This window comes from Pleurodeles waltl, chromosome 4_1 (genome assembly GCF_031143425.1).
Source record: "Pleurodeles waltl isolate 20211129_DDA chromosome 4_1, aPleWal1.hap1.20221129, whole genome shotgun sequence".
Lineage (NCBI taxonomy): Eukaryota > Metazoa > Chordata > Amphibia > Caudata > Salamandridae > Pleurodeles > Pleurodeles waltl.
Window position 1 is genome coordinate 38,840,384 of NC_090442.1, and position 72,089 is coordinate 38,912,472.

General features: G+C 40.1%; 5 non-coding genes across 5 annotated transcripts; all 5 read right to left on the bottom strand.

The window, feature by feature from the left end:
• Nucleotides 1-19,218: 19,218 nt before the first annotated feature.
• TRNAR-UCG (transfer RNA arginine (anticodon UCG)) lies at nucleotides 19,219-19,291 on the bottom strand. The gene has a single exon. It is a non-coding gene; the product is annotated as a tRNA-Arg (tRNA).
• Nucleotides 19,292-31,834: 12,543 nt separating this feature from the next.
• Nucleotides 31,835-31,907, bottom strand: TRNAR-UCG (transfer RNA arginine (anticodon UCG)). Its single transcript has one exon. It is a non-coding gene; the product is annotated as a tRNA-Arg (tRNA).
• Nucleotides 31,908-33,653: 1,746 nt separating this feature from the next.
• On the bottom strand, nucleotides 33,654-33,731 carry TRNAR-UCU (transfer RNA arginine (anticodon UCU)). Its single transcript has one exon. It is a non-coding gene; the product is annotated as a tRNA-Arg (tRNA).
• A 1,752-nt stretch (nucleotides 33,732-35,483) lies between these two features.
• TRNAR-UCG (transfer RNA arginine (anticodon UCG)) lies at nucleotides 35,484-35,556 on the bottom strand. Its single transcript has one exon. It is a non-coding gene; the product is annotated as a tRNA-Arg (tRNA).
• A 26,777-nt stretch (nucleotides 35,557-62,333) lies between these two features.
• Nucleotides 62,334-62,411, bottom strand: TRNAR-UCU (transfer RNA arginine (anticodon UCU)). The gene has a single exon. It is a non-coding gene; the product is annotated as a tRNA-Arg (tRNA).
• Nucleotides 62,412-72,089: the final 9,678 nt, after the last annotated feature.

Genomic DNA, 72,089 nt, shown 5'->3' on the forward strand with positions numbered 1-72,089 from the left:
AAAAATAGGAGGCAGGAGGCAAAAAAGTCTGGGGATGACCCTGCATAAGCAAAAGTCCAACACGACCCCCTACCAGCCTAAAGCCAGGGGAGAACAATCAATACCTTGATGTACTTCCCTGATTGGGGCGATAGAACAAGGACCCAGGCCCACAACAGCAGGGGCATGTTCCAGTTCTACGCCTTCCTGACTCCAGTTGGATCCCTCTGTCCATACTCTCAGGGCCCACTAAGCTAACCCATGGGGAACCCTTCTCCACATCTACAGACACCATCTGTGCAGCACCTAACTTTACTTTGCTCACAGATGAATTGCAATGGGCAGATAGTACCACCAGGGCCAACACAGTGGTGTTGCCCACTCCACCCCCGGGGTGTGACTCTCGTCCTCCCCCCCCCAGGGGCAACTCTGTCCACCAGGACAGCAAGCCACAGTGGCCCCAGACAACTGTCAGGGATGAGAGCCCGACCTCAGGCCTCTCTAACCACTGTGACTGTGGAGAGTGGGGGGTGGTAACCCCAGGTGCCTGGCACCCTTTGACCACTCTCTCTTCCACCAGGTCAGGGATGACAACCTGACCCTGGTCCTCCCCTCTGGGGCTCTGTACCCTCCCTGCAGAAGCGGCACCCCCAGAGTCAAAAACTGTCAGGGTGCTTGTAGAAGCAGTCCTGCACAATTCTTCCATCAGTGCAGGGATGTTAACCTGCAACTGATCCTCCAACCTGGGGTCTGTACCTTCAGGTTGGACCAGGGCCAGGGGTGAGGCTTCCCTCCCCCTGCCCTCTCTTCTGGGGTCCTGAACCACCCAACTAGGAGCGGCCCCCCCAGAAGACAACATGGTAGGGGCACTGTTAGCAGTAGCCCCTTCCTCCAGGTCAGGGGGGACACCCTTAACCTGGCCTCCCAATCCAGGGCCTGTACCCACAGACTGGATCATTGCCTGGCAAACCAGGACTTCTTGGGGGGCATACCTACCCCCTACCAGGTCAGAGTTTACCCTCTGAACCTGGTCATCCAACCCAGGGTCACCACCCTGCGGTTGAACCACTGCCTGGCACACCAGGACTTCCTTGGGAGCACACTTACCCCCCATCAGGTCAGAGTTTACCCCCTGAACCTGATCATTCAACCCAGAGTCACCACCCTGCGGTTGAACCATTGCCTGGCACACCAGGACTTCCAGGGGAGCACACCTACCCCCTACCAGATCAGAGCTTACCCCCTGAATCTGGCAATCCAACCCAGAGTCACTACCCTGCGGTTGAACCACTGCCTGGCGCACCAGGACTTCCTTGGGAGCACACGTACTCCCCATCAGGTCAGAGTTTACCCCCTGAACCTGATCATTCAACCCAGAGTCACCATCCTGCGGTTGAATCATTGCCTGGCGCACCAGGACTTCCTGGGGGGCACACCTACCCCCCACAAGGGAAACACTTTCCCCAAGGGCCCTACAAGAGTCTGGCTGGCGCAGGTCTCCTGACCTCTGCCCATCTGACAGAGTCTGGATTCCCCCCAGCCCAGAAATGGTCTCACCAAGGTCATTCCTGGGGGGCTCTGCACTCAGAGCTGACCCCTGACCCTCCAGGTTCTCCACTGGGGTCCGCAACCCCCTCGCAACCCTCTGTCTGGACTTCTGCACCCCCTCACTAGGAGTGGTACTGCCAGACACCAGAACTGGTGGGACGCTGGCTACAGCCGCCCCCCCAAGTTCTCCTGACACTGTGGGGTCTCCCTCAACAGATGGCCCTATGGTACAGGCTAGGCTCCCCTCCTGGTGTTCCCGCAGGGAACCCTCCAGGACCTGGGACCGGATCTTGGGCACCTTGGGCCTCAACCCATCCCCATTCCCTCTCCTCTGAGACTGGACATGGGGTCCCTCACCCATCCCACTACACTGGGACCTACCTGGGACACTACAATCCTTCCCTACCTCACCTGGTTGGGAACTACCTAGACCACTCCTCTCAGGAGCACCCCCAAATGCCTCTTCAGACTCTCTGGTACTCACCCAGAAGTCTGCCTCCATTGTAAGCTCCCTGGGGTCAGAGAACTCACACTCCACCTGGTGTTGGCATAGCTCTGGAAAATAAGGACTAGACATATGCTCTCCAGCAATTACATCACTCAGCCCCTCACATGAATTAACCAAAGTACCCTTCACCCAACCACCCAGTGACTCTGCTTTGAAAAAGCACCCCACATCACCCTCCTGAGACTGGTGAGACAGTACCTGACTGTCCCTGACATTCAACCCACACTCTTCTGGGATGTCTTCACACTCCATAACCAGGACTTCTACCTGGGGGGAACCCCTCTCCCTGTCACTCTCAACTAGAGTCAGTAGAGTGTCCCTCCCACCAGTAGGAATATGACTCCCCATGCCAGTTCCCCAATCCACCTCAGAGACCCTGTGCATCACTGGAGCTACCTCATACCCCTGAACCTCCTGGCGTGTGTTAACTCCCTCCTTCAAGTAGGGCACCACCTCTCTGGGCATGTGTACTTCTGCAGCATCACTGGATATACAATTGTTGCTGCCACCATTCCAGCTGGACTCAGCCCTCATGACTTCCAGCTCTTTCAATTTAAGCTCGTAAGCATAAATCATTTTTTTAATCTCTAAGTCCCTCCTCCTTTCTGCCAGGACTAAGGCTCTCTTCTCCTCGGCCCTCTTAAGCTCTTCCAGACTCCGGATTCGAGCTAGGAGCCTATCATCTCTTTCTGTTCCCTCCTCAGGGCCACTGCCCTCCTCTTTGGAGTAGTCCTCCTCCTCAGAGTAGTTATCCTCCTCAGACTCATTTGGTGGTGTTGCCTGACAACGTTTCAATTCATCCTGAAACAGGGCTGACTCAAGATCCTCCCTTCTGGATTCCTTGTTCACAGCCAGTCCCCTTTCCATGCAGAATGCTTTAAGCTGCCACTTTTTATACATAGATAGGTGCCAGAAATTGACTTCCATTTCTGCAAAGGCTTCACAACCAAAAACCAAAGTCCAAAAATATTAGCAATACTTCCAGGAGGACATCAGAGAACAAAAAGCAGAATCACAAGACAAGTAGTATGTGGTCACGTAGTGGTCTGAGATCAAAAACAGTAGTGTACACTCAATTACTGTATGTCAAGTACAAATACAAGTCCAAATCCCGACCGCTGGTCACCAATGTTAGAAATGGGGTCTTTGGTTGACAGTCAGGTTACCCCCTGTTCAAGCAAGGACCCTCACTCTAGTTAGGATAAAAGAGAATCACCCTCAGCTAACCCCTGCTTACCCCCTTGGTAGCTTGGCAGAGCAGTAGGCTTAACCTCAGAGTGCTGGGCGCAAAGTATTTGTACCAACACACACAGTAACTTAATGAAAACACTACAAAATGACACAACACCAGTTTAGAAAAATAGGAAATATTTATCTAGACAAAACAAGACCAAAACGACAAAAATCCAACATACACAAGTCAAGTTATGATTTTTTAAAGGTTTAAAATAAAAAGAGTCTTTAGGTAGTTGTAACAACACACTAGCGCTGCTAGCGTGTAAATGTACCTGGTTTGCGTCAAAAATAACCCCGCACGGGCTGTGCGCGTCGAAAATAACCCTGCACGGTTATATGCGTCGAAAACAACTCGGCACGGCGATGCGCGTCGAAACAGCCAGCCACGCGACGGTCCGAAAGTCCCGCGGCGCAGGTTGCGATCTCTCAGCCTTCGTCAGCGATGCTGCGCGTCGTTTCTCCTGCTCCGGGCGTCGATTCTCCGGTCGCGTTTCCTGCGGCGTCGTTTCTCAGCTGCGGAGCCGGCGTCGCGTCGTTTTCTCAGCCGCGATCGGATTCGCGTCGATCTTTTCTCCGCACGGCGCTCGGTGCGTGTATTTTTGTCCTTAGGCTGCCAGCCTCTCCTTTCAGGGTCCCAGGAACTGGAAGGGCACCACAGAGCAGAGTAGGGGTCTCTCCAGAGACTCCAGGTGCTGGCAGGAAGAAGTCTTTGCTATCCCTGAGACTTCAATAACAGGAGGCAAGCTCTACATCAAGCCCTTGGAGATTTCTTCTTCAAGATGGAAGGCACACAAAGTCCAGTCTTTGCCCTCTTACTCTGGCAGAAGCAGCACTGCAGGAAAGCTCCACAAAGCACAGTCACAGGCAGGGCAGCACTTGTTCCTCAGCGATCAGCTCTTCTCCAGGCAGAGGTTCCCCTTGATTCCAGAAGTGTTTCTAAAGTTTGTAAGTTTGGGTGCCCTTCTTATACCCATTTTAGTCTTTGAAGTCACCTTCCTTCAAAGGGGACTCACACCTTCTTGTGAAATCCTGCCTTGCCCAGGCAAGGCTTCAGACACACACCAGGGGGTTGGAGACAGCATTGTCAGAGGCAGGCACAGTCCTTTCAGATGAGAGTGACCACTCCACCCCTCCCTCCTAGCAGAGATGGCTAATCAGGAATGCAGATTACACCCCAGCTCCCTTTGTGTCACTGTCTGGTGTGAGGTGAAAAACAACCCAACTGTCAAACTGACCCAGACAGGGAATCCACAAACAAGGCAGAGTCACAGAATGGTTTAAGCAAGAAAATGCTCACTTTCTAAAAGTGGCATTTTCAAACGCACAATCTCAAAATCAACTTTACTAAAAGATGCATTTTTAAATTGTGAGTTCAGGGATCCCAAACTCCACCTGTCCATCTACTCTCTAGGGGAATCTACACTTTAATCATATTTAAAGGTAGCCCCCATATTATCCTATGAGAGAGACAGACCTTGCAACAGTGAAAACGAAATTGGTAGTATTTCACTGTTAGGACATATAAACCACATTACTATATGTCCTACCTTATCCATACACTGCACCCTGCCCTTGGGGCTACCTAGGGCCTACCTTAGGGGTGCCTTACATGTAAGGAAAGGGAAGGTTTAGGCCTGGCAAGTGGGTACACTTGCCAAGTCGAATTTACAGTGTAAAAATACACACACAGACACTGCAGTGGCAGGTCTGAGACATGATTACAGAGCTACTTATGTGGGTGGCACAACCAGTGCTGCAGGCCCACTAGTAGCATTTGATTTACAGGCCCTGGCACCTCTAGTGCACTTTACTAGGGACTTACTAGTAATTCAAATATGCCAATCATGGATAAACCACTTACATACAATTTAAACAGGAGAGCATATGCACTTTAGCACTGGTTAGCAGTGGTAAAGTGCTCAGAGTTGAAAAGCCAACAGCAACATGTCAGAAAAAAATAGGAGGCAGGAGGCAAAAAAGTCTGGGGATGACCCTGCATAAGCAAAAGTCCAACAATTAGGTTTCAGCAAAAATGTATTAGTTCAGGGTGTGCACCTCAGATAGACTTAAACTTACACACCCTGGTCTGTGAGAGTAGTGCCCTATTCATTGCGGCATTGAGGGTAATCTGCAAGACAGAGCTCCAAAATCATCCTTTCATCTCAGTTCATGGCCACATAGAGTATTTCTGCAGTCATCCATTTTACTTTTCTGTCTTTAACTAAACTGACCATTTTAAACCTCTGCCAACCACCACTTCAATCTTACCGTTTTTGTGCTATCATAGGGCATTGGAACTTTTGGCTAGTGGACAGAAGCAGTCAGAGAACCACACCACAATACATACTCCTTTGCCTGATACCTTTCACAACAAACTGCTCTTGGAAAAAGACATTAACCGGTCCTTGCTCTCAGACAGACACAGAAAGCCTATCACCACCTCTACGAACATATTTCAATCAAACCAATATATATCATTCAACAATTTTGCCTCTGTATCAATATAACTACAAATCGAGACAGAAAGGAATATAAAAAACAATCTGCCCATTTGAATAACCAGCAGAGTTTTAAGGACGTACAAATTGGAATGTGACAATTTCAGAGTTCCTCATTGATAAGAAGTCTGTGAGATAGTATCTCAGAAAGATCTCAAGTTTATTGCTAAAATGGTTGTAAGGGTGATTTATACCACACAATTGCAACTAGGTGCCTCAATCTGCAAGAGACCAGTCCTTGACAGATTACACAACTGGGGCAACAGCAAAGGCAGCAATTGTGTCAATCCTTTATGATTCTTCTCCAGTACTATACTTTTTCTGAGGGACAATTTGCATTATTCCTGGAGAAAATCATAGAGCTTCTACGCATGCATAGTTTCTGCTTTCTGCACGCACACACACTCCCTCCACTGCATCTACCCACAGTTCTGTTAAGAATGATTGTGCCATGTCATATTGTTGTATACGTATTGCATATCCGTGGCATTTATGAACAAGTACTTTAGTGTGGCAGAAAGACAGAAAAGTAGCAATGCTGAAGGCATAACGTGACTGATTGTGCAGTTTGCATTGGGCTTTCTTAATGAGTGAGAGTGAAAGGAGTATTGTAAGAGTGTGTTTCCAGTTTGTATGTAAAGATAAGTTGTGTGCTGTGAGATAAAGACTCAACCATGAAGGGACTGGAACCCTCAATCTTCTGATCCGAAGTCAAACACCTTATCCATTAGGCCACATGGTCACTGACTGCAATATGTTTGGGTGTTTAGGGTTAGGTGGTATGAATGGATGTGGAACATATCAATTACAGGTGCGCAGGACAGGATCCCATACCGTTATTCATCTTCTTTCCATCAAAGGAGTTTTTTCAAACAATATATAGATAATTTCCATAGTTTCATATCTTATGCTGTGCTTTTTTGCCGTTAATCCTCCTTTCTTCTTTTATTGAATACTCTGTTTTATGCTGCAATGGTATTTTTGGATTATTTGAAAAGAGAATGAAACTGCTTTGACAGTAGTTCAGACTTCCCATTTCTTGACTTGCTAATTTGCTCCCTCAATTAGCTTATACAAGTGACATGAACAGGGCCTTGACCTAAGCACGTACCTGAAAGCCTGTCACCACCTCTAGAAATAAAATTCACAGCAGCTCAAAACAATCATTTTGAAAGAGAATATTTCAAGTGAGTCCAAGTTTAATTTAAAAAAGAAAGCTGTATAAAATGACACGCTGCACATTTGGGTAACCAGCATGACTCTTTTCAGTGAAGAAGTGGAATGGTTCTGTTGCAATATACTATCACCCTGGCAAGCTGCTACGAGGAAGAGTAAACAATATGATTAGGTTTCAGCCTAAATGTATTAGTTCAGGGTGTGCACCTCAGATAGACTTAAACTTACACACCCTGGTCTGTGAGAGTAGTGCCCTATCCATTGCGGCATTGAGGCTAATCTGCAAGACAGAGTTCCAAAATCATCCTTTCATCTCAGTTCATGGCCACATACAGTATTTCTGCAGTCATTCGTTTCACTTTTCTGTCTTTAATTAAACTGACCATTTTAAACCTCCGGCACCCACCACTTCAATCTTACCGTTTTTGTGCTATCATAGGGCCTTGGAACTTTTGGCAAGTGGACAGAAGCAGTCAGAGAACCACATCACAATACATACTCCTTTCCCTGATACCTTTCACAACAAACTGCTCTTGGAAAAAGACTTTAACCGGTCCTTGCACTCAGACAGACACAGAAAGCCTATCACCACCTCTACGAACATATTTCAATCAAACCAATATATATCATTCAACAATTATGCCTCTGTATCAATATAACTACAACTCGAGACAGAAAGGAATTTAAAAAACAATCTGCCCATTTGAATAACCAGCAGAGTTTTAAGGATGTACAAATTGAATGTGACAATTTCAGAGTTCCTCATTCATAAGAAGTCTGTGAGGTAGTATCTCAGAAAGATCTCAAGGTTATAGCAAAAATGGTTGTAAGGGTAATTTATACCACACAATTGCAACTAGGTGCCTCAGTCTGCAAGAGACCAGTCCTTGACAGATTACACAATTGGGGCAACAACAAAGGCAGCAATTGTGTCAATCCTTTATGATTCTTCTCCAGTACTATACTTTTTCTGAGGGACAATTTGCAGTATTCCTGGAGAAAATCATAGAGCTTCTACGCATGCATAGTTTCTGCTTTCTGCACGCACACACACTCCCTGCACTGAATCTAACCACAGTTCTGTTCAGAATGATTGTGCAATGTCATATTGTTGTATACGTATTGCATATCCGTGGCATTTATGAAGAGGTACTTTGGTATGGCAGAAAGACAGAAAAGTAGCAATGCTGAAGGTATAATGTGACTGATTGTGCAGTTTGCATTGGGCTTTCTTAATGAGTGAGAGTGAAAGGAGTATTGTAAGAGTGTGCCTCCAGTTTGTATGTAAAGATAAGTTGGGTGCTGTGAGAAAAAGACTCAACCATGAAGGGACTCGAACCCTCAATTTTGTGATCCGAAGTCAGACACCTTATCCATTAGGCCACAAGGTCACTGACGGCAATGTGTTTGGGTGTTTAGGGTTAGGTGGTATGAATGGATGTGGAACATATCAATTACAGGAGCGCAGGACAGGATCCTATACCGTTCTTCATCTTCTTTCCATCAAAGGAGTTTTTTCAAACAATATCTAGATAATTTCCAAAGTTTCATATCTTATAATGTGCTTTTCTGCCGTTAATCCTCCTTTCTTCTTTTATTGAATACTCTGTTTTATGCTGCAATGGTATTTTTGGATTATTTGAAAAGAGAATGAAACTGCTTTGACAGTAGTTCAGACTTCCCATTTCTTGACTTGCTAATTTGCTCCCTGAATTAGCTTATACAAGTGACATGAACAGGGCCTTGACCTAAGCACGTACCTGAAAGCCTGTCACCACCTCTAGAAATAAAATTCACAGCAGCTCAAAACAATAATTTTGAAAGAGAATATTTCAAGTGAGTCCAAGTTTAATTTCAATAAAGAAAGCTGTATAAAATGACACGCTGCACATTTGGGTAACCAGCATGACTCTTTTCAGTGAAGAAGTGGAATGGTTCTGTTGCAATATACTATCACCCTGGCAAGCTGCTACGAGGAAGAGTAAACAATATGATTAGGTTTCAGCAAAAATGTATTAGTTCAGGGTGTGCACCTCAGATAGACTTAAACTTACACACCCTGGTCTGTGAGAGTAGTGCCCTATTCATTGCAGCATTGAGGGTAATCTGCAAGACAGAGCTCCAAAATCATCCTTTCATCTCAGTTCATGGCCACATAGAGTATTTCTGCAGTCATCCATTTTACTTTTCTGTCTTTAACTAAACTGACCATTTTAAACCTCTGCCAACCACCACTTCAATCTTACCGTTTTTGTGCTATCATAGGGCATTGGAACTTTTGGCTAGTGGACAGAAGCAGTCAGAGAACCACACCACAATACATACTCCTTTGCCTGATACCTTTCACAACAAACTGCTCTTGGAAAAAGACATTAACCGGTCCTTGCTCTCAGACAGACACAGAAAGCCTATCACCACCTCTACGAACATATTTCAATCAAACCAATATATATCATTCAACAATTTTGCCTCTGTATCAATATAACTACAAATCGAGACAGAAAGGAATATAAAAAACAATCTGCCCATTTGAATAACCAGCAGAGTTTTAAGGACGTACAAATTGGAATGTGACAATTTCAGAGTTCCTCATTGATAAGAAGTCTGTGAGATAGTATCTCAGAAAGATCTCAAGTTTATTGCTAAAATGGTTGTAAGGGTGATTTATACCACACAATTGCAACTAGGTGCCTCAATCTGCAAGAGACCAGTCCTTGACAGATTACACAACTGGGGCAACAGCAAAGGCAGCAATTGTGTCAATCCTTTATGATTCTTCTCCAGTACTATACTTTTTCTGAGGGACAATTTGCATTATTCCTGGAGAAAATCATAGAGCTTCTACGCATGCATAGTTTCTGCTTTCTGCACGCACACACACTCCCTGCACTGAATCTACCCACAGTTCTGTTCAGAATGATTGTGCAATGTCATATTGTTGTATACGTATTGCATATCCGTGGCATTTATGAAGAGGTACTTTGGTATGGCAGAAAGACAGAAAAGTAGCAATGCTGAAGGTATAATGTGACTGATTGTGCAGTTTGCATTGGGCTTTCTTAATGAGTGAGAGTGAAAGGAGTATTGTAAGAGTGTCCCTCCAGTTTGTATGTAAAGATAAGTTGGGTGCTGTGAGAAAAAGACTCAACCATGAAGGGACTTGAACCCTTAATTTTGTGATCCGAAGTCAGACGCCTTATCCATTAGGCCACATGGTCACTGACTGCAATGTGTTTGGGTGTTTAGGGTTAGGTGGTATGAATGGATGTGGAACATATCAATTACAGGTGCGCAGGACAAGATCCCATAACGTTCTTCATCTTCTTTCCATCAAAGGAGTTTTTTCAAACAATATCTTGATAATTTCCAAAGTTTCATATCTTATAATGTGCTTTTCTGCCGTTAATCCTCCTTTCTTCTTTTATTGAATACTCTGTTTTATGCTGCAATGGTATTTTTGGATTATTTGAAAAGAGAATGAAACTGCTTTGACAGTAGTTCAGACTTCCCATTTCTTGACTTGCTAATTTGCTCCATGAATTAGCTTATACAAGTGACATGAACAGGGCCTTGACCTAAGCACGTACCTGAAAGCCTGTCACCACCTCTAGAAATAAAATTCACAGCAGCTCAAAACAATAATTTTGAAAGAGAATATTTCAAGTGAGTCCAAGTTTAATTTCAATAAAGAAAGCTGTATAAAATGACACGCTGCACATTTGGGTAACCAGCATGACTCTTTTCAGTGAAGAAGTGGAATGGTTCTGTTGCAATATACTATCACCCTGGCAAGCTGCTACGAGGAAGAGTAAACAATATGATTAGGTTTCAGCAAAAATGTATTAGTTCAGGGTGTGCATCTCAGATAGACTTAAACTTACACACCCTGGTCTGTGAGAGTAGTGCCCTATCCATTGCGGCATTGAGGGTAATCTGCAAGACAGAGCTCCAAAATCATCCTTTCATCTCAGTTCATGGCCACATAGAGTATTTCTGAAGTCATCCATTTTACTTTTCTGTCTTTAACTAAACTGACCATTTTAAACCTCTGCCAACCACCACTTCAATCTTACCGTTTTTGTGCTATCATAGGGCATTGGAACTTTTGGCTAGTGGACAGAAGCAGTCAGAGAACCACACCACAATACATACTCCTTTGCCTGATACCTTTCACAACAAACTGCTTTTGGAAAAAGACATTAACCGGTCCTTGCTCTCAGACAGACACAGAAAGCCTATCACCACCTCTACGAACATATTTCAATCAAACCAATATATATCATTCAACAATTTTGCCTCTGTATCAATATAACTACAAATCGAGACAGAAAGGAATATAAAAAACAATCTGCCCATTTGAATAACCAGCAGAGTTATAAGGACATACAAATTGGAATGTGACAATTTCAGAGTTCCTCATTCATAAGAAGTCTGTGAGATAGTATCTCAGAAAGATCTCAAGTTTATTGCTAAAATGGTTGTAAGGGTGATTTATACCACACAACTGCAACTAGGTGCCTCAATCTGCAAGAGACCAGTCCTTGACAGATTACACAACTGGGGCAACAGCAAAGGCAGCAATTGTGTCAATCCTTTATGATTCTTCTCCAGTACTATACTTTTTCTGAGGGACAATTTGCATTATTCCTGGAGAAAATCATAGAGCTTCTACGCATGCATAGTTTCTGCTTTCTGCACGCACACACACTCCCTGCACTGCATCTACCCACAGTTCTGTTAAGAATGATTGTGCCATGTCATATTGTTGTATACGTATTGCATATCCGTGGCATTTATGAAGAGGTAGTTTAGTGTGGCAGAAAGACAGAAAAGTAGCAATGCTGAAGGCATAACGTGACTGATTGTGCAGTTTGCATTGGGCTTTCTTAATGAGTGAGAGTGAAAGGAGTATTGTAAGAGTGTGTTTCCAGTTTGTATGTAAAGATAAGTTGTGTGCTGTGAGAAAAAGACTCAACCATGAAGGGACTGGAACCCTCAATCTTCTGATCCGAAGTGAAACACCTTATCCATTAGGCCACATGGTCACTGACTGCAATATGTTTGGATGTTTAGGGTTAGGTGGTATGAATGGATGTGGAACATATCAATTACAGGTGCGCAGGACAGGATCCCATACCGTTATTCATCTTCTTTCCATCAAAGGAGTTTTTTCAAACAATATATAGATAATTTCCATAGTTTCATATCTTATGCTGTGCTTTTTTGCCGTTAATCCTCCTTTCTTCTTTTATTGAATACTCTGTTTTATGCTGCAATGGTATTTTTGGATTATTTGAAAAGAGAATGAAACTGCTTTGACAGTAGTTCAGACTTCCCATTTCTTGACTTGCTAATTTGCTCCCTCAACTAGCTTATACAAGTGACATGAACAGGGCCTTGACCTAAGCACGTACCTGAAAGCCTGTCACCACCTCTAGAAATAAAATTCACAGCAGCTCAAAACAATCATTTTGAAAGAGAATATTTCAAGTGAGTCCAAGTTTAATTTAAAAAAGAAAGCTGTATAAAATGACACGCTGCACATTTGGGTAACCAGCATGACTCTTTTCAGTGAAGAAGTGGAATGGTTCTGTTGCAATATACTATCACCCTGGCAAGCTGCTACGAGGAAGAGTAAACAATATGATTAGGTTTCAGCCTAAATGTATTAGTTCAGGGTGTGCACCTCAGATAGACTTAAACTTACACACCCTGGTCTGTGAGAGTAGTGCCCTATCCATTGCGGCATTGAGGGTAATCTGCAAGACAGAGTTCCAAAATCATCCTTTCATCTCAGTTCATGGCCACATACAGTATTTCTGCAGTCATTCGTTTCACTTTTCTGTCTTTAATTAAACTGACCATTTTAAACCTCCGGCACCCACCACTTCAATCTTACCGTTTTTGTGCTATCATAGGGCCTTGGAACTTTTGGCAAGTGGACAGAAGCAGTCAGAGAACCACATCACAATACATACTCCTTTGCCTGATACCTTTCACAACAAATTGCTCTTGGAAAAAGACTTTAACCGGTCCTTGCTCTCAGACAGACACAGAAAGCCTATCACCACCTCTACGAACATATTTCAATCAAACCAATATATATCATTCAACAATTATGCCTCTGTATCAATATAACTACAACTCGAGACAGAAAGGAATTAAAAAAACAATCTGCCCATTTGAATAACCAGCAGAGTTTTTAGGACATACAAACTGGAATGTGACAATTTCAGAGTTCCTCATTCATAAGAAGTCTGTGAGATAGTATCTAAGAAAGATCTCAAGTTTATAGCAAAAATGGTTGTAAGGGTGATTTATACCACACAATTGCAACTAGGTGCCTCAATCTGCAAGAGACCAGTCCTTGCCAGATTACACAACTGGGGCAACAGCAAAGGCAGCAATTGTGTCAATCCTTTATGATTCTTCTCCAGTAGTATATTTTTTCTGAGGGACAATTTGCATTTTTCCTGGAGAAAATCATAGAGCTTCTACGCATGCATAGTTTCTGCTTTCTGCACGCACACACTCCCTGCACTGCATCTACCCACAGTTCTGTTAAGAATGATTGTGCCGTGTCATATTGTTGCATACGTATTGCATATCCGTGGCGTTTATGAAGAGGTACTTTGGTATGGCAGAAAGACAGAAAAGTAGCAATGCTGAAGGCATAATGTGACTGATTGTGCAGTTTGCATTGGGCTTTCTTAATGAGTGAGAGTGAAAGGAGTATTGTAAGAGTGTGTTTCCAGTTTGTATGTAAAGATAAGTTGGGTGCTGTGAGAAAAAGACTCAACCATGAAGCGACTCAAAGCCTCAATCTTCTGATCCAAAGTCAGACACCTTATCCATTAGGCCACATGGTAACTGACTGCGATATGTTTGGGTGTTTAGGGTTAGGTGGTATGAATGGATGTGGAACATATCAATGACAGGTGCGCAGGACAGGATCCCATACCGTTCTTCATCTTCTTTCCATCAAAGGAGTTTTTTCAAACAATATCTAGATAATTTCCAAAGTTTCATATCTTATGATGTGCTTTTTTGCCGTTAATCCTCCTTTCTTCTTTTATTGAATATTCTGTTTTATGATGCAATGGTATTTTTGGATTATTTGAAAAGAGAATGAAACTGCTTTGACAGTAGTTCAGACTTCCCATTTCTTGACTTGCTAATTTGCTCCCTGAATTAGCTTATAGAAGTGACATGAACAGGGCCTTGACCTAAGCACGTACCTGAAAGCCTGTCACCATCTCTAGAAATAAAATTCACAGCAGCTCAAAACATTCATTTTGAAAGAGAATATTTCAAGTGAGTCCAAGTTTAATTTCAATAAAGAAAGCTGTATAAAATGACACGCTGCACATTTGGGTAACCAGCATGACACTTTTCAGTGAAGAAGTGGAATGGTTCTGTTGCAATATACTATCACCCTGTCAAGCTGCTACGAGGAAGAGTAAACCATATGATTAGGTTTCAGCAAAAATGTATTAGTTCAGGGTGTGCACCTCAGATAGACTTAAACTTACACACCCTGGTCAGTGAGAGTAGTGCCCTATCCATTGCTGCATTGAGGGTAATCTGCAAGACAGAGTTCCAAAATCATCCTTTCATCTCAGTTCATGGCCACATAGAGTATTTCTGCAGTCATTCGATTCACTTTTCTGTCTTTAATTAAACTGACCATTTTAAACCTCCACCACCCACCACTTCAATGTTACAGTTTTTATGTTATAATAGGGCTTTGGAACTTTTGGCAAGTGGACAGAAGCAATCAGAGAACCACATGACAATACATACTCTTTTGCCTGATACCTTTCACAACAAACTGCTCTTGGAAAAAGACGTTAACCGGTCCTTGCTCTCAGACAGACTCAGAAAGCCTATCACCACCTGTACGAACATATTTCAATCAAACCAATATATATCATTCAACAATTATGCCTCTGTATCAATATAACTACAACTAGAGACAGAAAGGAATTTTTAAAACAATCTGCCCATTTGAATAACCAGCAGAGTTTTAAGGACGTACAAATTGGAATGTGACAATTTCAGAGTTCCTCATTCATAAGAAGTCTGTGAGACAGTATCTCAGAAAGATCTCAAGTTTATAGCAAAAATGGTTGTAAGGGTGATTTTTACCACACAATTGCAACTAGGTGCCTCAATCTGCAAGAGACCAGTCCTTGACAGATTACACAATTGGGGCAACAGCAAAGGCAGCAATTGTGTCAATCCTTTATGATTCTTCTCCAGTACTATACTTTTTCTGAGGGACAATTTGCATTAATCCTGGAGAAAATCATAGAGCTTCTACGCATGCATAGTTTCTGCTTTCTGCACGCAGACACACTCCCTGCACTGCGTCTACCCACAGTTCTGTTAAGAATGATTGTGCCGTGTCATATTGTTGCATACGTATTGCATATCCATGGCATTTATGAAGAGGTACTTTGGTATGGCAGAGAGACAGAAAAGTATCAATGCTGAAGGCATAACGTGACTGATTGTGCAGTTTGTATTGGGCTTTCTTAATGAGTGAGAGTAAAAGGAGTATTGTAGGAGTGTGCCTCCAGTTTGTATGTAAAGATAAGTTGGGTGCTGTGAGAAAAAGACTCATCCATGAAGGGACTCGAACCCTCAATCTTCTGATCAGAAGTCAGACTCCTTATCCATTAGGCCACATGGTCACTGACTGCAACATGTTTCGGTGTTTAGGATTAGGTGGTATGAATGGATTTGGAACATATCAATTACAGGTGCGCAGGACAGGATCCCATACCGTTCTTCATCTTCTTTCCATCAAAGGAGTTTTTTCAAACAATATCTAGATAATTTCCAAAGTTTCATATCTTATGATGTGCTTTTTTGCCGTTAATCCTCCTTTCTTCTTTTATTGAATTCTCTGTTTTATGCTGCAGTGGTATTTTTGGATTATTTGAAAAGAGAATGAAACTGCTTTGACAGTAGTTCAGACTTCCCATTTCTTGACTTGCTAATTTGCTCCCTGAATTAGCTTATACAAGTGACATGAACAGGGCCTTGACCTAAGCACGTACCTGAAAGCCTGTCACCACCTCTAGAAATAAAATTCACAGCAGCTCAAAACATTCATTTTGAAAGAGAATATTTCAAGTGAGTCCAAGTTTAATTTCAATAAAGAAAGCTGTATAAAATGACACGCTGCACATTTGGGTAACCAGCATGACTCTTTTCAGTGAAGAAGTGGAATGGTTCTGTTGCAATATACTATCACCCTGGCAAGCTGCTACAAGGAAGAGTAAACAATATGATTAGGTTTCATTAAAAATGTATTAGTTCAGGGTGTGCTCCTCAGATAGACTTAAACTTACACACTCTGGTCTGTGAGAGTAGTGCCCTCTCCATTGCGGCATTGAGGGTAATCTGCAAGACAGAGTTCCAAAATCATCCTTTCATCTCAGTTCATGGCCACATACAGTATTTCTGCAGTCATTCGTTTCACTTTTCTGTCTTTAATTAAACTGACCATTTTAAACCTCCGGCACCCACCACTTCAATCTTACCTTTTTTGTGCTATCATAGGGCCTTGGAACTTTTGGCAAGTGGACAGAAGCAGTCAGAGAACCACATCACAATACATACTCCTTTGCCTGATACCTTTCACAACAAACTGCTCTTGGAAAAACACGTTAACCGGTCCTTGCTCTCAGACAGACACAGAAAGCCTATCACCACCTCTGCGAACATATTTCAATCAAACCAATATATATCATTCAACAATTATGCCTCTGTATCAATATAACTACAACTAGAGACAGAAAGGAATTTAAAAAACAATCTGCCCATTTGAATAACCAGCATAGTTTTAAGGACGTACAAATTGGAATGTGACAATTTCAGAGTGCCTCATTCATAAGAAGTCTGTGAGATAGTATCTCAGAAAGATCTCAAGTTTATAGCAAAAATGGTTGTAAGGGTGATTTATACCACACAATTGCAACTAGGTGCCTCAATCTGCAAGAGACCAGTCCTTGACAGATTACGCAACTGGGGCAACAGCAAAGGCAGCAATTGTGTCAATCCTTTATGATTCTTCTCTAGTACTATACTTTTTCTGAGGGACAATTTGCATTATTCCTGGAGAAAATCATAGAGCTTCTACCCATGCATAGTTTCTGCTTTCTGCACGCACACACTCCCTGCACTGAATCTACCCACAGTTCTGTTCAGAATGATTGTGCCATGTCATATTGTTGTATACGTATTGCATATCCGTGGCATTTATGAAGAGGTACTTTGGTATGGCAGAAAGACAGAAAAGTAGCAATGCTGAAGGCATAACGTGACTGATTGTGCAGTTTGCATTGGGCTTTCTTAATGAGTGAGAGTGAAAGGAGTATTGTAAGAGTGTATTTCCAGTTTGTATGTAAAGATAAGTTGGGTGCTGTGAGAAAAAGACTCAACCATGAAGGGCCTCGAACCCTCAATCTTCTGATCCGAAGTCAGACACCTTATCCATTAGGCCACATGGTCACTGACTGCAATATGTTTGGGCGTTTAGGGTTAGGTGGTATGAATGGATGTGGAACATATCAATTACAGGTGCGCAGGACAGGATCCCATACCGTTCTTCATCTTCTTTCCATCAAAGGAGTTTTTTCAAACAATATCTAGATAATTTCCAAAGTTTCATATCTTATGATGTGCTTTTTTGCCGTTAATCCTCCTTTCTTCTTTTATTGAATACTCTGTTTTATGCTGCAATGGTATTTTTGGATTATTTGAAAAGAGAATGAAACTGCTTTGACAGTAGTTCAGACTTCCCATTTCTTGACTTGCTAATTTTCTCCCTGAATTAGCTTATACAAGTGACATGAACAGGGTCTTGACCTAAGCACGTACCTGAAAGCCTGTCACCACCTCTAGAAATAAAATTCACAGCAGCTCAAAACATTCATTTTGAAAGAGAATATTTCAAGTGAGTCCAAGTTTAATTTCAGTAAAGAAAGCTGTATAAAATGACACGCTGCCCATTTGGGTAACCAGCATGACTCTTTTCAGTGAAGAAGTGGAATGGTTCTGTTGCAATATACTATCACCCTGGCAAGCTGCTACGAGGAAGAGTAAACAATATGATTAGGTTTCAGCAAAAATGCATTAGTTCAGGGTGTGCACCTCAGACAGACTTAAACTTACACACCCTGGTCTGTGAGAGTAGTGCCCTATCCATTGCGGCATTGAGGGTAATCTGCAAGACAGAGTTCCAAAATCATCCTTTCATCTCAGTTCATGGCCACATAGAGTATTTCTGCAGTCATTCGTTTCACTTTTCTGTCTTTAATTAAACTGACCATTTTAAACCTCCACCACCCACCACTTCAATGTTACCGTATTTATGTTATAATAGGGCCTTGGAACTTTGGGCAAGTGGACAGAAGCAGTCAGAGAACCACATCACAATACATACTCCTTTGTCTGATACCTTTCACAACAAACTGCTCTTGGAAAAAGACGTTAACTGGTCCTTGCTCTCAGACAGACACAGAAAGCCTATCACCACCTCTACGAACATATTTCAATCAAACCAATATATATCATTCAACAATTATGCCTCTGTATCAATATAACTACAACTAGAGACAGAAAGGAATTTAAAAAACAATCTGCCCATTTGAATAACCAGCATAGTTTTAAGGACGTACAAATTGGAATGTGACAATTTCAGAGTGCCTCATTCATAAGAAGTCTGTGAGATAGTATCTCAGAAAGATCTCAAGTTTATAGCAAAAATGGTTGTAAGGGTGATTTATACCACACAATTGCAACTAGGTGCCTCAATCTGCAAGAGACCAGTCCTTGACAGATTACGCAACTGGGGCAACAGCAAAGGCAGCAATTGTGTCAATCCTTTATGATTCTTCTCTAGTACTATACTTTTTCTGAGGGACAATTTGCATTATTCCTGGAGAAAATCATAGAGCTTCTACCCATGCATAGTTTCTGCTTTCTGCACGCACACACTCCCTGCACTGAATCTACCCACAGTTCTGTTCAGAATGATTGTGCCATGTCATATTGTTGTATACGTATTGCATATCCGTGGCATTTATGAAGAGGTACTTTGGTATGGCAGAAAGACAGAAAAGTAGCAATGCTGAAGGCATAACGTGACTGATTGTGCAGTTTGCATTGGGCTTTCTTAATGAGTGAGAGTGAAAGGAGTATTGTAAGAGTGTATTTCCAGTTTGTATGTAAAGATAAGTTGGGTGCTGTGAGAAAAAGACTCAACCATGAAGGGACTCGAACCCTCAATCTTCTGATCCGAAGTCAGACACCTTATCCATTAGGCCACATGGTCACTGACTGCAATATGTTTGGGCGTTTAGGGTTAGGTGGTATGAATGGATGTGGAACATATCAATTACAGGTGCGCAGGACAGGATCCCATACCGTTCTTCATCTTCTTTCCATCAAAGGAGTTTTTTCAAACAATATCTAGATAATTTCCAAAGTTTCATATCTTATGATGTGCTTTTTTGCCGTTAATCCTCCTTTCTTCTTTTATTGAATACTCTGTTTTATGCTGCAATGGTATTTTTGGATTATTTGAAAAGAGAATGAAACTGCTTTGACAGTAGTTCAGACTTCCCATTTCTTGACTTGCTAATTTTCTCCCTGAATTAGCTTATACAAGTGACATGAACAGGGTCTTGACCTAAGCACGTACCTGAAAGCCTGTCACCACCTCTAGAAATAAAATTCACAGCAGCTCAAAACATTAATTTTGAAAGAGAATATTTCAAGTGAGTCCAAGTTTAATTTCAGTAAAGAAAGCTGTATAAAATGACACGCTGCCCATTTGGGTAACCAGCATGACTCTTTTCAGTGAAGAAGTGGAATGGTTCTGTTGCAATATACTATCACCCTGGCAAGCTGCTACGAGGAAGAGTAAACAATATGATTAGGTTTCAGCAAAAATGCATTAGTTCAGGGTGTGCACCTCAGACAGACTTAAACTTACACACCCTGGTCTGTGAGAGTAGTGCCCTATCCATTGCGGCATTGAGGGTAATCTGCAAGACAGAGTTCCAAAATCATCCTTTCATCTCAGTTCATGGCCACATAGAGTATTTCTGCAGTCATTCGTTTCACTTTTCTGTCTTTAATTAAACTGACCATTTTAAACCTCCACCACCCACCACTTCAATGTTACCGTATTTATGTTATAATAGGGCCTTGGAACTTTGGGCAAGTGGACAGAAGCAGTCAGAGAACCACATCACAATACATACTCCTTTGTCTGATACCTTTCACAACAAACTGCTCTTGGAAAAAGACGTTAACCGGTCCTTGCTCTCAGACAGACACAGAAAGCCTATCACCACCTCTACGAACATATTTCAATCAAACCAATATATATCATTCAACAATTATGCCTCTGTATCAATATAACTACAACTCGAGACAGAAAGGAATTTAAAAAATAATCTGCCCATTTGAATAACCAGCATAGTTTTAAGGACGTACAAATTGGAATGTGACAATTTCAGAGTTCCTCATTCATAAGAAGTCTGTGAGATAGTATCTCAGAAAGATCTCAAGTTTATAGCAAAAATGTTTGTAAGGGTGATTTTTACCACACAATTGCAACTAGGTGCCTCAATCTGCAAGAGAACAGTCCTTGACAGATTACACAACTGGGGCAACAGCAAAGCCAGCAATTGTGTCAATCCTTTATGATTCTTCTCTAGTACTATACTTTTTCTGAGGGACAATTTGCATTATTCCTGGAGAAAATCATAGAGCTTCTACCCATGCATAGTTTCTGCTTTCTGCACGCACACACTCCCTGCACTGAATCTACCCACAGTTCTGTTCAGAATGATTGTGCCATGTCATATTGTTGTATATGTATTGCATATCCGTGGCATTTATGAAGAGGTACTTTGGTATGGCAGAAAGTAGCAATGCTGAAGGCATAACGTGACTGATTGTGCAGTTTGCATTGGGCTTTCTTAATGAGTGCGAGTGAAAGGAGTATTGTAAGAGTGTGCCTCCTGTTTGTATGTAAAGATAAGTTGGGTGCTGTGAGAAAAAGACTCAACCATGAAGGGACTCGAACCCTCACTCTTCTGATCTGAAGTCAGACACCTTATCCATTAGGCCACATGGTCACTGACTGGAATATGTTTGGGTGTTTAGGGTTAGGTGGTATGAATGGCTGTGGAACATATCAATTACAGGTGCGCAGGACAAGATCCCATAACGTTCTTCAACTTCTTTCCATCAAAGGAGTTTTTTCAAACAATATCTTGATAATTTCCAAAATTTCATATCTTATGATGTGCTTTTATGCCGTTAATCCTGCTTTCTTTCTTTATTGAATACCCTGTTTTATGCTGCAATGGTATTTTTGGATTATTTGAAAAGAGAATGAAACTGCTTCGACAGTAGTTCAGACTTCCAACTTCTAGACTTGCTCCCTGACTTAGCTTATACAAGTGACATGAACAGGGCCTTGACCTAAGCACGTACCTGAAAGCCTGTCACCACCTCTAGAAATAAAATTCACAGCAGCTCAAAACAATCATTTTGAAAGAGAATATTTCAAGTGAGTCCAAGTTTAATTTCAATAAAGAAAGCTGTATAAAATGACACGCTGCCCATTTGGGTAACCAGCATGACACTTTTCAGTGAAGAAGTGGAATGGTTCTGTTGCAATATACTATCACCCTGGTAAGCTGCTACAAGGAAGAGTAAACAATATGATTAGGTTTCAGCAAAAATGTATTAGTTCAGGGTGTGCACCTCAGATAGACTTAAACTTACATACCCTGGTCTGTGAGAGTAGTGCCCTATCCATTGCGGCATTGAGGGTAATTTGCAGGACTGAGTTCCAAAATCATCCTTTCATCTCAGTTCATGGCCACATATAGTATTTCTGCAGTCATCCTTTTCACTTTTCTGTCTTTAACTAAACCGACTATTTTAAACCTCCGCCACCCACCACTTCAATCTTACAGTTTTTGTGCTATCTGTCAGGATACTTCAATTCGATTTCCTCAGAAGCAGAAGATAACTCCTCAGTCCCGACCCGAGCTACTCACAACGAATATTAATCCTTCGTGCTGAGTACCCCGGAGGGGGAAAGGGGAATGGGATGGTAGAGAGACTGCAACAGAGATGATGAACGCCAGTACTCAGTCTGCCTATTCACATCTAAGATTGGATACAGCACCTGCAAGAGTCACACTCGCAATTACTAGGGACATACAACATCAGTTTTTCACTTTCTACTCTCAACACTTAATTCTCTTTAATTCTATTATTTCTTCACTCACCCTGAGTTCTCTGTAGCCTTGCTTCTCTCTATAAATGATAGCTCTTCTTAAAAAAATGCTTATTACTGATTCTGGAAGAACTTCTCAACCTTTGTTAGAGATTGGTTTTATGTTGCTATATATATATATATAGTTGGTGATAATGCGTTCTTCAAATCAGCTGATGTTATTTAATTTCTCCTGTCTTATTGTGACTTCTGTCAATACTTGTATTTGTAAATGCTTGTTTATTAAAGTTTGTTTCTCCTTTCTTACTTCAACATTTGTTGATAACTTGTATTTGTAAATGCTTGTTTATTACAGTTAGTTTCTCCTTCCTTACTTCGACATCTGTCGATAACTTGTAGTTGTAAATGCTTGTTTATTTAAGTTTGTTTCTCTTTTAAACTCTATTTTGGTTTATTACCATTGAATTTGTAAATGCTTATTTGTTAACAGTTTGTTTCTCCTTTAAACTTGGCCTTTGTTTATAACCTTGACATTTGTAGATACTTCCTCTTTTAAAGTTCGTTTTTTCTTTGACTTTAATATCTTAAACAAGAACCTTGTAAACATAAGGTTAATTCATACATTAACTCTGTAGCCTTGCCGACTTCCACGGGAACGGTCTACTATCAAATTCTTCGAATAAACCTTGACAATATTTATCCGTTTTCTGTAATATAATCTTCAAATGTAATTTTACCTCACAGGAGTTTCTGTTCTGAAGCGCGCTCTCTCTCCACACAGCTGATTCCTGTCAGACCTCAGTTGAAGTGCAAGGCTTCCAGCTGGAGAGCTCGTAACCTAGCAACCAACCGATTGCAAGACTAGAACTGTAACTAACCTTCAGGACTCACAGCGGCCATCTTGGATCTTCTCTTCTTGATTCTTCCTTTGAAATAAGCGCAAGATTACTCTGCAAACCTTCTTCCAGTTTGGGCTTTGCTGTCTCCACTGAGGATATCTCTTCGCTTTTCTCATGCACTTCTTTGATTTGACTTGGCAAGTTTGTGTGGTCATGACAGTACTCCCCCTCAAGGAACAGTTCTCCAATTTAGGTTTGCTTGGGTAGGTTCTATGAAAGTTTCTCACTAATCTTGAAGCATGTACATACTCGTGCGGCTCCCAGGATCGTTCCTCTGGACCATAACCTTTCCAATCAATTAGATAATAAAGCTGGCCATTACGGATTTTGGAATCTAAGATTTGATTGACCTCATACTCTTCTGCAGAGCTAATCTGGATAGGAATTGGAGGGGAGTTTTGACGTAAATTTGGAGAACTGTTCTTTAACAAGGAGACATGGAAAACAGGATGTATCTTTAGATGAGCTGGCAACTGCAATTTAACTGCCACTGGATTGATCATCTTGTCAACTTTGAATGGGCCTATAAATCGTGGCTGAAATTTACAATTTCCTTTGAGACGTAAATGACGAGTGGATAACCAAACTTTGTCTCCTTTCGAATAAATGGGGCTCTCTCTTCTTTTTCTATCAGCCTGAGTCTTATATGAGTCTTTTGCTTGAATGATGTTTTTTCTAGCCCTAACTAACGTGGTCTGCAAATCCCTCACCATCTCTTCTACTGCAGGCACTGAATCATCTTCTTTACCCAACTTTACATTAGGATGTCTACCATGGTTCAGATAAAAGGGGGTGAACCCAGTGGTGGAATGAACAGCATTATTGTAAGCAAATTCAGCTGCCCACATCAACTTGGGCCATTCCTTCTCTTTATCGAATAAATTGAGTCTTAAATACTGTTCTAACTCTTGATTCACTCTCTCTGTTTGCCCATCGGTTTCAGGATGGTAACTGGTAGAGTAACGAAAATCAATTCCTAATCTTTTACTAAAGGCCTTCCAAAAGCGAGAAACAAATTGGGACCCCCTGTCTGAAACTAGAATTTTTGGGATACCATGGGCGCGTACTATGTGTTGTGTAAACAACTGTGCAACCTGTGGGGCTCGAGGGATTTCTTTCAAAGGAATGAAATGTGCCATTTTAGTGAAAGTGTCTAAAAAAACTAGGATAGTGTTAAAACCTTGGCTACTAGGGAGGTCCACTATAAGATCCATAGTAACAGTATGCCAGGCATGGGGTGCAGTGGGCAAAGGTCTTAACAGACCTTATGAAGCTGTTCTATTTGATTTCCCTCTTTGACATTTGTCACAAGTTGACACATATTGTCTTATATGAGTTTTCATTTTTGGCCACCAAAATTCTCGTTGTATTAGATTTTGAGTCTTTTGAATTCCTTTGTGTCCAGCCAATTGATCGTCATGATAAGCCTGAAGAATTTTTTCTTGCAGCTCCACAGTCGGAACATACAGTGCACCTTTAAAGTATGGCAAACCTTTTTTGATTTCTCTTCCTTGGCCTTCTTTGGACCACTTCAGCATTCCTTCGAATGTTAAGTTTTCTTGAATTTCTTTGGATAAATTTTCATACAATATGGTAGATATGAACTTCTCTTGTGGAATAATCAATTCTTTTTCTGGAGGCTCTTTAACTGCACCGGTATCAATTTGAGATAGAGCATCTGCCTTCCCATTTACTTTTCCTGGTCTGAAAGTGATAACAAAATCAAAGTCTGCAAAATATAGGGACCAACGCAGTTGTCTAGCTGTTAGAGTTCGAGCTGATTTTAAAAACTGTAAATTTCGGTGGTCCGTGTAAACGGTCACTTTATGCTGAGCTCCCAAAATGTAATGCCTCCACTCACGAAAAGTTTATTTGACTGCCAATAGCTCCTTATCCGCAATTGAATAATTTATCTCTGGTGGTGTTAATTTTTGAGAGAAATAGGCCACTGGATGTAATTGACCTGTATCTTTATGACGCTGGGAAAGGATACCTCCTATGGCAACATCTGAAGCATCTGCCTCCACATAATATGGCTCATCTGGATTGGGGTGGAGCAAGATTGGAGCTGAGACGAAGGAATTCTTCAAAAAATTAAAAGCATTTTCAGCTTCTTTTGTCCACTCAAACTTCACTCCTTTCTTCAACAATCGAGTAATGGGTGTAACTGTTTGAGAAAAATTGGATATGAATCTTCGATAAAAATTAGCGAACCCCAAGAAACTCTGGATCTCTTTGACATTGCAAGGAGAAGGCCAATGTTGCACTGTTTTTATCTTGGCAGGATCCATACTAACTCCTTCTGGTGACAAAATGAATCCTAAGAACTCAACTCGTTCCACATGAAATGCACACTTCTCCAATTTTACATAGAGAATCCTAAGAACTCAACTCGTTCCACATGAAATGCACACTTCTCCAATTTTACATAGAGATGATTTTCTTGCAACCTTGTGAGGATGGATCGAACATGGGAAATGTGCTCCTGTAGATTATCGGAAAATATTAAAATGTCATCTATATAAACCACGGCAATCCGGTCGAGGAATTCTCGTAATATATCATTAACGAAATGCTGGAAGGCAGCGGGAGCATTGCATAACCCATAAGGCATCACTTGATATTCAAATAATCCGTATCGAGTCCGAAAAGCGGTTTTCCATTCATCCCCTGAAGCCACTCGAATCAAATGATATGCTCCTCGCAGGTCCAATTTGGTGTAGATTCTAGCATTCTTTACTTGATCTAATAAAACTGACACTAAAGGCAGTGGGTATCGATTCTTGATGGTAACCTGATTGAGGGCTCGATAATCAATGCAAGTTCGAAGACTCCCATCCTTCTTTGGTATGAAAAATAGTGGGGATGACACTGGAGATTCAGAAGGACGAATAAAACCATTAGCAAGATATTGATCCAAATACTCCTTTAAATGTTGATTCTCTGCTTCGGTCAATGTGTATATTCTGCTACATGGCTCCAGTTCAATTTTGCAGTCGTAGGGTCGATGTGGTGGCAATTTCTCAGCCTCCTTTTCATCAAAAACGGCAACTAAATCCTCATATTCTTTTGGGATTTCTGCTGTCTTTAGTGCACAGATCATTGAAGAGTGTGATGATAAACAGGCCGCTTGGGACTTGGTGGACACTTCCACTCCATCATGAAAGCAATTCTCTTTGCAGTAAGAGGAATTCATCTTGATCGTTCTTTTGCTCCAGTCAATTTGTGGATTATGTTCTGTAAGCCAGGGCAGACCCACAATGAGTTGAAATTGTGGAGCATCTATCAAATTAAAGATTATTTGCTCCTGATGTCCACCAAAACCTTGCATCTGAATTGGTTCGGTCTCATGGGAAATGGGTCCTGAAGAAAGATTGGTTCCATCCACAGCTCTTACTACTTCCAAAGTAGATTTCTTGATAAATCGAATACCCATTTTACGAGCGTATTTGATATCACAGAAGTTGCCCGTAGCTCCAGAGTCTATCATAACTGAGATCCCTTGAATTTCCTTCTCAAGGGTCTTAACTGATACTGTTTGTACCAAATGTGGCGCTGCGGTTTGTAAGGTATTCGCCACTCGTTGATCTAAAGGAGTTGTCTTGGGTTCTGCTTTCATCAGGGCAACTCCCTCTACTGATGAAGCTGGCCTTTTCCCGACTGAAGAGCTTTGGGTTTCTTGGGACAGTTTTTAACAAAATGCCCAGATGCACCGCAATATAAACATAGTTGATTCACTCTTCTTTTCTCTTTTTCTTCCTTAGATAAAGGACCTCGGATGGAACCAATTTGCATTGGTTCTTCTATCGTTATCCCTTCTCCGGCTCTCGTATGATCATTTCTTACACGATCAATTCTCAGGGGAAATGGTCGATACTCTCTTCTCTTTTCTGCTCTTCGTTCAGTTAACCAGTGGTCAATCTGTAACACAAAATCAATTAACTCTGAAATTTTGGTGGGTCTATTTGGAACTTGTGCTAAGGCATCTTTCAATTCATCTCTCAGTCCACGATAAAATATGGCGGCTCTTTTTGACTCCGGCCAGGCAGTCTCTACAATGAGTTTATTGAAATGCGCCAGATAGGCTACTAGATCTTTATTACCTTGCCTGATTTCCAGTAGTTCATTGTCAGTGGCTTGAGCTGCAGTTCGCCGATCAAATATTCTTAAGAACTCTTCCTTGAAATTTTGGAAATTATATAAAACAGGATCATTTCTGGAAATTATTGGCATGGACCATGCGGCTGCATCTCCTGTCAGATAAGACAATATAAATGCCACTTTGGACTGGACTTCGGAAAAAATGACTGGTCTACATAAAAAATGCAATGAGCATTGGGTCAGAAAAATCGGCGCCTTATTTGGATCCCCACCGAAGCGCTCGGTTTGAGCCAAAGGAATAACAGGGGAAACTGCATGAATTACATGAGTGGATATACCTGCGGACTGTGAAGGGCTAGGGATTTGTGAAAACACAGATTCATTTGATTTAGCGGTGTTCCCTAACTCATTTATTCGCTGTTTTATTTGGACTGTTTCTTCTATGGTGTTATTTAACTGTTTCTGTAACCCTTCCAAAACGGTGGCTAATGCTTTTATATCAATTCCTTCTGCCATTCTGCTCAGGAGGAAATCTGTTTTTTCCCTAAAATTAGGGTGATGGCACTTCAATCTGCCAGGATACTTCAATTCGATTTCCTCAGAAGCAGAAGATAACTCCTCAGTCCCGACCAGAGCTACTCACAACAAATATTAATCCTTCGTGCTGAGTACCCCGGAGGGGGAAAGGGGAATGGGATGGTAGAGAGACTGCCACAGAGATGATGAACGCCAGTACTCAGTCTGCCTCTTCACATCTAAGATTGGATACAGCACCTGCAAGAGTCACAGTCGCAATTACTAGGGACATACAACATCAGTTTTTCACTTTCTACTCTCAACACTTAATTCTCTTTAATTCTATTATTTCTTCACTCACCCTGAGTTCTCTGTAGCCTTGCTTCTCTCTATAAATGATAGCTCTTCTTAAAAAAATGCTTATTACTGATTCTGGAAGAACTTCTCAACCTTTGTTAGAGATTGGTTTTATTTTACTATATATATATATATATACATATATATATAGTTGGTGATAATGCGTTCTTCAAATCAGCTGATGTTATTTAATTTCTCCTGTCTTATTGTGACTTCTGTCAATACTTGTATTTGTAAATGCTTGATTATTAAAGTTCGTTTCTCCTTTCTTACTTTGACATTTGTTGATTTCTTGTACTTGTAAATGCTTGTTTATTACAGTTAGTTTCTCCTTCCTTACTTCGACATCTGTCGATAGCTTGTAGTTGTAAATGCTTGTTTATTTAAGTTTGTTTCTCTTTTAAACTCTATTTTGGTTTATTACCATTGAATTTGTTAATGCTTATTTGTTAACAGTTCGTTTCTCCTTTAAACTTGGCCTTTGTTTATAACCTTGACATTTGTAGATACTTGCTCTTTTAAAGTTCGTTTTTTCTTTGACTTTAATATCTTAAACAAGAACCTTGTAAACATAAGGTTAATTCATACATTAACTCTGTAGCCTTGCCGACTTCCACGGGAACGGTCTACTTTCAAACTCTTCGAATAAACCTTGACAATATTTATCCGTTTTCAGTAATATAATCTTCAAATGTAATTTTACCTCACAGGAGTTTCTGTTCTGAAGCGCGCTCTCTCTCCACACAGCTGATTCCTGTCAGACCTCAGTTGAAGTGCAAGGCTTCCAGCTGGAGAGCTCGTAACCTAGCAACCAACCGATTGCAAGACTAGAACTGTAACTAACCTTCAGGACTCACAGCGGCCATCTTGGATCTTCTCTTCTTGATTCTTCCTTTGAAATAAGCGCAAGATTACTCTGCAAACTTTCTTCCAGTTTGGGCTTTGCTGTCTCCACTGAGGATATCTCTTTGCTTTTCTCATGCACTTCTTTGATTTGACTTGGCAAGTTGGTGTGGTCATGACACTATCATAGGGCCTTGGAACTTTTGGCAAGTGGACAGAAGCAATCAGAGAACCACATGACAATACATACTCCTTTGCCTGATACCTTTCACAACAAACTGCTCTTGGAAAAAGACGTTAACCGGTCCTTGCTCTCAGACAGACACAGAAAGCCTATCACCACCTCTACGAACATATTTCAATCGAACCAATATATATCATTCAACAATTATGCCTCTGTATCAATATAACTACAACTCGAGACAGAAAGGAATTTAAAAAACAATCTGCCCATTTGAATAACCAGCAGAGTTTTAAGGACATACAAATTGGAATGTGACAATTTCAGAGTTCCTCATTCATAAGAAGACTGTGAGATAGTATCACAGAAAGATCTCAAGTTTATAGCAAAAATGGTTGTAAGGGTGATTTATACCACACAATTGCAACTTGGTGCCTCAATCTGCAAGAGACCAGTCCTTGACAGATTACACAATTGGGGCAACAGCAAAGGCAGCAATTGTGTCAATCCTTTATGATTCTTCTCCAGTACTATACTTTTTCTGAGGGACAATTTGCATTATTCCTGGAGAAAATCATAGAGCTTCTATGCATGCATAGTTTCTGCTTTCTCCACGCACATACACTCCCTGCACTGCATCTACCCACAGTTCTGTTCAGAATGATTGTGCCATGTCATATTGTTGCATACGTATTGCATATCCGTGGCATTTATGAAGAGGTACTTTGGTATGGCAGAAAGACAGAAAAGTAGCAATGCTGAAGGCATAACGTGACTGATTGTGCAGTTTGTATTGGGCTGTCTTAATGAGTGAGAGTGAAAGGAGTATTGTAAGAGTGTGCCTCCAGTTTGTATGTAAAGATAAGTTGGGTGCTGTGAGAAAAAGACACAACCATGAAGAGATTCGAACCCTCAATCTTCTGATTTGAAATCAGACACCTTATCCATTTGGCCAAATGGTCACTGACTACACTACGTTTGGGTGTTTAGGGTTAGGAGGTATGAATGGATGTGGAACATATCAATTACAGGTGCGCAGGACAGGATCCCATACCGTTCTTCATCTTCTTTCCATCAAAGGATTTTTTTCAAACAATATCTTGATAATTTCCAAAGTTTCATATCTTATGATGTGCCTTTTTGCCGTTAATCCTCCTTTCTTCTTTTATTGAATACTCTGTTTTATGCTGCAATGGTATTTTTGGATTATTTGAAAATAGAATGAAACTGCTTTGACAGTAGTTCAGATTTCCCATTTCTTGACTTGCTAATTTGCTCCCTGAATTAGCTTATACAAGTGACATGAACAGGACCTTGACCTAAGCACGTACCTGAAAGCCTGTCACCACCTCTAGAAATAAAATTCACAGCAGCTCAAAAGAATCATTTTGAAAGAGATTATTTCAAGTGAGTCCAAGTTTAATTTCAATAAAGAAAGCTGTATAAAATGACACGCTGCACATTTGGGTAACCAGCATCACTCTTTTCAGTGAAGAAGTGGAATGGTTCTGTTGCAATATACTATCACCCTGGCAAGCTGCTACGAGGAAGAGTAAACAATATGATTAGGTTTCAGCAAAAATCTATTAGTTCAGGGTGTGCACCTCAGATAGACTTAAACTTACACACCCTGGTCTGTGAGAGTAGTGCCCTATCCAATGCGGCATTGAGGGTAATCTGCAAGACAGAGTTCCAAAATCATCCTTTCATCTCAGTTCATGGCCACATAGAGTATTTCTGCAGTCATTCGTTTCACTTTTCTGTCTTTAATTAAACTGACCATTTTAAACATCCGGCACCCACCACTTCAATCTTACCGTTTTTGTGCTATCATAGGGCCTTGAAACGTTTGGCAAGTGGACAGAAGCAGTCAGAGAACCACATGACAATACATACTCCTTTGCCTGATACCTTTCACAACAAAGTGCTCTTGGAAAAAGACGTTAACCGGTCCTTGCTCTCAGACAGACACAGAAAGCCTATCACCACCGCTACTAACATACTTCAACCAAACCAATATATATCATTCGAACAATTATGCCTCTGTATCAATATAGCTACCACTCGAGACAGAAATGAATTTACAAAACAATCTGCCCATTTGAATAACCACCATGGTTTTAAGGACGTACAAATTGGAATGTGACAATTTCAGTTCCTCATTCATAAGAAGTCTGTGAGATAGTATCTCAGAAAGATCTCAAGTTTATAGCAAAAATGGTTGTAAGGGTGATTTATACCACACAATTGCAACTAGGTGCCTCAATCTGCAAGAGACCAGTCCTTGACAGATTACACAATTGGGGCAACAGCAAAGGCAGCAATTGAGTCAATCTTTTATGATTCTTCTCCAGTACTATACTTTTTCTGAGGGACAATTTGCATTATTCCTGGAGAAAATCATAGAGCTTCTAGGCATGCATAGTTTCTGCTTTCTGCACGCACACACACTCCCTGCACTGCATCGACCCACAGTTCTGTTCAGAATGATTGTGCCGTGTCATATTGTTGCATACGTATTGCATATCCGTGGCATTTATGAAGAGGTACTTTGGTATGGCAGAAAGACAGAAAAATAGCAATGCTGAAGGCATAACGTGACTGATTGTGCAGTTTGTATTGGGCTTTCTTAATGAGTGAGAGTGAAAGGAGTATTCTAAGAGTGTGCCTCCAGTTTGTATGTAAAGATAAGTTGGGTGCTGTGAGAAAAAGACTCAACCATGAAGGGACTCGAACCCTCAATCTTCTGATCCGAAGTCAAACGCCTTATCCATTAGGCCACATGGTCACTGACTGCAATATGTTTGTTGTTTAGGGTTAGGTGGTATGAATGGGTGTGGAACATATCAATTTCAGTTGCGCAGGACAGGATCCCATACCGTTCTTCATCTTCTTTCCATCAAAGGAGTTTTTTCAAACAATATCTTGATAATTTCCAAAGTTTAATATCTTATGATGTGCTTTTTTGCCGTTAATCCTTCTTTCTTCTTTTATTGAATACTCTGTTTTATGCTGCAATGGTATTTTTGGATTATTTGAAAAGAGAATGAAACTGCTTTGACATTAGTTCAGACTTCCCATTTCTTGACTTGCTAATTTGCTCCCTGAATTAGCTTATACAAGTGACATGAACAGGGCCTTGACCTAAGCACGTACCTGAAAGCCTGTCACCACCTCTAGAAATAAAATTCACAGCAGCTCAAAACAATCATTTTGAAAGAGAATATTTCAAGTGAGTCCAAGTTTAATTTCAATAAAGAAAGCTGTATAAAATGACACGCTGCACATTTGGGTAACCAGCATGACTCTTTTCAGTGAAGAAGTGGAATGGTTCTGTTGCAATATACTATCACCCTGGCAAGCTGCTACGAGGAAGAGTAAACAATATGATTAGGTTTCAGCAAAAATGTATTAGTTCAGGGTGTGCACCTCAGATAGACTTAAACTTACACACCCTGGTCTGTGAGAGTAGTGCCCTATCCATTGCGGCATTGAGGATAATCTGCAAGACTGCGTTCCAAAATCATCCTTTCATCTCAGTTCATGGCCACATAGAGTATTTCTGCAGTCATTCGTTTCACTTTTCTGTCTTTAATTAAACTGACCATTTTTAACCTCCACCATCCACCACTTCAATGTTACTGTTTTTATGTTATAATAGGGCCTTGGAACTTTTGGCAAGTGGACAGAAGCAGTCAGAGAACCACATGACAATACATACTCCTTTGCCTCATACCTTTCACAACAAACTGCTCCTGGAAAAAGACGTTAACCTGTCCTTGCTCTCAGACAGACACAGAAAGCCTATCACCACCTCTACGAACATATTTCAATCAAACCAATATATATCATTCAACAATTATGCCTCTGTATCAATATAACTGCAACTCGAGACAGAAAGGAATTTAAAAAACAATCTGCCCATTTGAATAACCAGCAGAGTTTTACGGACGTACAAATTGGAATGTGACAATTTCAGAGTGCCTCATTCATAAGAAGTCTGTGAGATAGTATCTCAGAAAGATCTTAAGTTTATAGCAAAAATGGTTGTAAGGGTGATTTATTCCACACAATTGCAACTAGGTGCCTCAATCTGCAAGAGACCACTCCTTGACAGATTACACAATTGGGGCAACAGCAAAGGCAGCAATTGTGTCAATCCTTTATGATTCTTCTCCAGTACTATATTTTTTCTGAGGGACAATTTGCATTATTCCTGGAGAAAATCATAGAGCTTCTACGCATGCATAGTTTCTGCTTTCTGCACGCACACACTCCCTGCACTGCATCTACCCACAGTTCTGTTAAGAATGATTGTGCCGAGTCATATTGTTGTATACGTATTGCATATACGTTTTGTTTATGAAGAGGTACTTTGGTATGTCAGAAAGACAGAAAAGTAGCAATGCTGAAGGCATAACGTGACTGATTGTGCAGTTTGTATTGGGCTTTCTTAATGAGTGAGTGTGAAAGGAGTATTGTAAGAGTGTGCCTCCAGTTTGTATGTAAAGATAAGTTGGGTGCTGTGAGAAAAAGACTCATCCATGAAGGGACTCGAACCCTCAATCTTCTGATCAGAAGTCAGACGCCTTATCCATTAGGCCACATGGTCACTGACTGCAACATGTTTCGGTGTTTAGGATTAGGTGGTATGAATGGATGTGGAACATATCAATTACAGGTGCGCAGGACAGGATCCCATACCGTTCTTCATCTTCTTTCCATCAAAGGAGTTTTTTCAAACAATATCTAGATAATTTCCAAAGTTTCATATCTTATGATGTGCTTTTTTGCCGTTAATCCTCCTTTCTTCTTTTATTGAATACTCTGTTTTATGCTGCAATGGTATTTTTGGATTATTTGAAAAGAGAATGAAACTGCTTTGACAGTAGTTCAGACTTCCCATTTCTTGACTTGCTAATTTGCTCCCTCAATTAGCTTATACAAGTGACATGAACAGGGCCTTGACCTAAGCACGTACCTGAAAGCCTGTCACCACCTCTAGAAATAAAATAAACAGCAGCTCAAAACATTCATTTTGAAAGAGAATATTTCAAGTGAGTCCAAGTTTAATTTCAATAAAGAAAGCTGTATAAAATGACACGCTGCACATTTGGGTAACCAGCATGACTCTTTTCAGTGAAGAAGTGGAATGGTTCTGTTGCAATATACTATCACCCTGGCAAGCTGCTACGAGGAAGAGTAAACAATATGATTAGGTTTCAGCAAAAATATATTAGTTCAGGGTGTGCACCTCAGATAGACTTAAACTTACACACCCTGGTCAGTGAGAGTAGTGCCCTATCCATTGCGGCATTGAGGGTAATCTGCAAGACAGAGTTCCAAAATCATCCTTTCATCTCAGTTCATGGCCACATAGAGTATTTCTGCAGTCATTCGATTCACTTTTCTGTCTTTAATTAAACTGACCATTTTAAACCTCTACCACCCACCACTTCAATGTTACAGTTTTTATGTTATAATAGGGCTTTGGAACTTTTGGCAAGTGGACAGAAGCAATCAGAGAACCACATGACAATACATACTCTTTTGCCTGATACCTTTCACAACAAACTGCTCTTGGAAAAAGACGTTAACCGGTCCTTGCTCTCAGACAGACTCAGAAAGCCTATCACCACCTGTACGAACATATTTCAATCAAACCAATATATATCATTCAACAATTATGCCTCTGTATCAATACAACTACAACTAGAGACAGAAAGGAATTTTTAAAACAATCTGCCCATTTGAATAACCAGCAGAGTTTTAAGGACGTACAAATTGGAATGTGACAATTTCAGAGTGCCTCATTCATAAGAAGTCTGTGAGACAGTATCTCAGAAAGATCTCAAGTTTATAGCAAAAATGGTTGTAAGGGTGATTTTTACCACACAATTGCAACTAGGTGCCTCAATCTGCAAGAGACCAGTCCTTGACAGAATTCACAAGTGGGGCAACAGCAAAGGCAGCAATTGTGTCAATCCTTTATGATTCTTCTCTAGTACTATACTTTTTCTGAGGGACAATTTGCATTATTCCTGGAGAAAATCGTAGAGCTTCTACACATGCATAGTTTCTGCTTTCTGCACGCACACACTCCCTGCACTGAATCTACCCACAGTTCTGTTCAGAATGATTGTGCCATGTCATATTGTTGAATACGTATTGCATATCCGTGGCACTTATGAAGAGGTACTTTGGTATGGCAGAAAGACAGAAAAGTAGCAATGCTGAAGGCATAACGTGACTGATTGTGCAGTTTGCATTGGGCTTTCTTAATGAGTGAGAGTGAAAGGAGTATTGTAAGAGTGTGTTTCCAGTTTGTATGTAAAGATAAGTTGGGTGCTGTGAGAAAAAGACTCAACCATGAAGGGACTCGAACCCTCAATCTTCTGATCCGAAGTCAGACACCTTATCCATTAGGCCACATGGTCACTGACTGCAATATGTTTGGGTGTTTAGGATTAGGTGGTATGAATGGATGTGGAACATATCAATTACAGGTGCGCAGGACAGGATGCCATAGCGTTCTTCATCTTCTTTCCATCAAAGGAGTTTTTTCAAACAATATCTAGATAATTTTCAAAGTTTCATATCTTATGATCTGCTTTTTTGCCGTTAATCCTCCTTTCTTCTTTTATTGAATACTCTGTTTTATGCTGCAATGGTATTTTTGGATTATTTGAAAAGAGAATGAAACTGCTTTGACAGTAGTTCAGACTTCCCATTTCTTGACTTGCCAATTTGCTCCCTGAATTAGCTTATACAAGTGACATGAACAGGGCCTTGACCTAAGCACGTACCTGAAAGCCTGTCGCCACCTCTAGAAATTAAATTCACAGCAGCTCAAAACATTCATTTTGAAAGAGAATATTTCAAGTGAGTCCAAGTTTAATTTCAATAAAGAAAGCTGTATAAAATGACACGCTGCACATTTGGGTAACCAGCATGACTCTTGTCAGTGAAGAAGTGGAATGGTTCTGTTGCAATATACTATCACCCTGGCAAGCTGCTACGAGGAAGAGTAAACAATATGATTAGGTTTCAGCAAAAATGTATTAGTTCAGGGTGTGCACCTCAGATAGACTTAAACTTACACACCCTGGTCTGTGAGAGTAGTGCCCTATCCATTGCGGCATTGAGGGTAATCTGCAAGACAGAGTTCCAAAATCATCCTTTCATCTCAGTTCATGGCCACATACAGTATTTCTGCAGTCATTCGTTTCACTTTTCTGTCTTTAATTAAACTGACCATTTTAAACCTCCGGCACCCACCACTTCAATCTTACCGTTTTTGTGCTATCACAAACACAGAAAGCCTATCACCACCTCTACGAACATATTTCAATCAAACCAATATATATCATTCAACAATTATGCCTCTGTATCAATATTACTACAACTCGAGACAGAAAGGAATTAAAAAAACAATCTGCCCATTTGAATAACCAGCAGAGTTTTTAGGACGTACAAACTGGAATGTGACAATTTCAGAGTTCCTCATTCATAAGAAGTCTGTGAGATAGTATCTAAGAAAGATCTCAAGTTTATAGCAAAAATGGTTGTAAGGGTGATTTATACCACACAATTGCAACTAGGTGCCTCAATCTGCAAGAGACCAGTCCTTGACAGATTAGACAACTGGGGCAACAGCAAAGGCAGCAATTGTGTCAATCCTTTATGATTCTTCTCCAGTAGTATATTTTTTCTGAGGGACAATTTGCATTTTTCCTGGAGAAAATCATAGAGCTTCTACGCATGCATAGTTTCTGCTTTCTGCACGCACACACTCCCAGCGCTGCATCTACCCACAGTTCTGTTAAGAATGATTGTGCTGTGTCATATTGTTGTATACGTATTGCATATCCGTGGCGTTTATGAAGAGGTACTTTGGTATGGCAGAAAGACAGAAAAGTAGCAATGCTGAAGGCATAACGTGACTGATTGTGCAGTTTGCATTGGGCTTTCTTAATGAGTGAGAGTGAAAGGAGTATTGTAAGAGTGTGTTTCCAGTTTGTATGTAAAGATAAGTTGGGTGCTGTGAGAAAAAGACTCAACCATGAAGCGACTCAAAGCCTCAATCTTCTGATCCAAAGTCAGACACCTTATCCATTAGGCCACATGGTAACTGACTGCAATATGTTTGGGTGTTTAGGGTTAGGTGGTATGAATGGATGTGGAACATATCAATTACAGGTGCGCAGGACAGGATCCCATACCGTTCTTCATCTTCTTTCCATCAAAGGAGTTTTTTCAAACAATATCTAGATAATTTCCAAAGTTTCCTATCTTATGATGTGCTTTTTTGCCGTTAATCCTCCTTTCTTCTTTTATTGAATATTCTGTTTTATGATGCAATGGTATTTTTGGATTATTTGAAAAGAGAATGAAACTGCTTTGACAGTAGTTCAGACTTCCCATTTCTTGACTTGCTAATTTGCTCCCTGAATTAGCTTATACAAGTGACACGAACAGGGCCTTGACCTAAGCACGTACCTGAAAGCCTGTCACCATCTCTAGAAATAAAATTCACAGCAGCTCAAAACATTCATTTTGAAAGAGAATATTTCAAGTGAGTCCAAGTTTAATTTCAATAAAGAAAGCTGTATAAAATGACACGCTGCACATTTGGGTAACCAGCATGACTCTTTTCAGTGAAGAAGTGGAATGGTTCTGTTGCAATATACTATCACCCTGGCAAGCTGCTACGAGGAAGAGTAAACAATATGATTAGGTTTCAGCAAAAATGTATTAGTTCAGGGTGTGCACCTCAGATAGACTTAAACTTACACACCCTGGTCAGTGAGAGTAGTGCCCTATCCATTGCGGCATTGAGGGTAATCTGCAAGACAGAGTTCCAAAATCATCCTTTCATCTCAGTTCATGGCCACATAGAGTATTTCTGCAGTCATTCGATTCACTTTTCTGTCTTTAATTAAACTGACCATTTTAAACCTCCACCACCCACCACTTCAATGTTACAGTTTTTATGTTATAATAGGGCTTTGGAACTTTTGGCAAGTGGACAGAAGCAATCAGAGAACCACATGACAATACATACTCTTTTGCCTGATACCTTTCACAACAAACTGCTCTTGGAAAAAGACGTTAACCGGTCCTTGCTCTCAGACAGACTCAGAAAGCCTATCACCACCTGTACGAACATATTTCAATCAAACCAATATATATCATTCAACAATTATGCCTCTGTATCAATATAACTACAACTAGAGACAGAAAGGAATTTTTAAAACAATCTGCCCATTTGAATAACCAGCAGAGTTTTAAGGACGTACAAATTGGAATGTGACAATTTCAGAGTTCCTCATTCATAAGAAGTCTGTGAGACAGTATCTCAGAAAGATCTCAAGTTTATAGCAAAAATGGTTGTAAGGGTGATTTTTACCACACAATTGCAACTAGGTGCCTCAATCTGCAAGAGACCAGTCCTTGACAGATTACACAATTGGGGCAACAGCAAAGGCAGCAATTGTGTCAATCCTTTATGATTCTTCTCCAGTACTATACTTTTTCTGAGGGACAATTTGCATTAATCCTGGAGAAAATCATAGAGCTTCTACGCATGCATAGTTTCTGCTTTCTGCACGCAGACACACTCCCTGCACTGTGTCTACCCACAGTTCTGTTAAGAATGATTGTGCCGTGTCATATTGTTGCATACGTATTGCATATCCGTGGCATTTATGAAGAGGTACTTTGGTATGGCAGAGAGACAGAAAAGTATCAATGCTGAAGGCATAACGTGACTGATTGTGCAGTTTGTATTGGGCTTTCTTAATGAGTGAGAGTGAAAGGAGTATTGTAAGAGTGTGCCTCCAGTTTGTATGTAAAGATAAGTTGGGTGCTGTGAGAAAAAGACTCATCCATGAAGGGACTCGAACCCTCAATCTTCTGATCAGAAGTCAGACGACTTATCCATTAGGCCACATGGTCACTGACTGCAACATGTTTCGGTGTTTAGGATTAGGTGGTATGAATGGATGTGGAACATATCAATTACAGGTGCGCAGGACAGGATCCCATACCGTTCTTCATCTTCTTTCCATCAAAGGAGTTTTTTCAAACAATATCTAGATAATTTCCAAAGTTTCATATCTTATGATGTGCTTTTTTGCCGTTAATCCTCCTTTCTTCTTTTATTGAATACTATGTTTTATGCTGCAATGGTATTTTTGGATTATTTGAAAAGAGAATGAAACTGCTTTGACAGTAGTTCAGACTTCCCATTTCTTGACTTGCCAATTTGCTCCCTGAATTAGCTTATACAAGTGACATGAACAGGGCCTTGACCTAAGCACGTACCTGAAAGCCTGTCACCACCTCTAGAAATAAAATAAACAGCAGCTCAAAACATTCATTTTGAAAGAGAATATTTCAAGTGAGTCCAAGTTTAATTTCAATAAAGAAAGCTGTATAAAATGACACGCTGCACATTTGGGTAACCAGCATGACTCTTTTCAGTGAAGAAGTGGAATGGTTCTGTTGCAATATACTATCACCCTGGCAAGCTGCTACGAGGAAGAGTAAACAATATGATTAGGTTTCAGCAAAAATATATTAGTTCAGGGTGTGCACCTCAGATAGACTTAAACTTACACACCCTGGTCAGTGAGAGTAGTGCCCTATCCATTGCGGCATTGAGGGTAATCTGCAAGACAGAGTTCCAAAATCATCCTTTCATCTCAGTTCATGGCCACATAGAGTATTTCTGCAGTCATTCGATTCACTTTTCTGTCTTTAATTAAACTGACCATTTTAAACCTCTACCACCCACCACTTCAATGTTACAGTTTTTATGTTATAATAGGGCTTTGGAACTTTTGGCAAGTGGACAGAAGCAATCAGAGAACCACATGACAATACATACTCTTTTGCCTGATACCTTTCACAACAAACTGCTCTTGGAAAAAGACGTTAACCGGTCCTTGCTCTCAGACAGACTCAGAAAGCCTATCACCACCTGTACGAACATATTTCAATCAAACCAATATATATCATTCAACAATTATGCCTCTGTATCAATACAACTACAACTAGAGACAGAAAGGAATTTTTAAAACAATCTGCCCATTTGAATAACCAGCAGAGTTTTAAGGACGTACAAATTGGAATGTGACAATTTCAGAGTGCCTCATTCATAAGAAGTCTGTGAGACAGTATCTCAGAAAGATCTCAAGTTTATAGCAAAAATGGTTGTAAGGGTGATTTTTACCACACAATTGCAACTAGGTGCCTCAATCTGCAAGAGACCAGTCCTTGACAGAATTCACAAGTGGGGCAACAGCAAAGGCAGCAATTGTGTCAATCCTTTATGATTCTTCTCTAGTACTATACTTTTTCTGAGGGACAATTTGCATTATTCCTGGAGAAAATCGTAGAGCTTCTACACATGCATAGTTTCTGCTTTCTGCACGCACACACTCCCTGCACTGAATCTACCCACAGTTCTGTTCAGAATGATTGTGCCATGTCATATTGTTGAATACGTATTGCATATCTGTGGCACTTATGAAGAGGTACTTTGGTATGGCAGAAAGACAGAAAAGTAGCAATGCTGAAGGCATAACGTGACTGATTGTGCAGTTTGCATTGGGCTTTCTTAATGAGTGAGAGTGAAAGGAGTATTGTAAGAGTGTGTTTCCAGTTTGTATGTAAAGATAAGTTGGGTGCTGTGAGAAAAAGACTCAACCATGAAGGGACTGGAACCCTCAATCTTCTGATCCGAAGTCAGACACCTTATCCATTAGGCCACATGGTCACTGACTGCAATATGTTTGGGTGTTTAGGATTAGGTGGTATGAATGGATGTGGAACATATCAATTACAGGTGCGCAGGACAGGATGCCATAGCGTTCTTCATCTTCTTTCCATCAAAGGAGTTTTTTCAAACAATATCTAGATAATTTTCAAAGTTTCATATCTTATGATCTGCTTTTTTGCCGTTAATCCTCCTTTCTTCTTTTATTGAATACTCTGTTTTATGCTGCAATGGTATTTTTGGATTATTTGAAAAGAGAATGAAACTGCTTTGACAGTAGTTCAGACTTCCCATTTCTTGACTTGCCAATTTGCTCCCTGAATTAGCTTATACAAGTGACATGAACAGGGCCTTGACCTAAGCACGTACCTGAAAGCCTGTCGCCACCTCTAGAAATAAAATTCACAGCAGCTCAAAACATTCATTTTGAAAGAGAATATTTCAAGTGAGTCCAAGTTTAATTTCAATAAAGAAAGCTGTATAAAATGACACGCTGCACATTTGGGTAACCAGCATGACTCTTGTCAGTGAAGAAGTGGAATGGTTCTGTTGCAATATACTATCACCCTGGCAAGCTGCTACGAGGAAGAGTAAACAATATGATTAGGTTTCAGCAAAAATGTATTAGTTCAGGGTGTGCACCTCAGATAGACTTAAACTTACACACCCTGGTCTGTGAGAGTAGTGCCCTATCCATTGTGGCATTGAGGGTAATCTGCAAGACAGAGTTCCAAAATCATCCTTTCATCTCAGTTCATGGCCACATACAGTATTTCTGCAGTCATTCGTTTCACTTTTCTGTCTTTAATTAAACTGACCATTTTAAACCTCCGGCACCCACCACTTCAATCTTACCGTTTTTGTGCTATCACAAACACAGAAAGCCTATCACCACCTCTACGAACATATTTCAATCAAACCAATATATATCATTCAACAATTATGCCTCTGTATCAATATTACTACAACTCGAGACAGAAAGGAATTAAAAAAACAATCTGCCCATTTGAATAACCAGCAGAGTTTTTAGGACGTACAAACTGGAATGTGACAATTTCAGAGTTCCTCATTCATAAGAAGTCTGTGAGATAGTATCTAAGAAAGATCTCAAGTTTATAGCAAAAATGGTTGTAAGGGTGATTTATACCACACAATTGCAACTAGGTGCCTCAATCTGCAAGAGACCAGTCCTTGACAGATTAGACAACTGGGGCAACAGCAAAGGCAGCAATTGTGTCAATCCTTTATGATTCTTCTCCAGTAGTATATTTTTTCTGAGGGACAATTTGCATTTTTCCTGGAGAAAATCATAGAGCTTCTACGCATGCATAGTTTCTGCTTTCTGCACGCACACACTCCCAGCGCTGCATCTACCCACAGTTCTGTTAAGAATGATTGTGCTGTGTCATATTGTTGTATACGTATTGCATATCCGTGGCGTTTATGAAGAGGTACTTTGGTATGGCAGAAAGACAGAAAAGTAGCAATGCTGAAGGCATAACGTGACTGATTGTGCAGTTTGCATTGGGCTTTCTTAATGAGTGAGAGTGAAAGGAGTATTGTAAGAGTGTGTTTCCAGTTTGTATGTAAAGATAAGTTGGGTGCTGTGAGAAAAAGACTCAACCATGAAGCGACTCAAAGCCTCAATCTTCTGATCCAAAGTCAGACACCTTATCCATTAGGCCACATGGTAACTGACTGCAATATGTTTGGGTGTTTAGGGTTAGGTGGTATGAATGGATGTGGAACATATCAATTACAGGTGCGCAGGACAGGATCCCATACCGTTCTTCATCTTCTTTCCATCAAAGGAGTTTTTTCAAACAATATCTAGATAATTTCCAAAGTTTCCTATCTTATGATGTGCTTTTTTGCCGTTAATCCTCCTTTCTTCTTTTATTGAATATTCTGTTTTATGATGCAATGGTATTTTTGGATTATTTGAAAAGAGAATGAAACTGCTTTGACAGTAGTTCAGACTTCCCATTTCTTGACTTGCTAATTTGCTCCCTGAATTAGCTTATACAAGTGACACGAACAGGGCCTTGACCTAAGCACGTACCTGAAAGCCTGTCACCATCTCTAGAAATAAAATTCACAGCAGCTCAAAACATTCATTTTGAAAGAGAATATTTCAAGTGAGTCCAAGTTTAATTTCAATAAAGAAAGCTGTATAAAATGACACGCTGCACATTTGGGTAACCAGCATGACTCTTTTCAGTGAAGAAGTGGAATGGTTCTGTTGCAATATACTATCACCCTGGCAAGCTGCTACGAGGAAGAGTAAACAATATGATTAGGTTTCAGCAAAAATGTATTAGTTCAGGGTGTGCACCTCAGATAGACTTAAACTTACACACCCTGGTCAGTGAGAGTAGTGCCCTATCCATTGCGGCATTGAGGGTAATCTGCAAGACAGAGTTCCAAAATCATCCTTTCATCTCAGTTCATGGCCACATAGAGTATTTCTGCAGTCATTCGATTCACTTTTCTGTCTTTAATTAAACTGACCATTTTAAACCTCCACCACCCACCACTTCAATGTTACAGTTTTTATGTTATAATAGGGCTTTGGAACTTTTGGCAAGTGGACAGAAGCAATCAGAGAACCACATGACAATACATACTCTTTTGCCTGATACCTTTCACAACAAACTGCTCTTGGAAAAAGACGTTAACCGGTCCTTGCTCTCAGACAGACTCAGAAAGCCTATCACCACCTGTACGAACATATTTCAATCAAACCAATATATATCATTCAACAATTATGCCTCTGTATCAATATAACTACAACTAGAGACAGAAAGGAATTTTTAAAACAATCTGCCCATTTGAATAACCAGCAGAGTTTTAAGGACGTACAAATTGGAATGTGACAATTTCAGAGTTCCTCATTCATAAGAAGTCTGTGAGACAGTATCTCAGAAAGATCTCAAGTTTATAGCAAAAATGGTTGTAAGGGTGATTTTTACCACACAATTGCAACTAGGTGCCTCAATCTGCAAGAGACCAGTCCTTGACAGATTACACAATTGGGGCAACAGCAAAGGCAGCAATTGTGTCAATCCTTTATGATTCTTCTCCAGTACTATACTTTTTCTGAGGGACAATTTGCATTAATCCTGGAGAAAATCATAGAGCTTCTACGCATGCATAGTTTCTGCTTTCTGCACGCAGACACACTCCCTGCACTGTGTCTACCCACAGTTCTGTTAAGAATGATTGTGCCGTGTCATATTGTTGCATACGTATTGCATATCCGTGGCATTTATGAAGAGGTACTTTGGTATGGCAGAGAGACAGAAAAGTATCAATGCTGAAGGCATAACGTGACTGATTGTGCAGTTTGTATTGGGCTTTCTTAATGAGTGAGAGTGAAAGGAGTATTGTAAGAGTGTGCCTCCAGTTTGTATGTAAAGATAAGTTGGGTGCTGTGAGAAAAAGACTCATCCATGAAGGGACTCGAACCCTCAATCTTCTGATCAGAAGTCAGACGACTTATCCATTAGGCCACATGGTCACTGACTGCAACATGTTTCGGTGTTTAGGATTAGGTGGTATGAATGGATGTGGAACATATCAATTACAGGTGCGCAGGACAGGATCCCATACCGTTCTTCATCTTCTTTCCATCAAAGGAGTTTTTTCAAACAATATCTAGATAATTTCCAAAGTTTCATATCTTATGATGTGCTTTTTTGCCGTTAATCCTCCTTTCTTCTTTTATTGAATACTATGTTTTATGCTGCAATGGTATTTTTGGATTATTTGAAAAGAGAATGAAACTGCTTTGACAGTAGTTCAGACTTCCCATTTCTTGACTTGCCAATTTGCTCCCTGAATTAGCTTATACAAGTGACATGAACAGGGCCTTGACCTAAGCACGTACCTGAAAGCCTGTCACCACCTCTAGAAATAAAATTCACAGCAGCTCAAAACATTCATTTTGAAAGAGAATATTTCAAGTGAGTCCAAGTTTAATTTCAATAAAGAAAGCTGTATAAAATGACACGCTGCACATTTGGGTAACCAGCATGACTCTTGTCAGTGAAGAAGTGGAATGGTTCTGTTGCAATATTCTATCACCCTGGCAAGCTGCTACGAGGAAGAGTAAACAATATGATTAGGTTTCAGCAAAAATGTATTAGTTCAGGGTGTGCACCTCAGATAGACTTAAACTTACACACCCTGGTCTGTGAGAGTAGTGCCCTATCCATTGCGGCATTGAGGGTAATCTGCAAGACAGAGTTCCAAAATCATCCTTTCATCTCAGTTCATGGCCACATACAGTATTTCTGCAGTCATTCGTTTCACTTTTCTGTCTTTAATTAAACTGACCATTTTAAACCTCCGGCACCCACCACTTCAATCTTACCTTTTTTGTGCTATCATAGGGCCTTGGAACTTTTGGCAAGTGGACAGAAGCAGTCAGAGAACCACATCACAATACATACTCCTTTGCCTGATACCTTTCACAACAAACTGCTCTTGGAAAAAGACGTTAACCGGTCCTTGCTCTCAGACAGACACAGAAAGCCTATCACCACCTCTGCGAACATATTTCAATCAAACCAATATATATCATTCAACAATTATGCCTCTGTATCAATATAACTACAACTAGAGACAGAAAGGAATTTAAAAAACAATCTGCCCATTTGAATAACCAGCATAGTTTTAAGGACGTACAAATTGGAATGTGACAATTTCAGAGTGCCTCATTCATAAGAAGTCTGTGAGATAGTATCTCAGAAAGATCTCAAGTTTATAGCAAAAATGGTTGTAAGGGTGATTTATACCACACAATTGCAACTAGGTGCCTCAATCTGCAAGAGACCAGTCCTTGACAGATTACACAATTGGGGCAACAGCAAAGGCAGCAATTGTGTCAATCCTTTATGATTCTTCTCTAGTACTATGCTTTTTCTGAGGGACAATTTGCATTATTCCTGGAGAAAATCATGGAGCTTCTACCCATGCATAGTTTCTGCTTTCTGCACGCACACACTCCCTGCACTGCATCTACCCACAGTTCTGTTAAGAATGATTGTGCCATGTCATATTGTTGTATACGTATTGCATATCCGTGGCATTTATGAAGAGGTACTTTGGTATGGCAGAAAGACAGAAAAGTAGCAATGCTGAAGGCATAACGTGACTGATTGTGCAGTTTGCATTGGGCTTTCTTAATGAGTGAGAGTGAAAGGAGTATTGTAAGAGTGTGTTTCCACTTTGTATGTAAAGATAAGTTGGGTGCTGTGAGAAAAAGACTCAACCATGAAGGGACCCGAACTGTCAATCTTCTGATTCAAAGTCAGATGCCTTATCCATTAGGCCACATGGTCACTGACTGCAATGTGTTTGGGTGTTTAGGGTTAGGTGGTATGAATGGATGTGGAACATATCAATTACAGGTGCGCAGGACAGGATCCCATACCGTTCTTCATCTTCTTTCCATCAAAGGAGTTTTTTCAAACAATATCTAGATAATTTCCAAAGTTTCATATCTTATGATGTGCTTTTTTGCCGTTAATCCTCCTTTCTTCTTTTATTGAATACTCTGTTTTATGCTGCAATGGTATTTTTGGATTATTTGAAAAGAGAATGAAACTGCTTTGACAGTAGTTCAGACTTCCCATTTCTTGACTTGCTAATTTGCTCCCTCAATTAGCTTATACAAGTGACATGAACAGGGCCTTGACCTAAGCACGTACCTGAAAGCCTGTCACCACCTCTAGAAATAAAATAAACAGCAGCTCAAAACATTCATTTTGAAAGAGAATATTTCAAGTGAGTCCAAGTTTAATTTCAATAAAGAAAGCTGTATAAAATGACACGCTGCACATTTGGGTAACCAGCATGACTCTTTTCAGTGAAGAAGTGGAATGGTTCTGTTGCAATATACTATCACCCTGGCAAGCTGCTACGAGGAAGAGTAAACAATATGATTAGGTTTCAGCAAAAATATATTAGTTCAGGGTGTGCACCTCAGATAGACTTAAACTTACACACCCTGGTCAGTGAGAGTAGTGCCCTATCCATTGCGGCATTGAGGGTAATCTGCAAGACAGAGTTCCAAAATCATCCTTTCATCTCAGTTCATGGCCACATAGAGTATTTCTGCAGTCATTCGATTCACTTTTCTGTCTTTAATTAAACTGACCATTTTAAACCTCCACCACCCACCACTTCAATGTTACAGTTTTTATGTTATAATAGGGCTTTGGAACTTTTGGCAAGTGGACAGAAGCAATCAGAGAACCACATGACAATACATACTCTTTTGCCTGATACCTTTCACAACAAACTGCTCTTGGAAAAAGACGTTAACCGGTCCTTGCTCTCAGACAGACTCAGAAAGCCTATCACCACCTGTACGAACATATTTCAATCAAACCAATATATATCATTCAACAATTATGCCTCTGTATCAATACAACTACAACTAGAGACAGAAAGGAATTTTTAAAACAATCTGCCCATTTGAATAACCAGCAGAGTTTTAAGGACGTACAAATTGGAATGTGACAATTTCAGAGTGCCTCATTCATAAGAAGTCTGTGAGACAGTATCTCAGAAAGATCTCAAGTTTATAGCAAAAATGGTTGTAAGGGTGATTTTTACCACACAATTGCAACTAGGTGCCTCAATCTGCAAGAGACCAGTCCTTGACAGAATTCACAAGTGGGGCAACAGCAAAGGCAGCAATTGTGTCAATCCTTTATGATTCTTCTCTAGTACTATACTTTTTCTGAGGGACAATTTGCATTATTCCTGGAGAAAATCGTAGAGCTTCTACACATGCATAGTTTCTGCTTTCTGCACGCACACACTCCCTGCACTGAATCTACCCACAGTTCTGTTCAGAATGATTGTGCCATGTCATATTGTTGAATACGTATTGCATATCCGTGGCACTTATGAAGAGGTACTTTGGTATGGCAGAAAGACAGAAAAGTAGCAATGCTGAAGGCATAACGTGACTGATTGTGCAGTTTGCATTGGGCTTTCTTAATGAGTGAGAGTGAAAGGAGTATTGTAAGAGTGTGTTTCCAGTTTGTATGTAAAGATAAGTTGGGTGCTGTGAGAAAAAGACTCAACCATGAAGGGACTGGAACCCTCAATCTTCTGATCCGAAGTCAGACACCTTATCCATTAGGCCACATGGTCACTGACTGCAATATGTTTGGGTGTTTAGGATTAGGTGGTATGAATGGATGTGGAACATATCAATTACAGGTGCGCAGGACAGGATGCCATAGCGTTCTTCATCTTCTTTCCATCAAAGGAGTTTTTTCAAACAATATCTAGATAATTTTCAAAGTTTCATATCTTATGATCTGCTTTTTTGCCGTTAATCCTCCTTTCTTCTTTTATTGAATACTCTGTTTTATGCTGCAATGGTATTTTTGGATTATTTGAAAAGAGAATGAAACTGCTTTGACAGTAGTTCAGACTTCCCATTTCTTGACTTGCCAATTTGCTCCCTGAATTAGCTTATACAAGTGACATGAACAGGGCCTTGACCTAAGCACGTACCTGAAAGCCTGTCGCCACCTCTAGAAATAAAATTCACAGCAGCTCAAAACATTCATTTTGAAAGAGAATATTTCAAGTGAGTCCAAGTTTAATTTCAATAAAGAAAGCTGTATAAAATGACACGCTGCACATTTGGGTAACCAGCATGACTCTTGTCAGTGAAGAAGTGGAATGGTTCTGTTGCAATATACTATCACCCTGGCAAGCTGCTACGAGGAAGAGTAAACAATATGATTAGGTTTCAGCAAAAATGTATTAGTTCAGGGTGTGCACCTCAGATAGACTTAAACTTACACACCCTGGTCTGTGAGAGTAGTGCCCTATCCATTGCGGCATTGAGGGTAATCTGCAAGACAGAGTTCCAAAATCATCCTTTCATCTCAGTTCATGGCCACATACAGTATTTCTGCAGTCATTCGTTTCACTTTTCTGTCTTTAATTAAACTGACCATTTTAAACCTCCGGCACCCACCACTTCAATCTTACCGTTTTTGTGCTATCACAAACACAGAAAGCCTATCACCACCTCTACGAACATATTTCAATCAAACCAATATATATCATTCAACAATTATGCCTCTGTATCAATATTACTACAACTCGAGACAGAAAGGAATTAAAAAAACAATCTGCCCATTTGAATAACCAGCAGAGTTTTTAGGACGTACAAACTGGAATGTGACAATTTCAGAGTTCCTCATTCATAAGAAGTCTGTGAGATAGTATCTAAGAAAGATCTCAAGTTTATAGCAAAAATGGTTGTAAGGGTGATTTATACCACACAATTGCAACTAGGTGCCTCAATCTGCAAGAGACCAGTCCTTGACAGATTAGACAACTGGGGCAACAGCAAAGGCAGCAATTGTGTCAATCCTTTATGATTCTTCTCCAGTAGTATATTTTTTCTGAGGGACAATTTGCATTTTTCCTGGAGAAAATCATAGAGCTTCTACGCATGCATAGTTTCTGCTTTCTGCACGCACACACTCCCAGCGCTGCATCTACCCACAGTTCTGTTAAGAATGATTGTGCTGTGTCATATTGTTGTATACGTATTGCATATCCGTGGCGTTTATGAAGAGGTACTTTGGTATGGCAGAAAGACAGAAAAGTAGCAATGCTGAAGGCATAACGTGACTGATTGTGCAGTTTGCATTGGGCTTTCTTAATGAGTGAGAGTGAAAGGAGTATTGTAAGAGTGTGTTTCCAGTTTGTATGTAAAGATAAGTTGGGTGCTGTGAGAAAAAGACTCAACCATGAAGCGACTCAAAGCCTCAATCTTCTGATCCAAAGTCAGACACCTTATCCATTAGGCCACATGGTAACTGACTGCAATATGTTTGGGTGTTTAGGGTTAGGTGGTATGAATGGATGTGGAACATATCAATTACAGGTGCGCAGGACAGGATCCCATACCGTTCTTCATCTTCTTTCCATCAAAGGAGTTTTTTCAAACAATATCTAGATAATTTCCAAAGTTTCCTATCTTATGATGTGCTTTTTTGCCGTTAATCCTCCTTTCTTCTTTTATTGAATATTCTGTTTTATGATGCAATGGTATTTTTGGATTATTTGAAAAGAGAATGAAACTGCTTTGACAGTAGTTCAGACTTCCCATTTCTTGACTTGCTAATTTGCTCCCTGAATTAGCTTATACAAGTGACACGAACAGGGCCTTGACCTAAGCACGTACCTGAAAGCCTGTCACCATCTCTAGAAATAAAATTCACAGCAGCTCAAAACATTCATTTTGAAAGAGAATATTTCAAGTGAGTCCAAGTTTAATTTCAATAAAGAAAGCTGTATAAAATGACACGCTGCACATTTGGGTAACCAGCATGACTCTTTTCAGTGAAGAAGTGGAATGGTTCTGTTGCAATATACTATCACCCTGGCAAGCTGCTACGAGGAAGAGTAAACAATATGATTAGGTTTCAGCAAAAATGTATTAGTTCAGGGTGTGCACCTCAGATAGACTTAAACTTACACACCCTGGTCAGTGAGAGTAGTGCCCTATCCATTGCGGCATTGAGGGTAATCTGCAAGACAGAGTTCCAAAATCATCCTTTCATCTCAGTTCATGGCCACATAGAGTATTTCTGCAGTCATTCGATTCACTTTTCTGTCTTTAATTAAACTGACCATTTTAAACCTCCACCACCCACCACTTCAATGTTACAGTTTTTATGTTATAATAGGGCTTTGGAACTTTTGGCAAGTGGACAGAAGCAATCAGAGAACCACATGACAATACATACTCTTTTGCCTGATACCTTTCACAACAAACTGCTCTTGGAAAAAGACGTTAACCGGTCCTTGCTCTCAGACAGACTCAGAAAGCCTATCACCACCTGTACGAACATATTTCAATCAAACCAATATATATCATTCAACAATTATGCCTCTGTATCAATATAACTACAACTAGAGACAGAAAGGAATTTTTAAAACAATCTGCCCATTTGAATAACCAGCAGAGTTTTAAGGACGTACAAATTGGAATGTGACAATTTCAGAGTTCCTCATTCATAAGAAGTCTGTGAGACAGTATCTCAGAAAGATCTCAAGTTTATAGCAAAAATGGTTGTAAGGGTGATTTTTACCACACAATTGCAACTAGGTGCCTCAATCTGCAAGAGACCAGTCCTTGACAGATTACACAATTGGGGCAACAGCAAAGGCAGCAATTGTGTCAATCCTTTATGATTCTTCTCCAGTACTATACTTTTTCTGAGGGACAATTTGCATTAATCCTGGAGAAAATCATAGAGCTTCTACGCATGCATAGTTTCTGCTTTCTGCACGCAGACACACTCCCTGCACTGTGTCTACCCACAGTTCTGTTAAGAATGATTGTGCCGTGTCATATTGTTGCATACGTATTGCATATCCGTGGCATTTATGAAGAGGTACTTTGGTATGGCAGAGAGACAGAAAAGTATCAATGCTGAAGGCATAACGTGACTGATTGTGCAGTTTGTATTGGGCTTTCTTAATGAGTGAGAGTGAAAGGAGTATTGTAAGAGTGTGCCTCCAGTTTGTATGTAAAGATAAGTTGGGTGCTGTGAGAAAAAGACTCATCCATGAAGGGACTCGAACCCTCAATCTTCTGATCAGAAGTCAGACGACTTATCCATTAGGCCACATGGTCACTGACTGCAACATGTTTCGGTGTTTAGGATTAGGTGGTATGAATGGATGTGGAACATATCAATTACAGGTGCGCAGGACAGGATCCCATACCGTTCTTCATCTTCTTTCCATCAAAGGAGTTTTTTCAAACAATATCTAGATAATTTCCAAAGTTTCATATCTTATGATGTGCTTTTTTGCCGTTAATCCTCCTTTCTTCTTTTATTGAATACTATGTTTTATGCTGCAATGGTATTTTTGGATTATTTGAAAAGAGAATGAAACTGCTTTGACAGTAGTTCAGACTTCCCATTTCTTGACTTGCCAATTTGCTCCCTGAATTAGCTTATACAAGTGACATGAACAGGGCCTTGACCTAAGCACGTACCTGAAAGCCTGTCACCACCTCTAGAAATAAAATTCACAGCAGCTCAAAACATTCATTTTGAAAGAGAATATTTCAAGTGAGTCCAAGTTTAATTTCAATAAAGAAAGCTGTATAAAATGACACGCTGCACATTTGGGTAACCAGCATGACTCTTGTCAGTGAAGAAGTGGAATGGTTCTGTTGCAATATTCTATCACCCTGGCAAGCTGCTACGAGGAAGAGTAAACAATATGATTAGGTTTCAGCAAAAATGTATTAGTTCAGGGTGTGCACCTCAGATAGACTTAAACTTACACACCCTGGTCTGTGAGAGTAGTGCCCTATCCATTGCGGCATTGAGGGTAATCTGCAAGACAGAGTTCCAAAATCATCCTTTCATCTCAGTTCATGGCCACATACAGTATTTCTGCAGTCATTCGTTTCACTTTTCTGTCTTTAATTAAACTGACCATTTTAAACCTCCGGCACCCACCACTTCAATCTTACCTTTTTTGTGCTATCATAGGGCCTTGGAACTTTTGGCAAGTGGACAGAAGCAGTCAGAGAACCACATCACAATACATACTCCTTTGCCTGATACCTTTCACAACAAACTGCTCTTGGAAAAAGACGTTAACCGGTCCTTGCTCTCAGACAGACACAGAAAGCCTATCACCACCTCTGCGAACATATTTCAATCAAACCAATATATATCATTCAACAATTATGCCTCTGTATCAATATAACTACAACTAGAGACAGAAAGGAATTTAAAAAACAATCTGCCCATTTGAATAACCAGCATAGTTTTAAGGACGTACAAATTGGAATGTGACAATTTCAGAGTGCCTCATTCATAAGAAGTCTGTGAGATAGTATCTCAGAAAGATCTCAAGTTTATAGCAAAAATGGTTGTAAGGGTGATTTATACCACACAATTGCAACTAGGTGCCTCAATCTGCAAGAGACCAGTCCTTGACAGATTACACAATTGGGGCAACAGCAAAGGCAGCAATTGTGTCAATCCTTTATGATTCTTCTCTAGTACTATGCTTTTTCTGAGGGACAATTTGCATTATTCCTGGAGAAAATCATGGAGCTTCTACCCATGCATAGTTTCTGCTTTCTGCACGCACACACTCCCTGCACTGCATCTACCCACAGTTCTGTTAAGAATGATTGTGCCATGTCATATTGTTGTATACGTATTGCATATCCGTGGCATTTATGAAGAGGTACTTTGGTATGGCAGAAAGACAGAAAAGTAGCAATGCTGAAGGCATAACGTGACTGATTGTGCAGTTTGCATTGGGCTTTCTTAATGAGTGAGAGTGAAAGGAGTATTGTAAGAGTGTGTTTCCACTTTGTATGTAAAGATAAGTTGGGTGCTGTGAGAAAAAGACTCAACCATGAAGGGACCCGAACTGTCAATCTTCTGATTCAAAGTCAGATGCCTTATCCATTAGGCCACATGGTCACTGACTGCAATGTGTTTGGGTGTTTAGGGTTAGGTGGTATGAATGGATGTGGAACATATCAATTACAGGTGCGCAGGACAGGATCCCATACCGTTCTTCATCTTCTTTCCATCAAAGGAGTTTTTTCAAACAATATCTAGATAATTTCCAAAGTTTCATATCTTATGATGTGCTTTTTTGCCGTTAATCCTCCTTTCTTCTTTTATTGAATACTCTGTTTTATGCTGCAATGGTATTTTTGGATTATTTGAAAAGAGAATGAAACTGCTTTGACAGTAGTTCAGACTTCCCATTTCTTGACTTGCTAATTTGCTCCCTCAATTAGCTTATACAAGTGACATGAACAGGGCCTTGACCTAAGCACGTACCTGAAAGCCTGTCACCACCTCTAGAAATAAAATAAACAGCAGCTCAAAACATTCATTTTGAAAGAGAATATTTCAAGTGAGTCCAAGTTTAATTTCAATAAAGAAAGCTGTATAAAATGACACGCTGCACATTTGGGTAACCAGCATGACTCTTTTCAGTGAAGAAGTGGAATGGTTCTGTTGCAATATACTATCACCCTGGCAAGCTGCTACGAGGAAGAGTAAACAATATGATTAGGTTTCAGCAAAAATATATTAGTTCAGGGTGTGCACCTCAGATAGACTTAAACTTACACACCCTGGTCAGTGAGAGTAGTGCCCTATCCATTGCGGCATTGAGGGTAATCTGCAAGACAGAGTTCCAAAATCATCCTTTCATCTCAGTTCATGGCCACATAGAGTATTTCTGCAGTCATTCGATTCACTTTTCTGTCTTTAATTAAACTGACCATTTTAAACCTCCACCACCCACCACTTCAATGTTACAGTTTTTATGTTATAATAGGGCTTTGGAACTTTTGGCAAGTGGACAGAAGCAATCAGAGAACCACATGACAATACATACTCTTTTGCCTGATACCTTTCACAACAAACTGCTCTTGGAAAAAGACGTTAACCGGTCCTTGCTCTCAGACAGACTCAGAAAGCCTATCACCACCTGTACGAACATATTTCAATCAAACCAATATATATCATTCAACAATTATGCCTCTGTATCAATACAACTACAACTAGAGACAGAAAGGAATTTTTAAAACAATCTGCCCATTTGAATAACCAGCAGAGTTTTAAGGACGTACAAATTGGAATGTCACAATTTCAGAGTGCCTCATTCATAAGAAGTCTGTGAGACAGTATCTCAGAAAGATCTCAAGTTTATAGCAAAAATGGTTGTAAGGGTGATTTTTACCACACAATTGCAACTAGGTGCCTCAATCTGCAAGAGACCAGTCCTTGACAGAATTCACAAGTGGGGCAACAGCAAAGGCAGCAATTGTGTCAATCCTTTATGATTCTTCTCTAGTACTATACTTTTTCTGAGGGACAATTTGCATTATTCCTGGAGAAAATCGTAGAGCTTCTACACATGCATAGTTTCTGCTTTCTGCACGCACACACTCCCTGCACTGAATCTACCCACAGTTCTGTTCAGAATGATTGTGCCATGTCATATTGTTGAATACGTATTGCATATCCGTGGCACTTATGAAGAGGTACTTTGGTATGGCAGAAAGACAGAAAAGTAGCAATGCTGAAGGCATAACGTGACTGATTGTGCAGTTTGCATTGGGCTTTCTTAATGAGTGAGAGTGAAAGGAGTATTGTAAGAGTGTGTTTCCAGTTTGTATGTAAAGATAAGTTGGGTGCTGTGAGAAAAAGACTCAACCATGAAGGGACTGGAACCCTCAATCTTCTGATCCGAAGTCAGACACCTTATCCATTAGGCCACATGGTCACTGACTGCAATATGTTTGGGTGTTTAGGATTAGGTGGTATGAATGGATGTGGAACATATCAATTACAGGTGCGCAGGACAGGATGCCATAGCGTTCTTCATCTTCTTTCCATCAAAGGAGTTTTTTCAAACAATATCTAGATAATTTTCAAAGTTTCATATCTTATGATCTGCTTTTTTGCCGTTAATCCTCCTTTCTTCTTTTATTGAATACTCTGTTTTATGCTGCAATGGTATTTTTGGATTATTTGAAAAGAGAATGAAACTGCTTTGACAGTAGTTCAGACTTCCCATTTCTTGACTTGCCAATTTGCTCCCTGAATTAGCTTATACAAGTGACATGAACAGGGCCTTGACCTAAGCACGTACCTGAAAGCCTGTCGCCACCTCTAGAAATAAAATTCACAGCAGCTCAAAACATTCATTTTGAAAGAGAATATTTCAAGTGAGTCCAAGTTTAATTTCAATAAAGAAAGCTGTATAAAATGACACGCTGCACATTTGGGTAACCAGCATGACTCTTGTCAGTGAAGAAGTGGAATGGTTCTGTTGCAATATACTATCACCCTGGCAAGCTGCTACGAGGAAGAGTAAACAATATGATTAGGTTTCAGCAAAAATGTATTAGTTCAGGGTGTGCACCTCAGATAGACTTAAACTTACACACCCTGGTCTGTGAGAGTAGTGCCCTATCCATTGCGGCATTGAGGGTAATCTGCAAGACAGAGTTCCAAAATCATCCTTTCATCTCAGTTCATGGCCACATACAGTATTTCTGCAGTCATTCGTTTCACTTTTCTGTCTTTAATTAAACTGACCATTTTAAACCTCCGGCACCCACCACTTCAATCTTACCGTTTTTGTGCTATCACAAACACAGAAAGCCTATCACCACCTCTACGAACATATTTCAATCAAACCAATATATATCATTCAACAATTATGCCTCTGTATCAATATTACTACAACTCGAGACAGAAAGGAATTAAAAAAACAATCTGCCCATTTGAATAACCAGCAGAGTTTTTAGGACGTACAAACTGGAATGTGACAATTTCAGAGTTCCTCATTCATAAGAAGTCTGTGAGATAGTATCTAAGAAAGATCTCAAGTTTATAGCAAAAATGGTTGTAAGGGTGATTTATACCACACAATTGCAACTAGGTGCCTCAATCTGCAAGAGACCAGTCCTTGACAGATTAGACAACTGGGGCAACAGCAAAGGCAGCAATTGTGTCAATCCTTTATGATTCTTCTCCAGTAGTATATTTTTTCTGAGGGACAATTTGCATTTTTCCTGGAGAAAATCATAGAGCTTCTACGCATGCATAGTTTCTGCTTTCTGCACGCACACACTCCCAGCGCTGCATCTACCCACAGTTCTGTTAAGAATGATTGTGCTGTGTCATATTGTTGTATACGTATTGCATATCCGTGGCGTTTATGAAGAGGTACTTTGGTATGGCAGAAAGACAGAAAAGTAGCAATGCTGAAGGCATAACGTGACTGATTGTGCAGTTTGCATTGGGCTTTCTTAATGAGTGAGAGTGAAAGGAGTATTGTAAGAGTGTGTTTCCAGTTTGTATGTAAAGATAAGTTGGGTGCTGTGAGAAAAAGACTCAACCATGAAGCGACTCAAAGCCTCAATCTTCTGATCCAAAGTCAGACACCTTATCCATTAGGCCACATGGTAACTGACTGCAATATGTTTGGGTGTTTAGGGTTAGGTGGTATGAATGGATGTGGAACATATCAATTACAGGTGCGCAGGACAGGATCCCATACCGTTCTTCATCTTCTTTCCATCAAAGGAGTTTTTTCAAACAATATCTAGATAATTTCCAAAGTTTCATATCTTATGATGTGCTTTTTTGCCGTTAATCCTCCTTTCTTCTTTTATTGAATATTCTGTTTTATGATGCAATGGTATTTTTGGATTATTTGAAAAGAGAATGAAACTGCTTTGACAGTAGTTCAGACTTCCCATTTCTTGACTTGCTAATTTGCTCCCTGAATTAGCTTATACAAGTGACACGAACAGGGCCTTGACCTAAGCACGTACCTGAAAGCCTGTCACCATCTCTAGAAATAAAATTCACAGCAGCTCAAAACATTCATTTTGAAAGAGAATATTTCAAGTGAGTCCAAGTTTAATTTCAATAAAGAAAGCTGTATAAAATGACACGCTGCACATTTGGGTAACCAGCATGACTCTTTTCAGTGAAGAAGTGGAATGGTTCTGTTGCAATATACTATCACCCTGGCAAGCTGCTACGAGGAAGAGTAAACAATATGATTAGGTTTCAGCAAAAATGTATTAGTTCAGGGTGTGCACCTCAGATAGACTTAAACTTACACACCCTGGTCAGTGAGAGTAGTGCCCTATCCATTGCGGCATTGAGTGTAATCTGCAAGACAGAGTTCCAAAATCATCCTTTCATCTCAGTTCATGGCCACATAGAGTATTTCTGCAGTCATTCGATTCACTTTTCTGTCTTTAATTAAACTGACCATTTTAAACCTCCACCACCCACCACTTCAATGTTACAGTTTTTATGTTATAATAGGGCTTTGGAACTTTTGGCAAGTGGACAGAAGCAATCAGAGAACCTCATGACAATACATACTCTTTTGCCTGATACCTTTCACAACAAACTGCTCTTGGAAAAAGACGTTAACCGGTCCTTGCTCTCAGACAGACTCAGAAAGCCTATCACCACCTGTACGAACATATTTCAATCAAACCAATATATATCATTCAACAATTATGCCTCTGTATCAATATAACTACAACTAGAGACAGAAAGGAATTTTTAAAACAATCTGCCCATTTGAATAACCAGCAGAGTTTTAAGGACGTACAAATTGGAATGTGACAATTTCAGAGTTCCTCATTCATAAGAAGTCTGTGAGACAGTATCTCAGAAAGATCTCAAGTTTATAGCAAAAATGGTTGTAAGGGTGATTTTTACCACACAATTGCAACTAGGTGCCTCAATCTGCAAGAGACCAGTCCTTGACAGATTACACAATTGGGGCAACAGCAAAGGCAGCAATTGTGTCAATCCTTTATGATTCTTCTCCAGTACTATACTTTTTCTGAGGGACAATTTGCATTAATCCTGGAGAAAATCATAGAGCTTCTACGCATGCATAGTTTCTGCTTTCTGCACGCAGACACACTCCCTGCACTGTGTCTACCCACAGTTCTGTTAAGAATGATTGTGCCGTGTCATATTGTTGCATACGTATTGCATATCCGTGGCATTTATGAAGAGGTACTTTGGTATGGCAGAGAGACAGAAAAGTATCAATGCTGAAGGCATAACGTGACTGATTGTGCAGTTTGTATTGGGCTTTCTTAATGAGTGAGAGTGAAAGGAGTATTGTAAGAGTGTGCCTCCAGTTTGTATGTAAAGATAAGTTGGGTGCTGTGAGAAAAAGACTCATCCATGAAGGGACTCGAACCCTCAATCTTCTGATCAGAAGTCAGACGACTTATCCATTAGGCCACATGGTCACTGACTGCAACATGTTTCGGTGTTTAGGATTAGGTGGTATGAATGGATGTGGAACATATCAATTACAGGTGCGCAGGACAGGATCCCATACCGTTCTTCATCTTCTTTCCATCAAAGGAGTTTTTTCAAACAATATCTAGATAATTTCCAAAGTTTCATATCTTATGATGTGCTTTTTTGCCGTTAATCCTCCTTTCTTCTTTTATTGAATACTATGTTTTATGCTGCAATGGTATTTTTGGATTATTTGAAAAGAGAATGAAACTGCTTTGACAGTAGTTCAGACTTCCCATTTCTTGACTTGCCAATTTGCTCCCTGAATTAGCTTATACAAGTGACATGAACAGGGCCTTGACCTAAGCACGTACCTGAAAGCCTGTCACCACCTCTAGAAATAAAATTCACAGCAGCTCAAAACATTCATTTTGAAAGAGAATATTTCAAGTGAGTCCAAGTTTAATTTCAATAAAGAAAGCTGTATAAAATGACACGCTGCACATTTGGGTAACCAGCATGACTCTTGTCAGTGAAGAAGTGGAATGGTTCTGTTGCAATATTCTATCACCCTGGCAAGCTGCTACGAGGAAGAGTAAACAATATGATTAGGTTTCAGCAAAAATGTATTAGTTCAGGGTGTGCACCTCAGATAGACTTAAACTTACACACCCTGGTCTGTGAGAGTAGTGCCCTATCCATTGCGGCATTGAGGGTAATCTGCAAGACAGAGTTCCAAAATCATCCTTTCATCTCAGTTCATGGCCACATACAGTATTTCTGCAGTCATTCGTTTCACTTTTCTGTCTTTAATTAAACTGACCATTTTAAACCTCCGGCACCCACCACTTCAATCTTACCTTTTTTGTGCTATCATAGGGCCTTGGAACTTTTGGCAAGTGGACAGAAGCAGTCAGAGAACCACATCACAATACATACTCCTTTGCCTGATACCTTTCACAACAAACTGCTCTTGGAAAAAGACGTTAACCGGTCCTTGCTCTCAGACAGACACAGAAAGCCTATCACCACCTCTGCGAACATATTTCAATCAAACCAATATATATCATTCAACAATTATGCCTCTGTATCAATATAACTACAACTAGAGACAGAAAGGAATTTAAAAAACAATCTGCCCATTTGAATAACCAGCATAGTTTTAAGGACGTACAAATTGGAATGTGACAATTTCAGAGTGCCTCATTCATAAGAAGTCTGTGAGATAGTATCTCAGAAAGATCTCAAGTTTATAGCAAAAATGGTTGTAAGGGTGATTTATACCACACAATTGCAACTAGGTGCCTCAATCTGCAAGAGACCAGTCCTTGACAGATTACACAATTGGGGCAACAGCAAAGGCAGCAATTGTGTCAATCCTTTATGATTCTTCTCTAGTACTATGCTTTTTCTGAGGGACAATTTGCATTATTCCTGGAGAAAATCATGGAGCTTCTACCCATGCATAGTTTCTGCTTTCTGCACGCACACACTCCCTGCACTGCATCTACCCACAGTTCTGTTAAGAATGATTGTGCCATGTCATATTGTTGTATACGTATTGCATATCCGTGGCATTTATGAAGAGGTACTTTGGTATGGCAGAAAGACAGAAAAGTAGCAATGCTGAAGGCATAACGTGACTGATTGTGCAGTTTGCATTGGGCTTTCTTAATGAGTGAGAGTGAAAGGAGTATTGTAAGAGTGTGTTTCCACTTTGTATGTAAAGATAAGTTGGGTGCTGTGAGAAAAAGACTCAACCATGAAGGGACCCGAACTGTCAATCTTCTGATTCAAAGTCAGATGCCTTATCCATTAGGCCACATGGTCACTGACTGCAATGTGTTTGGGTGTTTAGGGTTAGGTGGTATGAATGGATGTGGAACATATCAATTACAGGTGCGCAGGACAGGATCCCATACCGTTCTTCATCTTCTTTCCATCAAAGGAGTTTTTTCAAACAATATCTAGATAATTTCCAAAGTTTCATATCTTATGATGTCCTTTTTTGCCGTTAATCCTCCTTTCTTCTTTTATTGAATACTCTGTTTTATGCTGCAATGGTATTTTTGGATTATTTGAAAAGAGAATGAAACTGCTTTGACAGTAGTTCAGACTTCCCATTTCTTGACTTGCTAATTTGCTCCCTGAATTAGCTTATACAAGTGACATGAACAGGGCCTTGACCTAAGCATGTACCTGAAAGCCTGTCACCACCTCTAGAAATAAAATTCACAGCAGCTCAAAACATTAATTTTGAAAGAGAATATTTCAAGTGAGTCCAAGTTTAATTTCAATAAAGAAAGCTGTATAAAATGACACGCTGCACATTTGGGTAACCAGCATGACTCTTTTCAGTGAAGAAGTGGAATGGTTCTGTTGCAATATACTATCACCCTGGCAAGCTGCTACGAGGAAGAGTAAACAATATGATTAGGTTTCAGCAAAAATGTATTAGTTCAGTGTGTGTACCTCAGATAGACTTAAACTTACACACCCTGGTCTGTGAGAGTAGTGCCCTATCCATTGCGGCATTGAGGGTAATCTGCAAGACAGAGTTCCAAAATCATCCTTTCATCTCAGTTCATGGCCACATACAGTATTTCTGCAGTCATTCGTTTCACTTTTCTGCTTTTAATTAAACTGACCATTTTAAACCTCCGGCACCCACCACTTCAATCTTACAGTTTTTGTGCTATCATAGGGCCTTGGAACTTTTGGCAAGTGGACAGAAGCAGTCAGAGAACCACATGACAATACATACTCCTTTGCCTGATACCTTTCACAACAAACTGCTCTTGGAAAAAGACGTTAACCTGTCCTTGCTCTCAGAAAGACACAGAAAGCCTATCACCACCTCTACGAACATATTTCAATCAAACCAATATATATCATTCAACAATTATGCCTCTGTATCAATATAACTGCAACTCGAGACAGAAAGGAATTTAAAAAACAATCTGCCCATTTGAATAACCAGCAGAGTTTTACGGACGTACAAATTGGAATGTGACAATTTCAGAGTGCCTCATTCATAAGAAGTCTGTGAGATAGTATCTCAGAAAGATCTTAAGTTTATAGCAAAAATGGTTGTAAGGGTGATTTATTCCACACAATTGCAACTAGGTGCCTCAATCTGCAAGAGACCACTCCTTGACAGATTACACAATTGGGGCAACAGCAAAGGCAGCAATTGTGTCAATCCTTTATGATTCTTCTCCAGTACTATATTTTTTCTGAGGGACAATTTGCATTATTCCTGGAGAAAATCATAGAGCTTCTACGCATGCATAGTTTCTGCTTTCTGCACGCACACACTCCCTGCACTGCATCTACCCACAGTTCTGTTAAGAATGATTGTGCCGAGTCATATTGTTGTATACGTATTGCATATACGTTTTGTTTATGAAGAGGTACTTTGGTATGTCAGAAAGACAGAAAAGTAGCAATGCTGAAGGCATAACGTGACTGATTGTGCAGTTTGTATTGGGCTTTCTTAATGAGTGAGAGTGAAAGGAGTATTGTAAGAGTGTGCCTCCAGTTTGTATGTAAAGATAAGTTGGGTGCTGTGAGAAAAAGACTCATCCATGAAGGGACTCGAACCCTCCATCTTCTGATCAGAAGTCAGACGCCTTATCCATTAGGCCACATGGTCACTGACTGCAACATGTTTCGGTGTTTAGGATTAGGTGGTATGAATGGATGTGGAACATATCAATTACAGGTGCGCAGGACAGGATCCCATACCGTTCTTCATCTTCTTTCCATCAAAGGAGTTTTTTCAAACAATATCTAGATAATTTCCAAAGTTTCATATCTTATGATGTGCTTTTTTGCCGTTAATCCTCCTTTCTTCTTTTATTGAATACTCTGTTTTATGCTGCAATGGTATTTTTGGATTATTTGAAAAGAGAATGAAACTGCTTTGACAGTAGTTCAGACTTCCCATTTCTTGACTTGCTAATTTGCTCCCTCAATTAGCTTATACAAGTGACATGAACAGGGCCTTGACCTAAGCACGTACCTGAAAGCCTGTCACCACCTCTAGAAATAAAATAAACAGCAGCTCAAAACATTCATTTTGAAAGAGAATATTTCAATTGAGTCCAAGTTTAATTTCAATAAAGAAAGCTGTATAAAATGACACGCTGCACATTTGGGTAACCAGCATGACTCTTTTCAGTGAAGAAGTGGAATGGTTCTGTTGCAATATACTATCACCCTGGCAAGCTGCTACGAGGAAGAGTAAACAATATGATTAGGTTTCAGCAAAAATGTATTAGTTCAGGGTGCGCACCTCAGATAGACTTAAACTTACACACCCTGGTCAGTGAGAGTAGTGCCCTATCCATTGCGGCATTGAGGGTAATCTGCAAGACAGAGTTCCAAAATCATCCTTTCATCTCAGTTCATGGCCACATAGAGTATTTCTGCAGTCATTCAATTCACTTTTCTGTCTTTAATTAAACTGACCATTTTAAACCTCCACCACCCACCACTTCAATGTTACAGTTTTTATGTTATAATAGGGCTTTGGAACTTTTGGCAAGTGGACAGAAGCAATCAGAGAACCACATGACAATACATACTCTTTTGCCTGATACCTTTCACAACAAACTGCTCTTGGAAAAAGACGTTAACCGGTCCTTGCTCTCAGACAGACTCAGAAAGCCTATCACCACCTGTACGAACATATTTCAATCAAACCAATATATATCATTCAACAATTATGCCTCTGTATCAATACAACTACAACTAGAGACAGAAAGGAATTTTTAAAACAATCTGCCCATTTGAATAACCAGCAGAGTTTTAAGGACGTACAAATTGGAATGTGACAATTTCAGAGTGCCTCATTCATAAGAAGTCTGTGAGACAGTATCTCAGAAAGATCTCAAGTTTATAGCAAAAATGGTTGTAAGGGTGATTTTTACCACACAATTGCAACTAGGTGCCTCAATCTGCAAGAGACCAGTCCTTGACAGAATTCACAAGTGGGGCAACAGCAAAGGCAGCAATTGTGTCAATCCTTTATGATTCTTCTCTAGTACTATACTTTTTCTGAGGGACAATTTGCATTATTCCTGGAGAAAATCGTAGAGCTTCTACACATGCATAGTTTCTGCTTTCTGCACGCACACACTCCCTGCACTGAATCTACCCACAGTTCTGTTCAGAATGATTGTGCCATGTCATATTGTTGAATACGTATTGCATATCCGTGGCACTTATGAAGAGGTACTTTGGTATGGCAGAAAGACAGAAAAGTAGCAATGCTGAAGGCATAACGTGACTGATTGTGCAGTTTGCATTGGGCTTTCTTAATGAGTGAGAGTGAAAGGAGTATTGTAAGAGTGTGTTTCCAGTTTGTATGTAAAGATAAGTTGGGTGCTGTGAGAAAAAGACTCAACCATGAAGGGACTGGAACCCTCAATCTTCTGATCCGAAGTCAGACACCTTATCCATTAGGCCACATGGTCACTGACTGCAATATGTTTGGGTGTTTAGGATTAGGTGGTATGAATGGATGTGGAACATATCAATTACAGGTGCGCAGGACAGGATGCCATAGCGTTCTTCATCTTCTTTCCATCAAAGGAGTTTTTTCAAACAATATCTAGATAATTTCCAAAGTTTCATATCTTATGATGTGCTTTTTTGCCGTTAATCCTCCTTTCTTCTTTTATTGAATACTCTGTTTTATGCTGCAATGGTATTTTTGGATTATTTGAAAAGAGAATGAAACTGCTTTGACAGTAGTTCAGACTTCCCATTTCTTGACTTGCCAATTTGCTCCCTGAATTAGCTTATACAAGTGACATGAACAGGGCCTTGACCTAAGCACGTACCTGAAAGCCTGTCACCACCTCTAGAAATAAAATTCACAGCAGCTCAAAACATTCATTTTGAAAGAGAATATTTCAAGTGAGTCCAAGTTTAATTTCAATAAAGAAAGCTGTATAAAATGACACGCTGCACATTTGGGTAACCAGCATGACTCTTGTCAGTGAAGAAGTGGAATGGTTCTGTTGCAATATACTATCACCCTGGCAAGCTGCTACGAGGAAGAGTAAACAATATGATTAGGTTTCAGCAAAAATGTATTAGTTCAGGGTGTGCACCTCAGATAGACTTAAACTTACACACCCTGGTCTGTGAGAGTAGTGCCCTATCCATTGCGGCATTGAGGGTAATCTGCAAGACAGAGTTCCAAAATCATCCTTTCATCTCAGTTCATGGCCACATACAGTATTTCTGCAGTCATTCGTTTCACTTTTCTGTCTTTAATTAAACTGACCATTTTAAACCTCCGGCACCCACCACTTCAATCTTACCGTTTTTGTGCTATCACAAACACAGAAAGCCTATCACCACCTCTACGAACATATTTCAATCAAACCAATATATATCATTCAACAATTATGCCTCTGTATCAATATTACTACAACTCGAGACAGAAAGGAATTAAAAAAACAATCTGCCCATTTGAATAACCAGCAGAGTTTTTAGGACGTACAAACTGGAATGTGACAATTTCAGAGTTCCTCATTCATAAGAAGTCTGTGAGATAGTATCTAAGAAAGATCTCAAGTTTATAGCAAAAATGGTTGTAAGGGTGATTTATACCACACAATTGCAACTAGGTGCCTCAATCTGCAAGAGACCAGTCCTTGACAGATTAGACAACTGGGGCAACAGCAAAGGCAGCAATTGTGTCAATCCTTTATGATTCTTCTCCAGTAGTATATTTTTTCTGAGGGACAATTTGCATTTTTCCTGGAGAAAATCATAGAGCTTCTACGCATGCATAGTTTCTGCTTTCTGCACGCACACACTCCCAGCGCTGCATCTACCCACAGTTCTGTTAAGAATGATTGTGCTGTGTCATATTGTTGTATACGTATTGCATATCCGTGGCGTTTATGAAGAGGTACTTTGGTATGGCAGAAAGACAGAAAAGTAGCAATGCTGAAGGCATAACGTGACTGATTGTGCAGTTTGCATTGGGCTTTCTTAATGAGTGAGAGTGAAAGGAGTATTGTAAGAGTGTGTTTCCAGTTTGTATGTAAAGATAAGTTGGGTGCTGTGAGAAAAAGACTCAACCATGAAGCGACTCAAAGCCTCAATCTTCTGATCCAAAGTCAGACACCTTATCCATTAGGCCACATGGTAACTGACTGCAATATGTTTGGGTGTTTAGGGTTAGGTGGTATGAATGGATGTGGAACATATCAATTACAGGTGCGCAGGACAGGATCCCATACCGTTCTTCATCTTCTTTCCATCAAAGGAGTTTTTTCAAACAATATCTAGATAATTTCCAAAGTTTCATATCTTATGATGTGCTTTTTTGCCGTTAATCCTCCTTTCTTCTTTTATTGAATATTCTGTTTTATGATGCAATGGTATTTTTGGATTAATTGAAAAGAGAATGAAACTGCTTTGACAGTAGTTCAGACTTCCCATTTCTTGACTTGCTAATTTGCTGCCTGAATTAGCTTATACAAGTGACACGAACAGGGCCTTGACCTAAGCACGTACCTGAAAGCCTGTCACCATCTCTAGAAATAAAATTCACAGCAGCTCAAAACATTCATTTTGAAAGAGAATATTTCAAGTGAGTCCAAGTTTAATTTCAATAAAGAAAGCTGTATAAAATGACACGCTGCACATTTGGGTAACCAGCATGACTCTTTTCAGTGAAGAAGTGGAATGGTTCTGTTGCAATATACTATCACCCTGGCAAGCTGCTACGAGGAAGAGTAAACAATATGATTAGGTTTCAGCAAAAATGTATTAGTTCAGGGTGTGCACCTCAGATAGACTTAAACTTACACACCCTGGTCAGTGAGAGTAGTGCCCTATCCATTGCGGCATTGAGGGTAATCTGCAAGACAGAGTTCCAAAATCATCCTTTCATCTCAGTTCATGGCCACATAGAGTATTTCTGCAGTCATTCGATTCACTTTTCTGTCTTTAATTAAACTGACCATTTTAAACCTCCACCACCCACCACTTCAATGTTACAGTTTTTATGTTATAATAGGGCTTTGGAACTTTTGGCAAGTGGACAGAAGCAATCAGAGAACCACATGACAATACATACTCTTTTGCCTGATACCTTTCACAACAAACTGCTCTTGGAAAAAGACGTTAACCGGTCCTTGCTCTCAGACAGACTCAGAAAGCCTATCACCACCTGTACGAACATATTTCAATCAAACCAATATATATCATTCAACAATTATGCCTCTGTATCAATATAACTACAACTAGAGACAGAAAGGAATTTTTAAAACAATCTGCCCATTTGAATAACCAGCAGAGTTTTAAGGACGTACAAATTGGAATGTGACAATTTCAGAGTTCCTCATTCATAAGAAGTCTGTGAGACAGTATCTCAGAAAGATCTCAAGTTTATAGCAAAAATGGTTGTAAGGGTGATTTTTACCACACAATTGCAACTAGGTGCCTCAATCTGCAAGAGACCAGTCCTTGACAGATTACACAATTGGGGCAACAGCAAAGGCAGCAATTGTGTCAATCCTTTATGATTCTTCTCCAGTACTATACTTTTTCTGAGGGACAATTTGCATTAATCCTGGAGAAAATCATAGAGCTTCTACGCATGCATAGTTTCTGCTTTCTGCACGCAGACACACTCCCTGCACTGTGTCTACCCACAGTTCTGTTAAGAATGATTGTGCCGTGTCATATTGTTGCATACGTATTGCATATCCGTGGCATTTATGAAGAGGTACTTTGGTATGGCAGAGAGACAGAAAAGTATCAATGCTGAAGGCATAACGTGACTGATTGTGCAGTTTGTATTGGGCTTTCTTAATGAGTGAGAGTGAAAGGAGTATTGTAAGAGTGTGCCTCCAGTTTGTATGTAAAGATAAGTTGGGTGCTGTGAGAAAAAGACTCATCCATGAAGGGACTCGAACCCTCAATCTTCTGATCAGAAGTCAGACGACTTATCCATTAGGCCACATGGTCACTGACTGCAACATGTTTCGGTGTTTAGGATTAGGTGGTATGAATGGATGTGGAACATATCAATTACAGGTGCGCAGGACAGGATCCCATACCGTTCTTCATCTTCTTTCCATCAAAGGAGTTTTTTCAAACAATATCTAGATAATTTCCAAAGTTTCATATCTTATGATGTGCTTTTTTGCCGTTAATCCTCCTTTCTTCTTTAATTGAATACTATGTTTTATGCTGCAATGGTATTTTTGGATTATTTGAAAAGAGAATGAAACTGCTTTGACAGTAGTTCAGACTTCCCATTTCTTGACTTGCCAATTTGCTCCCTGAATTAGCTTATACAAGTGACATGAACAGGGCCTTGACCTAAGCACGTACCTGAAAGCCTGTCACCACCTCTAGAAATAAAATTCACAGCAGCTCAAAACATTCATTTTGAAAGAGAATATTTCAAGTGAGTCCAAGTTTAATTTCAATAAAGAAAGCTGTATAAAATGACACGCTGCACATTTGGGTAACCAGCATGACTCTTGTCAGTGAAGAAGTGGAATGGTTCTGTTGCAATATTCTATCACCCTGGCAAGCTGCTACGAGGAAGAGTAAACAATATGATTAGGTTTCAGCAAAAATGTATTAGTTCAGGGTGTGCACCTCAGATAGACTTAAACTTACACACCCTGGTCTGTGAGAGTAGTGCCCTATCCATTGCGGCATTGAGGGTAATCTGCAAGACAGAGTTCCAAAATCATCCTTTCATCTCAGTTCATGGCCACATACAGTATTTCTGCAGTCATTCGTTTCACTTTTCTGTCTTTAATTAAACTGACAATTTTAAACCTCCGGCACCCACCACTTCAATCTTACCTTTTTTGTGCTATCATAGGGCCTTGGAACTTTTGGCAAGTGGACAGAAGCAGTCAGAGAACCACATCACAATACATACTCCTTTGCCTGATACCTTTCACAACAAACTGCTCTTGGAAAAAGACGTTAACCGGTCCTTGCTCTCAGACAGACACAGAAAGCCTATCACCACCTCTGCGAACATATTTCAATCAAACCAATATATATCATTCAACAATTATGCCTCTGTATCAATATAACTACAACTAGAGACAGAAAGGAATTTAAAAAACAATCTGCCCATTTGAATAACCAGCATAGTTTTAAGGACGTACAAATTGGAATGTGACAATTTCAGAGTGCCTCATTCATAAGAAGTCTGTGAGATAGTATCTCAGAAAGATCTCAAGTTTATAGCAAAAATGGTTGTAAGGGTGATTTATACCACACAATTGCAACTAGGTGCCTCAATCTGCAAGAGACCAGTCCTTGACAGATTACACAATTGGGGCAACAGCAAAGGCAGCAATTGTGTCAATCCTTTATGATTCTTCTCTAGTACTATACTTTTTCTGAGGGACAATTTGCATTATTCCTGGAGAAAATCATGGAGCTTCTACCCATGCATAGTTTCTGCTTTCTGCACGCACACACTCCCTGCACTGCATCTACCCACAGTTCTGTTCAGAATGATTGTGCCATGTCATATTGTTGTATACGTATTGCATATCCGTGGCATTTATGAAGAGGTACTTTGGTATGGCAGAAAGACAGAAAAGTAGCAATGCTGAAGGCATAACGTGACTGATTGTGCAGTTTGCATTGGGCTTTCTTAATGAGTGAGAGTGAAAGGAGTATTGTAAGAGTGTGTTTCCACTTTGTATGTAAAGATAAGTTGGGTGCTGTGAGAAGAAGACTCAACCATGAAGGGACTGGAACCCTCAATCTTCTGATCCGAAGTCAGACACCTTATCCATTAGGCCACATGGTCACTGACTGCAATATGTTTGGGTGTTTAGGGTTAGGTGGTATGAATGGATGTGGAACATATCAATTACAGGTGCGCAGGACAGGATCCCATACCGTTATTCATCTTCTTTCCATCAAAGGAGTTTTTTCAAACAATATATAGATAATTTCCATAGTTTCATATCTTATGCTGTGCTTTTTTGCCGTTAATCCTCCTTTCTTCTTTTATTGAATACTCTGTTTTATGCTGCAATGGTATTTTTGGATTATTTGAAAAGAGAATGAAACTGCTTTGACAGTAGTTCAGACTTCCCATTTCTTGACTTGCTAATTTGCTCCCTCAATTAGCTTATACAAGTGACATGAACAGGGCCTTGACCTAAGCACGTACCTGAAAGCCTGTCACCACCTCTAGAAATAAAATTCACAGCAGCTCAAAACAATCATTTTGAAAGAGAATATTTCAAGTGAGTCCAAGTTTAATTTAAAAAAGAAAGCTGTATAAAATGACACGCTGCACATTTGGGTAACCAGCATGACTCTTTTCAGTGAAGAAGTGGAATGGTTCTGTTGCAATATACTATCACCCTGGCAAGCTGCTACGAGGAAGAGTAAACAATATGATTAGGTTTCAGCCTAAATGTATTAGTTCAGGGTGTGCACCTCAGATAGACTTAAACTTACACACCCTGGTCTGTGAGAGTAGTGCCCTATCCATTGCGGCATTGAGGGTAATCTGCAAGACAGAGTTCCAAAATCATCCTTTCATCTCAGTTCATGGCCACATACAGTATTTCTGCAGTCATTCGTTTCACTTTTCTGTCTTTAATTAAACTGACCATTTTAAACCTCCGGCACCCACCACTTCAATCTTACAGTTTTTGTGCTATCATAGGGCCTTGGAACTTTTGGCAAGTGGACAGAAGCAGTCAGAGAACCACATCACAATACATACTCCTTTGCCTGATACCTTTCACAACAAATTGCTCTTGGAAAAAGACTTTAACCGGTCCTTGCTCTCAGACAGACACAGAAAGCCTATCACCACCTCTACGAACATATTTCAATCAAACCAATATATATCATTCAACAATTATGCCTCTGTATCAATATAACTACAACTCGAGACAGAAAGGAATTAAAAAAACAATCTGCCCATTTGAATAACCAGCAGAGTTTTTAGGACGTACAAACTGGAATGTGACAATTTCAGAGTTCCTCATTCATAAGAAGTCTGTGAGATAGTATCTAAGAAAGATCTCAAGTTTATAGCAAAAATGGTTGTAAGGGTGATTTATACCACACAATTGCAATTAGGTGCCTCAATCTGCAAGAGACCAGTCCTTGACAGATTACACAACTGGGGCAACAGCAAAGGCAGCAATCGTGTCAATCCTTTATGATTCTTCTCCAGTAGTATATTTTTTCTGAGGGACAATTTGCATTTTTCATGGAGAAAATGATAGAGCTTCTACGCATGCATAGTTTCTGCTTTCTGCACGCACACACTCCCTGCACTGCATCTACCCACAGTTCTGTTAAGAATGATTGTGCCGTGTCATATTGTTGTATACGTATTGCATATCCGTGGCGTTTATGAAGAGGTACTTTGGTATGGCAGAAAGACAGAAACGTAGCAATGCTGAAGGCATAACGTGACTGATTGTGCAGTTTGCATTGGGCTTTCTTAATGAGTGAGAGTGAAAGGAGTATTGTAAGAGTGTGTTTCCAGTTTGTATGTAAAGATAAGGTGGGTGCTGTGAGAAAAAGACTCAACCATGAAGCGACTCAAAGCCTCAATCTTCTGATCCAAAGTCAGACACCTTATCCATTAGGCCACATGGTAACTGACTGCAATATGTTTGGGTGTTTAGGGTTAGGTGGTATGAATGGATGTGGAACATATCAATTACAGGTGCGCAGGACAGGATCCCATACCGTTCTTCATCTTCTTTCCATCAAAGGAGTTTTTTCAAACAATATCTAGATAATTTCCAAAGTTTCATATCTTATGATGTGCCTTTTTGCCGTTAATCCTCCTTTCTTCTTTTATTGAATATTCTGTTTTATGATGCAATGGTATTTTTGAATTATTTGAAAAGAGAATGAAACTGCTTTGACAGTAGTTCAGACTTCCCATTTCTTGACTTGCTAATTTGCTCCCTGAATTAGCTTATATAAGTGACATGAACAGGGCCTTGACCTAAGCACGTACCTGAAAGCCTGTCACCACCTCTAGAAATAAAATTCACAGCAGCTCAAAACATTCATTTTGAAAGAGAATATTTCAAGAGAGTCCAAGTTTAATTTCAATAAAGAAAGCTGTATAAAATGACACGCTGCACATTTGGGTAACCAGCATGACTCTTTTCAGTGAAGAAGTGGAATGGTTCTGTTGCAATATACTATCACCCTGGCAAGCTGCTACGAGGAAGAGTAAACAATATGATTAGGTTTCAGCAAAAATGTATTAGTTCAGGGTGTGCACCTCAGATAGACTTAAACTTACACACCCTGGTCTGTGAGAGTA